The sequence below is a fragment of the Arachis stenosperma genome, chromosome 5, assembly GCF_014773155.1.
Source record: "Arachis stenosperma cultivar V10309 chromosome 5, arast.V10309.gnm1.PFL2, whole genome shotgun sequence".
Taxonomy (NCBI): Eukaryota; Viridiplantae; Streptophyta; class Magnoliopsida; order Fabales; family Fabaceae; genus Arachis; species Arachis stenosperma.
Genome location: NC_080381.1, coordinates 83763422 through 83835510, shown reverse-complemented (window position 1 = coordinate 83835510; position 72089 = coordinate 83763422). Strand labels below are relative to the sequence as shown.

The 72089-nt window shown below is 39.1% G+C and overlaps 1 non-coding gene across 1 annotated transcript; it reads right to left on the bottom strand.

Moving 5' to 3' along the window:
- Positions 1-36907: 36907 nt before the first annotated feature.
- On the bottom strand, positions 36908-37015 carry LOC130984429 (small nucleolar RNA R71). The gene has a single exon (XR_009088367.1). It is a non-coding gene; the product is annotated as a small nucleolar RNA R71 (small nucleolar RNA).
- Between the last annotated feature and the right edge of the window lie 35074 nt (positions 37016-72089).

Here is a 72089-nt window from a genome sequence, read left to right as displayed (position 1 = left end):
GGAATTTTTTTAGAATTTCTCAATCACAACAATGCTTAGTCAAATATTGAGACTTTCAAAGGAACTTAATTATAGGGCACTAACCCAATTGATTGAAAAAAAAATTTGTAACTTGCTTGAATTCTATATTTTGTGAAACATGTATTGAGCTAAGAACACAAGCTTGTGAGACTTGAGCCTATTGATGTGGTTACATTTTATAACCACTTATTATTTTTTTTCCTTCTTGTGTGCAATTATTCTCTTTCTGTAATTGTGATCCTTGATTTGCTTAATTCTATATGTCCATTTATTCCTTGAATTTATGCATTTGTATGATTGAGGCCATTATTTCATTAGCTCACTTGTCCAAATAGCGTAACTTTTATTCTCCATTGTCAGCCAATTTTGAGCCTACGCTTAACCAACTTATTTTCATTGTAGCACATTACAAGCCCAAGGTGGAAAACCAATGAAAGTCCCTTGCTTGGATCTTTGATTAGCCTAGGCTAGTGAAAGTGTTCATTATTCAAAGTTGGTGAGGCTTGGGAACATCGGATGGGATAAAAGGGGTAGTTACACTTCCATATTTAGGAATTCGGAATATATTCATGTATTGATTAAATGTATAGACCTTATGCATTGACGTTCTTGTATATAGTTTGAAAGAAAGACAAAAGAAAAAAAAAAGGAAAAAAAAAGAAGAAAAAAAAATAATAAGAAAATGAGAAAAAAAAGAAAATGAAGAAAATGAAAAGAAAGCAACCGAAGGGGACAAAATGTCCCAAAGTGAAGCCCAATAAAGGAATCAATGCATAGGTGTTGTGAACCAAGAAAAGACAATGCATAAATATGTAAGAAAATAAAGAATGGGTAGTTAGATTAGTACTTAATTGTATAGGTCATTATATAGGTTAGGTGGGAAAGTTTAAGCTAATCAAAGATTCAAGTCCTAGTCCACTTAACCATAAATGATCCTACCTTGACCCTAACCCCATTACAACCTAAATGAAAGACCTCATGATGAATGTATGCATGCATTGAATAGGTGTTGATTGTTAGAAGAAAATCAAATTTTGGAAAGCATGACTAGAAGAGAATTGAGTGAATTAACCCTTAAACACTTGAGCGAATAGAGCGGATACACATCCGGTGAGGGTTCAAAAGTTCAATTACATGTGTTCACCCATATTATCTATACTCTTGCAAGCTTGAATTCCTTTTGATAATTCAATACAATTGTGGTTTGGATTCGATTCCTATTGCTCTAGTTATTGTGCTTACACATGTTCTCTTGGGAATTGATTTGTTTGAACCAAGTATTTGCATTCACTTTAGGTAGTTGCATTTAGATAGGTTCATAGAGTTTAGTTGCATTTAATGAATGTCATACCCCTTAGTTCCTTCTTATTTTAGCATGAGGACATGCTAAGGTTTAAGTGTGGGGAGGTTGATAAACCCCATTTTTAGGGTTTATCTTGTATTGAATTTAGAGTATTTTGATGACCTTTTCTCACATTTAACCTATAAATTAGCATGGTTTTGTAATCTCTTTCATATTTGTGCTTAAGTGTAAAAACATGCTTTTTAAGCCTTATTTTGATGAATTCTAATTCCTCCTAGATTCCATAAGATGCCTTGATGTGTTTGCTAGTAATTCCAGGATTGAAATAGGCTAGGCATAGATCAAAGGAGCAAGGAAAGAAGCATGCAAGTGGAGAGAAGCACAAAAAGCCAAAGAATTGATCTCGGCCAAGCACGCGCACACGCACAAGACGCTCGCGCGCATGCGCACAAGACGCTCGCGCGCACATTGCGAAATCGGCGAGGGACGCTGGTGCACGAAATTACAATCACACTTTTGCAATCCCGCACAACTAACCAGCAAGTGCACTGGGTCGTCCAAGTAATACCTTGCGTGAGCAAGGGTCGATCCCACGGAGATTGTCGGCTTGAAGCAAGCTATGGTTATCTTGTAAATCTTAGTCAGGATATCAGAAATTATCAGGATTGATTGTAAAAAGCAAAAGAACATGAAATGGTTACTTGTATTGCAGTAATGGAGAATAGGTTGAGGTTTGGAGATGCTCCATCTTCTGAATCTCTGCTTTCCTACTGTCTCCTTCTTCAAACACGCAAGGCTCCTTCCATGGCAAGCTGTATGTAGGGTTTCACCGTTGTCAATGGCTACCTCCCATCCTCTCATTGGAAATGTTCAACGCACCCTGTCACGGCACGGCTATCCATCTGTCGGTTCTCAATCAGGCCGGAATAGAATCCAGTGATTCTTTTGCGTCTGTCACTAATGCCCCGCCCTCAGGAGTTTGAAGCACGTCACAGTCATCCAGTCATTGAATCCTACTCAGAATACCACAGACAAGGTTTAGACCTTCCGGATTCTCTTGAATGCCGCCATCAATTCTAGCTTATACCACGAAGATTCCGGTTAAAGAATCCAAGAGATAACTACTCAATCTAAGGTAGAACGGAGGTGGTTGTCAAGCACACGTTCATAGTTGAGAATGATGATGATTGTCACGGATCATCACATTCATCCGGATTAAGAACAAGTATTATCTTAGAATGGAAGCAAGCATGATTGAATGAGAAACAGTAGTAATTGCATTAATCCATCAAGACACAGCAGAGCTCCTCACCCCCAACCATGGGGTTTAGAGACTCATGCCGTGGAAGGTACACAAGAAACGTGTAAAAAATGTCATGAGGTCATAAGGTACTGATACAATGTCAAAAGATCCTATTAATAGTGAACTAGTAATCCTAAGGTTTACAGAAATGAGTAAATGACAGAAAAATCCACTTCCGGGCCCACTTGGTGTGTGCTTGGGCTGAGCAATGAAGCATTTTCGTGTAGAGACCTTTTCTGGAGTTAAACGCCAGCTTTCATGCCAGTTTGGGCGTTTAACTCCAAGTTTTATGCCAGTTCCGGCGTTTAACGCTGGAATTTCTGTAGGTGACTTTGAGCGCCGGTTTGGGCCATCAAATCTTGGGCAAAGTATGGATTATCATATATTGCTGGAAAGCCCAGGATGTCTACTTTCCAATGCCCTTGAGAGCGCGCCAATGGGGCTTCTGTAGCTCCAGAAAATCCACTTCGAGTGCAGGGAGGTCAGAATCCAACAGCATCTGCAGTCCTTTTTGGTCTCTGGATCAGATTTTTGCTCAGGATCCTCAATTTCAGTCAGAAAATACCTGAAATCACAGAAAAACACACAAACTCATAGTAAAGTCCAGAAAAGTGAATTTTAATTAAAAACTAATAAAAATATACTAAAAACTAGCTAAAAGATACTAAAAACATACTAAAAACAATGCCAAAAAGCGTACAAATTATCCGCTCATCAGACGCGCACGCGTACCGTGCGCGCACGTGTCGCAATCCGCACGTGATTTCATTAAAGCAACACGTGCCTGGCGATTTTGGAGAGTTCATGATCCATTTTGGTGCCAGAATTTTGGTAGAGAAGGATTAAAAGGACCAAGGATTAAAGGGGAAGGCATGTTATGTCTCATACACACTCATTAGAATTAGTTTAGAAGTAGTTTCTAGAGAGAGAAGCTCTCACTTCTCTCCAGAATTAGGATTAGGTTTAGGTTAATCTCTCCTCTTAGATCTAGGTTTAATTCATGCTTTGATTCATCTCTCCTTCATCAATTCTTAGTTTCCTCCTCTTCCTCTTTCTAGTTATGTGCTTTGATAATTGTAATTCTTCATTTTGTTATGGATAGATTGTTGTTCCTTTAATTCTCTTTCAATAATGCAATTTGAGGTAATTCATGATAATTGTGATTTCTTTGATTGTTGTTGTTAATTCTTTGCATTCAATTGTAGTTAGAATTCATTCTTGTTGTGATTTACTATACTTTCCTTTTGTTCCCTCCAAGTGTTTGATTAAATGCTTGGGAGAATGTTAGAATAGAATTTTATGTTCTTGGCTTGAGAAGGTAACTTAGGAATTCTTGAATTACTAGTGTCCAATTGATTGATAGTTGATAGCCATTGACTCTAGCCTTCATTAATCCAATTAGTGAAAAGCTAGGATTTATGGACTAGGATTGATATAACTCACTTGACTTTCCTTTGTTAATTGATTTAAGGATGACTAAGTGGGATTAATTCTTGCAACTACCATACTTATGGCTAGTGATAATGATGAAGACCCTTGACAACCAAACCTTGCCAAGACCATTTTGTTAATAAAGTTTTCTTACCATCTACTATTCATATTTCTCATCCAAAACCCCAAAATAAACAAGTCCATAACCAATAACAAGACACTTTATTGTAATTCCTAGGGAGAACGACCCGAGGTTTGAATACTTTGGTTTATTAATTTTAGGGGTTTGTTACTTGTGACAAACAATTTTTTGTATGAAAGGATTATTGATTGGTTTAGAAACTATACTTGCAACGAGATTTCATTTGTGAAATTCTATACCGTCAAAAATCTAATCATCAAATCTCCAAGGGTCTTTGCGCCTCAAATGGTTGACAGAATTTCCAACCATCTTCACCAATCTAGGATAGAGTACTACCCAAGATATGAGTCCCCATAGTTGATCTTCATATAGCGAACCGGGATCCCATATCTTATCTTCACACCCATCCGCAAGTTGAATTTCATGATTTTTCCGTATGGATGGTTGACACATAGAATTCTCTTTAGTGCACCAAGTCTTTCCCTTAGACCCATGTAAAGTAGCATTCATCCAATCATGGTCCCTATACCTTGAAGACTTGACCTCCATGAGCCTAATTCCCAACTTCTAACCACTACACAACTCCTTCTTACTCTTAATTCTACAAAGAGCTCTAAGTTGTCCATCCATTTCTACCAAGCCATATTCAAGTGAGAAAGTAAAGCTTAGAGATAATGTTTTACCCACTTGACTATTGTGGTGGACGGTGGCTTAGGGAGGGAAACCTCCCAACACTTAGACAATGCAAGGTCGACTATCTTATGCTCTTCTTCGTGTACCTCCACCTCCTGACAACTTCTTTCATCTTCTTCTTGCTTGTTGACTCCATCCAAATCCTCCTCCTCGTCAATCGAATCAAATTTAGGAGGTTTTTTGAAATCTACTTTTGTATCAACTTCACATTTGATGGAAGAGTCCTCAATGAGATTACCAACAACATTTAATATTGAGTTGTCTTCAATGGTTTCAATTTCATGTCCCATGGGGAAGGATTCAATTTTTGATAAGAAGTCATTGATGATTGAATCCATCTCATGATCAACCTTCTCATATTCTTCAATCTTTATATGTTCCAGAGGTTGTTGGGACGTCCATGGTGGTTCCTCATCTCCTAAATCTTCGACTACTTCCTCCTTTATTTTAATAACCATAAGCTTCTCCAATTTCTCCACTACTACTACCGATTCCTCCCTTTTTACCGGATTATCTGATATCTTCTTCATGCTTTGCTCTTCCTTTGGCTTTTCACATGTGGTTACAGAAACAACTTGAGTATTCACACATTGGTGGGCTAAGGTGTGCACCACCTTGGTCAAGTTGGTCACAAATTCAAGTGTATCCCGCTTCATGGTCTCTTGTTCTTGAAGTAACAAAGTGAGAGAATCGTCTATTGGTGCTTGGGGTGAATAGGAAGGTCCATTATTTTGGAGTAAAGGTTCATGGTAGGAAGGTGGTTCCTCTTGGTAAAAATATGGAAATGGTGTGTATTGAGGTGGTTCTTCATAATGATCATGGTAGGGTCGTGGTGGTTTGGTGCACGAAATTGTGATCTCAATGGCACCAACAACTTGCTACGCACAATTGTAATCTCAACTCTTTTCAAAAACTTCGCACAACTGACCAGCAAGTGCACTGGGTCGTCCAAGTAATAAACCTTATGTGAGTAAGGGTCGATCCCACGGAGATTGTCGGCTTGAAGCAAGCTATGGTCATCTTGTAAATCTCAGTCAGGCGGATTCAAATGGTTATAGAGTTTTAATAATTAAAAAGATAACTAAACATAAAATAAAGATAGAGATACTTATGTAATTCATTGGTGGGAATTTCAGATAAGTGTGTGGAGATGCCTCATTCCTTTTGAATCTCTGCTTTCCTACTGCCTTCATCGAATCCTTCATACTCCTTTCCATGGCAAGCTGTATGTAGGGGGATCACTGTTGTCAATGGCTACCGTCCATCCTCTCAGTGAAAATGGTCCAGCTACGGGTTACGTGTGGCTAATCATCTGTCAGTTCTCGATCGTGTAAGAATAGGATTTACTATCCTTTTGTGTCTGTCACCACGCCCTACAGTCACGAGTTTGAAGCTCGTCACAGTCATCCTATCCCAGATCCTACTCGGAATACCATAGACAAGGTTTAGACTTTTCGGATCTCAGGAATGCTGCCAATGGAATCTAGCCTATACCACGAGGATTCTAATCTCAGATTCAGATGCCCCAATGTCAAAGGGGAGTCGATCTGAATCGTTGATTAGAAACCCAAGAGATATACATTCAAGCTTATCTTCATGTAGAACGGAAGTGGTTGTCAATCACACGTTCATAAATGAGAATGGTGATGAGTGTCACATAATCATCACATTTATAATTTTCTTGTGTGCGAATGGATATCTTAGAATAAGAATAAACATGAATTGAATAGAAAAACAGTAGTACTTTGCATTAATACTCGAGGGACAGCAGAGCTCCACTCCTTAATCTATGGTGTGTAGAAACTCCACCGTTGAAAATACATAAGAACAAGGTCTTGGCATGGCCGAATGGCCAGCCTCCCTAAATGGCATATGAATTTGAAAATAGGGAAAAAGACAGACCCCACTAGTTACTAGGGTTATAGAAGTAAGTAAATGATGCAGAAATCCACTTCCGGACCCACTTGGTGCGTGATTGGGCTGAGCATTGAAGCTTTCATGTGTAGAAGTCTTCCTTGGAGTTAAACGCCAGTTTGTAACTTGTTTCTGGCGTTTGACTCTAGCTTGCAACTTGTTTCTGGCGTTTAACGCCAGAATAGGGTAGAAAGCTGGCGTTAAACGCTAGTTTGCGTCGTCTAAACTCGGGCAAAGTATGAACTATTATATATTGCTGGAAAGCCCTAGATGTCTACCTTCCAAAGCAATTGAGAGCGCGCCATTTGGACTCTTGTAGCTCCAAAAATTTTGTTTCGAGTGCATGGAGGTCAGAATCCATCAGCATCAGCATTCCTTTGTCAGCCTCTGAATTAGATTTATGCTCAGGTCCCTCAATTTCAGCCAGAAAATACCTGAAATCACAGAAAAACACACAAACTCATAGTAAAGTCCAGAAATGTAAATTTTTCTTAAAAACTAATAAAAACATACTAAAAAATAACTAAATCCTATTAAAAACTATATGAAAACAATGCCAAAAAGCGTATAAATTATCCGCTCATCACAAAACCAAACTTAAATTGTTGCTTGTCCCCAAGAAACTGAAAACAAAATAGGATAAAAAGAAGAGAATATACCATGAATCTCACAATATCAATGAAACTTAGTCCCAATTAGATGAGCGGGGCTAGTAGCTTTTTGCTTCTGAACAGTTTTAGCATCTCACTTTATCCTTTGAAATTCAGAATGATTAGCATCTATAGGAACTCAGAATTTTAGATAGTGTTATTGATTCTTCTAGTTCAGTATGTTAATTCTTGAACACAGTTACTTTATGAGTCTTGGCCGTGGCCCTAAGCACTTTGTTTTCCAGTATTACCACCGGATACATAAATGCCACAGACATATAACTGGGTGAACCTTTTCAGATTGTGACTCAGCTTTGCTAAAGTCCCCAGTTAGAGGTGTCCAGAGTTATTAAGCACACACTTTTTGCTTTGGATCACGACTTTAACCACTCAGTCTCAAGCTTTTCACTTGGACCTTCATGACACAAGCACATGGTTAGCGACAGCTTGATTTAGCCGTTTAGGCCTGGATTTTATTTCCTTGGGCCCTCCTATCCATTAATGCTCAAAGCCTTGGATCCTTTTTACCCTTTCCTTTTGGTTTTAAGGGCTATTGGCTTTTTCTGCTTGCTTTTTCTTTTTCTTTCTTTCTTTTTTTTCGCCATTTTTTTTCTTTTTTTTCGCAAGCTTTCATATTCACTGCTTTTTCTTGCTTCAAGAATTAATTTCATGATTTTTCAGATCATCAATAACATTTCTCTTTGTTCATCATTCTTTCAAGAGCCAACAATTTTAACATTCATAAATTTCACTATAAAAAAATATGCAATGTTCAAGCATTCATTCAGAAAACAAAAAGTATTGCCTCCACAACAAAATAATTAAACTAATTTCAAGATAAAATTTGAAATTCAAGTACTTCTTGTTCTTTTGTAATTAGGCACATTTTTCATTTAAGAGAGGTGAATGATTCATGGAATTATTCATAGCTTTTAGACATAGACACTAGACACTAATGATCATGTAGTGAAGATACAAAGCAAAGCCAAACATAAAGCTCAAAACCGAAAACAGAAAAATAAATAGACAAGGAGATTAAGGAATGAATCCACCTTAGTGAGGATGGCGTCTTCCTTTTGAAGATCTAACGGTGCTTTTAAGCTCCTCTATGTCTCTTCCTTGCCTTTGTTGCTCCTCCCTAATAGCTCTTTGATCTTCTCTAATCTCATGAAGAATGATGAAGTGCTCTTGGTGCTCCACCCTTAGTTGGTCCATGTTGTAACTCCAGCCTTCCAAAGAGGTGTTGAATTGCTCCCAATAGTTGTGTGGAGGAAATTGCATCCCTTGAGGCATCTCAAGAATTTCTTGATGAGGATCTTCCTCATGCTCTTGTTGAGGTCCATGAATGGGCTCTTTTGTTTGTTCCTTCCTCTTTTTAGTGATGGGTTTATCCTCTTCAATGAGGATGTCTCCTTCTATGTCAATCCCAGCCAAACTGCATAGGTGACAAATGAGATGAGGAAAGGCTAACCTTGCCAAAGTGGAGCACTTGTCAGCCACCTTGTAGAGTTCTAGAGGTATGATCTCATGAACTTCCACTTCCTCCCCAATCATGATACTGTGGATCATGATGGCCTGATCCACAGTCACTTCAGATCGGTTACTAGTAGGAATGATGGAGCATTGGGTGAACTCCAACCATCCTCTAGCAACAGGCTTAAGGTCCGGTCTTCTCAATTGAATCGGATTGCCTCTTGAGTCTCTTTTCCATTGAGCTCCTTCCACATATATGTCCATGAGAACTTGGTCCAACCTTTGATCAAAGTTGACCCTTTTAGTGTAGGGGCGTTCGTTTTCTTGCATCATTGGCAAGTGGAATGCCAACCTTACATTTTTCAGACTGAAATCTAAGTATTTCCCCCGAACCATTGTAAGCCAATTCTTTGGGTTCGGGTTCATATTTTGATCATGGTTCCTAGTGATCCATGCATTGGCATAGAACTCTTGAACCATTAAGATTCCGACTTGTTGAATGGGGTTGGTAAGAACTTCCCAACCTCTTCTTTGGATTTCATGTCGGATCTCCGGATACTCATTTTTCTTGAGAATGAAAGGAACCTCAGGTATCACTTTCTTCTTAGCTACAACTTCATAGAAGTGGTCTTGATGGACCTTTGAGATGAATCTCTCCATCTCCCATGACTCAGAAGTGGAAGCTTTTGCCTTCCCTTTCCTCTTTCTAGAGGTTTCTCCGGCTTTAGGTGCCATAAATGGTTATGGAAAAACAAAAATCAATGCTTTTACCACACCAAACTTAAAAGGTTTGCTCATCCTCGAGCAAAAGAAGAAAGAAAGAATGAGAAGAAGAAGAAAATGGAGGAGATGGAGGATTATAGGTGGTTTGGCCAAGAGGGGTGGAAAGGTGTTTGTGTTGTGTGAATATGAAGGAGTAGTGAGGGGTTTATATAGGGGTGAGGGGAGGGTTGGGTTTCGGTCATTAGGGTTGGGTTTGGGAGGGAAAAGTGTTTGAATTTTTAAAGTGAGGTAGGTGGAGTCTTTAGGGAAGAGGTATGTAGGTGATTGGTGAAGAGAATATAGGGAAGAGGATATGATTTAAGTGGTGAGTGAGAGAGGGAGAGAGGTAGGGTAGGTGGGAATCCTGTGGGGTCCACAGATCCTGAAGGGTCAAGGATTTCATCCCTGCTCCTTTTAGGCGTGCAAAACGCCCTTATTGTGCAATCTTGGCATTTAACGCTAGACTACTGCTTGTTTCTGGCATTAAACGCCAGCTTTTATTCCTTTCCTGGCGTTAAACGCCAGGCTGCAACTTGTTTCTGGTGTTTAACACCAGATTGTAGCTTCTTTCTGGCATTTAACGCCAGTTTGTTTTTGGCGTTTAACGCCCAGAATGGTGCCAGACTGGGCGTTAAACGCCCATTATGCTACCTTTACTGGCATTTAAATGCCAGTAAGTTTCTCCTCCAGGGTGTACTATTTTTAATGCTGTTAGGCATCCCAGCAATCACGTTTACCAAAGAAGACGCATCCGGAATCATCTCAGGACACGACGACCCCATGGTCATCTCTATCATACTGGCAAACGCCAACCTCCACCGTACATTAATTGACCAAGGAAGCTCCGCCGACATCTTACTCAAAACTGCCTTTGACAAGCTCGGCTTAGAAGAAAAAGAGCTAAGAGCATACCCGAACAGCCTGTTCGGACTTGGGGATACCCCAGTACAACCACTGGGATACGTATCGCTACATACAACCTTCGGAAAGGGGAACCAATCCAGAACACTCAAGATAGACTACATCGTGGTCGACGTAGCTCAGCCTACAATGCCTTAATAGGTCGGACAACGTTAAACCAACTCGGCGCAATAGTTCCCAACTACAGAAGGAATAGCTACAATAAAAGTAGATCAAAAGATGGCGCGTCGCTATTATATCGAAAGTCTAAACCTCAGAGGCAAAGGAGGAGAGTTCCACACAATTGAACTTGGTGGAGTTCAGAGGCAAGAAGAACTCCGTCCACAGCCCGAAGGTGAAGTAGAGAAAGTTCAGATCGGAGACACCTCAGATAAGACAACTAATATTGGGCACGATCCTGAAAGGAGACGCAAAGGAATCACTCATACAGTTCCTACGAGATAATGTTGATCTCTTCACATGGAAAGATGCCGACATGTTAGGCATAGATCCAAAACTGATGAGCCACAAGTTGGCAGTCTATCCGGGATCCCAGCCGGTACAACAAAGACGAAGAAAACTTGGGCCAGAACAGTCTCAGGCTATAGCAGAACAGGTGCAAGCATTACTAGAGGCAGGGTTCATAAGAGAAGTTAAGCACCCACTATGGCTAGCAAACGTCGTCTTGGTGAGAAAGTCAAATGGGAAGTGGCAAATGTGCACCGACTGCACCGATCTCAACAAAGCCTGCCCAAAAGACCCTTATCCACTCCCAACCATCGACGCTATAGTAGATGCCTCATCGGGATATAAGTATCTCTCGTTTATGGACGCATACTCGGGATACAACTAGATCCCAATGTATCCACTGGATCAAGAAAAAACCTCGTTTTTAACACCCAAAGCAAACTATTGTTACATCGTAATGCCTTTCGGCCTTAAGAACGCAGGAGCTACTTATCAGAGGCTAATGAATAAGGTCTTCTCAGATCACATCGAAAAAATCATGGAGGTCTACGTGGATGACATGTTGATAAAGACACAAAGTGAAGAAACATTACTGTCCGACTTGGTTCAAGTATTCGACACCATACGGAAGCATGGCATGCGACTTAACCCGGCTAAATGCACCTTCGCCGTGGAAGCAGGTAAGTTCTTGGGCTTTATGCTCACACAAAGAGGAATCGAGGTAAATCCAGATAAATGCCAGGCCATACTCAACATGAAGAGCCCAACCTGTGTCAAAGAGGTACAACAACTCAATGGGAGATTGGCGGCCTTGTCCAGATTCCTAGCAGGGTTAGCGATAAGATCCCTCCCTTTCTACGCTACTTTAAGGAAGGGAAAGAACTTCGATTGGACAACGGAATGTGAGCAAGCCTTTCGAGACTTCAAAGAATTCTTGGGACGGCCACCTATCCTATCTCGACCACGAGAAGGAGAACCACTCATATTGTACCTCGCAGTAGGAAGCCGGGCAATAGCCTCAGCACTAATTAGGGAAGACGAGGGTGGGCAACAACCCGTCTACTTCATTAGCAAAGCACTGCAGGGGTCAGAGCTGAACTACCAGAAAATAGAGAAGTTTGCCTACGCTCTCATACTCACATCTCGACGACTTCGCCCGTACTTCCAAGCGCATACCATTAAGGTTCAGACCAACCAGCCCATCAAGGGGATATTGCAGAAAACAGATCTAGCAGGAAGAATCCTACAGTGGGCAATCGAGTTGTCCGAGTTCGACCTCCAATACGAGGTGCGAACAGCCATCAAATCACAATACCTAGCCAACTTCATTACAGAATTCACAGACACCCCGGAGATCCCCATATAGTGGAATATATACGTGGACGGCTCCTCAAATAAAACCGGAAGTGGTGCAGGTGTGATAATCGAAAGCAACCAAGGAACCCAACTTGAGCTTTCCCTCAAATTCAGATTCCCGGCCTCAAACAACCAGGCAGAATATGAAGCGTTATTAGCTGGTTTGAAGCTGGCTAGAGAAGTTGGAGCTCGAAAACTCAACATCTACAGTGATTCACAAGTCGTTACCTCACAAATAACAGGGAGCTGCCAAGCCAAAGATCCTACAATGAAAAAGTATTTGGATAAAACCAAGGAACAGCTCGGACAACTCGGGGAATATAGGATCTGCCACATACCCCGCGAGCAAAACGCCCGAGCTGACGCACTCTCAAAACTAGCCAACACCAAACCAGGGGGCAACAATAGAAGCCTCATCCAGGAAATACTGCAGAACCCATCAATATCGGGAGAAGAAAAAGTCCTAGCCATAACAGGTCGGGATTAAGGATGGATGACCCCCATAATTAATTACCTCAAAACAAAAGCTCTCCCTACAGATGAAAAAGAGGCAAAGAGGTTAAAAAGGGAGGCACAGTACTACACTATCATAAACAACACCCTGTACAAAAGAGGGATCTCAATACCATTGTTAAAGTGCATACCGACCTCCAAAACAAAGGAAGTCTTGGAGAAAGTACACAGCGGCATTTGCGGCAATCATCTTGGAGCGCAAGCTCTCACCAAAAAAGTACTCCGGGCGGGATTCTATTGGCAAACTCTACAAAAGGAAGCTACAGAATTTGTAAAGACATGTCCACCATGCCAGAAGCATGCCAACTTTCACATCGCCCCGCCGGAAAAACTCATCAGTGTAACCTCACCCTGGCCATTTGCAAAGTGGGGATTCGATCTTCTCGGACCCTTTCCACAGGGATCAGGACAAGTAAAATTTCTCATAGTAGGGGTAGATTATTTCACAAAATAGATCAAGGCAGAACCTCTAGCCAACGCCACTGCTCAAAAAAGCTGAAAATTCTTATATAGGAACATCGTTACAAGGTTCAGGGTCCCATACTCCATTACCACAGACAATGGCACCCAATTCACAGATGCAGGCTTCAGAAAACTAGTGGCCGACTTGAATATAAAACACCAGTTCACCTCCGTCAGACATCCCCAAGCCAATGGACAAGCCGAAGCGGCCAAGAAAGTCATATTGGCCGGGCTGAAGCGGAGACTGCAAGAAGCAAAGGGGGCTTGGGCCGAGGAACTTCCACAAGTCCTAAGGGCATATCGAACAACCCCCATTCTACTACAAACGAATCACCATTTTGATTAGCATACGGAGTGGAGGCAATGATTCCAATAGAAGTCGAGGAAGGGTCTCCCCGAGTAGTCCACTACAATGAACAAACCAACTCTCAACTTCAAAGAGAAGAGCTCGACCTACTTCCGGAAATCCAAGAAAGAGCTCGGATCAGAGAAGAAGCACTAAAGCGGCGAATGGCTTCCAGGTACAATCAAAAGGTAGTGCCAAGAGGTTTTACTGAGAATGATCTCATCTTAATCCGAAATGATATTGGAACAACTCGACCCGGAGAAGGAAAGCTGGCAGCCAACTGGAAAGGACCCTACCGAGTCACAGAAGTACTTGGGAAGGGCTACTACAGACTGTCCGGACTTGAGGGACGAGAACTCCCCAGATCATGGCATGCCTGTAACCTAAGAAGGTACTATAGCTAGGACAGGTAAAAGATCTCATCATAAGATGCACTCTTTTTCCTAAAAAGGTTTTTTAATGAGGTGTCAAGATTGAGATTTAATCCGACTTAAGGGTACGGAAAACTCCCGCATGTATATATTTGCACTTTCTTTGAATAAAATACATTTCAGATATTCTACAAATTCCCAAGACGCATTAATCTGAAGCATTCATCGTCCGATTATAAAGCAACGGATCGACAAAAAGTGAAGAACAGATTCACTGTATGATCTTGATAAGAATGATCGACCGACAAAGGTGAAAACGCGATTCACCTAAAGGACGATCAAACCGGGACAAAAACCACCATCTACAAATCGGCAAAGATGAACACAGAATAATGCAAGAAGTTATCGAAAGTGATCCCAAAATAAACCTGACGAGGTTTTATCGATTGCTATATAATAACTTAAAAAGACTGGCCGACACTAAGAAGTCAGACCAAGTCAACCCAAGTTATCAGCAAATCCCTAGAAAGAGGTCTGGCCAACCCTATTAAAGAGGAATTGCTATAACTTAGAAGAGATCGACCTAACAAAGTCGGTCTCCTACAAGACAAGTTATAAAAGTAATCCCTGAAAGAGACCTGACAAAGGTCCAAGAAAGAGGATTACAAAAATAACTTAGAAGAGATTGACCTAACGAAGTCGGTCTCCTACAAGACAAGTTATAAAAGTAATCCCTGAAAGAGACCTGACAAAGGTCCAAGAAAGAGGATTACAAAAATAACTTAGAAGAGATCTACCTAACGAAATCGGTCTCCTACAAGACAAGTTATAAAAGTAATCCCTGAAAGAGACCTGACAAAGGTCCAAGAAAGAGGATTACAAAAATAACTTAGAAGAGATCGACCTAACGAAGTCGGTCTCCTATAAGACAAGTTATAAAAGTAATCCCTGAAAGAGACCTGACAAAGGTCCAAGAAAGAGGATTACAAAAATAACTTAGAAGAGATCGACCTAACGAAGTCGGTCTCCTACAAGATAAGTTATAAAAGTAATCCCTGAAAGAGACCTAACAAAGGTCCAAGAAAGAGGATTACAAAAATAACTTAGAAGGGGACCAACATAAAGAAATTGATTATGGGATGCTAAAAATACAAGCAAAAGCGAGAAAACCGAGAAACAAGTTGGACCCATACAGTCACGGCCTCAAAGGATCCAAGTTACAAACAATAAGTGCAAAAGCAATCCAAAGAGGTCAAGCAGCAAGATTCTAACACTCTCAGAAACCAGAAGAGATACCATGTTAAAGCGCAATGGAAGCATAGTATAATAAAGCTTCAAGAGGCTACCAAAATGTACCTCAGAAAGCTACTTTTGTTTTTCAAAGTAAAAGTTGCCAGGCAGGCAACTAAAAAGTGTCAGCAGTTAAACAAAACAATGAAGTTCAAAAGCCCACAAACCGGGCTATTTACACAAATACTTAAAAAGAATATCAGCAAAGATCGGGAGCCTTCCCGGCAGCATCAGTACGGGGAGAAGGAGGGCGAGTCTGAATAGGCACAGCATCTACAGTTCTATCATCCCAATTCAGAATCTGACAATTCGGATCAGACATAACTAGAGGAACCGAGGAGGTCGACACCTTGATAGAAGGCACTGGGGGAGGTTCAACATCATCATCGGGATCATCTGGGACAATCTTGCCATCCTTTACTACGTTATCAAGACTAACGAGAGTCAAATCGGCATTAGGAGCAACAATCCGGAACTGCTCCATCAGGTTCTCAGAGGCAGCAGTCACGCTGCCCACAAGGTGACCTTGAAGCTCGGCATAATTAACCCGAGCAATTTCCAAATCATTCCGGAGATGCATCAACTCCCTATAAGCTGAGACATAGCTATCCTTGTGCTTCAGTGTCATGTCCTCAGCCAACTTCAAAGAAGCAGCCAAGGCAATAGAGCTGGCCTTCTCACCCTCTAGTTCCTTCTCTACCTTCGCCAACTTCACTTCCAACTCATCCTTCAGACCCTTGATCTGATCAAATTCTGATTTGGCCTCCTCCATGAAGGATTTTGTGGCATGAATCGGGATCCCCTGAACTGTTCGGAAAATATCCGCACCGATATGTGCCATTTTCACACTACTTTTGGTGATAAAATCCAGATGCTGAAGAAGAGACACATCGTCCATGGAGAGCCCACCATAGGGGGCAATTTGCTGGTCAACAAACTCGACAGCATCAAAATCCGGGGCATCCAGGTTAAAGGGCTCGGATGTTTTTTGCTTTTTTGAGGGAGGAGCACCAGAAGCAACGGCAGAAGTCTGTGGAGGATCGACCTGACGAAACCGAGGAGTAGGAATTGCTTTCCTCGGCCCAGGAGATCTCGACACAGGAGGCTTCACTAGGACCTGAGAAGATCCCTCTCCGGCCACCTTGGCCGAGATGTTCAGAGCAGCAGTTGCCTTCTTTGCCTTTTTAAAGGCCTTCATGGAGTCGTTGTTCTTTGACATCTCTGCAAATATAGAATCAGCCACCGCAAAGAGTTACAATCACAATAAGAGGAAGAAAAAATTAAGAAACAAGTGTAGAAACATGTCAGACAAGTACCCAAAACAGTCCGAACCAAGGACGGGTCATTCAAAAACCTTTTTGTATCAAGATGTGGTGGTTCCCCCCATAGATCCTCAAGAACAACAACAAAGGCACGCTCAACATCATCAAGCATCTCCCAGGTATAGCGAGACACTCTTACATCCCTCTGCCACTCTAGAGGGAAAGAAGGCTCATCATTTTCATCAAGAAAAAAGGGGCGGGCCCCCTCGACAGCACGAACCCTAAAGAAGTAATTCTTGAAGTCATTAAAGGACTCATCATGCATAGAAAAAACTTTATGGCCCTGGGCGGACCTGAAAGAAACCCAAGAAGCTTTCTTTTTTGAAGAACCACCAGGCTTGGCGAAAACAAACAAATAAAGGAAAAGAGTCTGAGAGGGTGTTACATCTAATTCTCGGTAGAGAAGCTAAAAAATTTTAATAAAACCCCAGGAATTTGGGTGAAGCTGGGATGGGGCAATATTACACGACCACAATAGGTCGGTCTCGAAAGCAGTAAAAGGAAAAGTAACGTTCAACTAACTGAAGAAGTATTCATAGGCATAGAAGAAGGGACGCTCCCTCTCGAGGGAAGTCAGAAAACAAACTCTCTCATCAGAATCAGGAGCAACAAGCTCATAATCCTCCTCACGAGCACTGTTACCACAAATCCTATGGCGCTTCCTCAGCTCTGTGCAAAATTCAGCATCCACAACAGAAACACACAACAAAACAAGGGAGTCCAGCCAATCGAACATCCCCTCGGGAACTCTGGAAGACATCTCTACAATGTTATTTCGAGAAGACATGAGGCCAACTAATCCTACAAGTAAGAAAAGAAGATGGGGTTACTAAAAACATCTCGGACAAAGGAGAAAACAACTCAATATGAAACAGGCGAACACACAGAAAAGGAAAACTCCAAGACTCAAACCAAAGTCCTGGGGCATCCTTTGGAGGCAATAATAAAGTAAGGTTTCTAGGAAAAATCTACTTCTCGCATCCCAGCACCTCTCAAAACAAGAAAAGAAGGCTTCAAACAACAAGCATTTTTCCATCAAAGCAAAACACAAAAAGTCATAAAAAACATTGCCTTACAGTCTAAACCAGCAAAAACCATCCCTAAAACATCAAACACGCCAAGCAGAGACTATTAAAGATGCAACCTTTTTCAGAATCAGACAAAAGCAACTGATGAGCGGATAATTTATACGCTTTTTGGTATAGTTTTTACATAGTTTTTAATAAGTTTAAGCTACTTTTAGGGATGTTTTCATCAGTTTTTATGTTAAATTCACATTTCCGGACTTTACTATGAGTTTGTGTGTTTTTCTGTGATTTCAGGTAAATTCTGACTGAAATTGAGGGATTTGAGCAAAACTCTGAAAAAGGCTGACAAAAGGACTGCTGATGCTGTTGGATTCTGACCTCCCTGCACTCGAAATGGATTTTCTGGAGCTACAGAACTCCAAATGGCGCGCTCTCAACGGCGTTGGAAAGTAGACATCCAGGGCTTTCCAGAAATATATAATAGTCCATACTTTATTCGAAGATTGACGACGTAACTTGGCGTTAAACGCCAAGTTCATGCTGCTGTCTGGAGTTAAACGCCAGAAAAACGTCATGATCCGGAGTTGAACGCCCAAAACACGTCATAACTCAAAGTTCAACGCCAAGAAATGCCTTAGCTCGTGGATTGATCAAGCTCAGCCCAAGCACACACCAAGTGGGCCCCGGAAGTGGATTTATGCATCAATTACTTACTCATGTAAACCCTAGTAGCTAGTCTAGTATATATAGGACATTTATCTATTGTATTAGACATCTTTGGTCTCAGTTTTGTTTTATTCTTCATCTTAGGAGATCATTGATCACGTTTTAGGGGGCTGGCCATTCGGCCATGCCTGAACCTTATGCTTATGTATTTTCAACGGTGGAGTTTCTGCACACCATAGATTAAGGGTGTGGAGCTCTGCTGTACCTCAAGTATTAATGAAATTCTATCTTCTTTTATTCAAATCTCTCTTATTCTTATTCCAAGATATTCATTCGTACCCAAGAACATGATGAATGTGATGAGTTAGATAACCCTCATTATCATTCTCACTGATGAACGCGCGTGATTGACAACCACTTCCGTTCTACATGCAACAAAGCTTGAATGTGTATCTCTTAGATTCCCCAATAGAATCTTCGTGGTATAAGCTAGATAGATGGCGGCATTTATGAGGATCCGGAAAGTCCAACCTTGTCTGTGGTGTTCCGAGTAGGATCCTGGGAATCCGGAAAGTCTACCTTGTCTGTGGTGTCCGAGTAGGATTCCGGTAATGAATGACTGTGACGTGCTTCAAACCTGTAACCTGCTGGGCGTAGTGACAACGCAAAAGAATCAATGGATTCTATTCCAGTAGGGGAGGGAACCAACCGGTGATTGGCCGTACTGTGACAGAGTGCGTGAGCATTAGCTTTCACTGCGAGGATGGGATGTAGCCATCAACCATGGGTGATGCCTCCAGACTGGTTAGCTGTGCGAGTGACAGCCGCATAGGATATTTCCCCGAGAGGATTGAAAGTAACCACAGTTGATGGTGAACCCCTATACAAAGCTTGCCATGGAAAGGAGTAAGAAGGATTGAGTAGAAGCAGTGGGAGAGCAGGCGTCATCTCCATTCCGCTTATCTGAAATTCCTACCAATGAATCTACATAAGTATTCTATCCCTTTTATTATTTCTAATCTTTATTTCTATCTTTGAACCCATAACTTTTTAATCTGCCTGACTGAGATCTACAAGGTGGCCATAGCTTGCTTCATACCAACAATCTCTGTGGATTCGACCCTTACTCACGTAAGGTTATTACTTGGACGACCCAGTACACTTGCTGGTTAGTTGAACGGAGTTGTGAAGAAAATAAACAGTGCCATAAGAGTATACATTCTTTATAAACAAAATAACAAGTGATCACAATTTCGTCCACCAGCAACCTTCAAATAAAACGAGGAATAGATGCGGACAGCGGTATCAGAACAGAAACAACAAAGAACATGCAAAGCCCTAAAAGCATCAAGCAAAAGCAAAAAGGATCATGCAGAAGATGGAGAAACTCCCAGAACACACATTTCAACAAATCTAGGGCACAATGGAAACAAAAAAGATCCAAACTTTCTCTAAAAGGAGGATCAAAATCAAAACCTCATCACAAAAATAAAAACAAAGAGAAAGCACGAAATGGGACTAACCTGGAGACGAAAGAAGCTTCGAGAAAGAAAAATGGAGGCGCAAAAATGAAAGCTGCCCAGAAAATCGCCAAACGAAAGCCGCAACACAAGAAAGCAGAAGCGCAAACGAAAAACAGAGAGCGAAGAGAGTGGAGAAAAGAAGTTACAAAAAGGGCGAAGGAGAGAAACCATTTCTGGGTTTTTAAAATCAAAATAAAGAGCCTAAGGGAAACGGGGCAATTAATGTTAAAATTAATAAAGGCATTAAACCCTCGCACGTTCCCAAAGCGCCGATAGTAAAGTGCACGCTTTTAGAGAAAAAACGTTCTTCATTCAAAAGCTTCTACAGAGGAATCGACAAAATGCTTGAGTTCGGCTTCCCTAGAGAAGGACCAAAGTCCAGGACTCGACCTCAACAAAAAGACCGAGCTCAAGCAGGTGCATTGTTCATACCCTGGGTCGAGCTGTCTGACCTGGGATTCTACAGACAAAGCGACCGACCTCTTTAGGTCAAGCGGACCGACTTCTTCGCAAAGAACTCGGTCCAAATCGACAGGAAAGCCCAAAGAAGGGCCCAACTCAAGGAATACGATCCCGATCCAAGGGCAGCCCAAGCTTATAGAGATAAGGGCGGTTCCATGGAAGATAAGCTGACCTCGACAAAAGATAAGATAAGATAAGATAACTAACTTATCTTATCTAAAGAAGGTCACATCTCACCATTATAAATACACTGGAGCACCCAGATATAACTCATACTCTGATTCTACTCAATACCTGTTTAATACCCTTGCTAACTTAAGCATCGGAGTCCCTTGCAGATACCCCCTACCCTTCGGTGACAAGGGATCAGCAGCATTCTCAGTTCCACAAGTCGGACACACCAGCTCCGGCTGCTACACACCTGCCGGACGCGTCGGCTCCGACCAGCACAGAAGATCTCGTCCGAGATCGACCTACAGTTTCAGGTAAACCCTCGGAACAATGTTCACCAAACTCATTCACTCTATCATGCAACATGCAAACATTAACTACCATATACTATAAACATTAAAGAAATATTTACAAACAAGCCAAACAAGATGTAATAGAGATAAAACTACTCAAAATTGAAGAAGAATGTCTAAAAAGGCATTGCAAAGTGTTTTGATAAGAGAAATTTTACCCCCCTCCGAAGTCGTCGATCCTCTCCCATACTTAGTTCGTGCACGATCCTCCGTGCATACTTATAATCCGGGAGAATGAGAGCCTTGAGGATCCACTTTCAGCTGGTGGTCTTAGAAATGGGTTGGCCACCTTCATCATGCTCCTCCCCAACTAGCTCAGATAAAGCCTTAGGAGTTGGGCTAGGGTCTCTTCCTTCTACCTTTGCCGCTATCCACTTGAAATGCTTGCTTTCAAGATGCTCCATGTGGTGGATATCGTGCAAGATGTCTTGGTATAAGTCCAAAAGAGACCCGAGAATCGGTAAAGGAGTAGATGAGGTTGGTAAACTTAATGGTGGTGCTATTGGTGCCTTCCTCTTCAGGGGTGTTTTCTTTGCTGATCCTTCCAAATCCTCCCTCGGAATGAATTTATTGCCTCTAGGAGTCTCAAACATGATGTCCGTTGGTTACCTTTCTACCCCCACTGCTATTGCCAAGCGCATCACCGTTGATGGAAAAGGGATGTTGATCTTCTTTTTCTCGATGAGTTTCCAAATCGACTTGCACATCAAAGGTAAAATGACTATGTTCTTTCCTTCCATAATAGCCCAAAGTGGCAAAGCAGCTCTAAATCGGACATGGGTAGCATGGGTGCTGGGAATGATGTAGTCCGCCACAATTTGAGACCAAATACGAGCCTCGGCATTCTCGGAGTAAGCAATACTTGTGGGAACAGATTTTCTCCCTTTGCTAAAATCCCATAAAGCACTAGGACGGCCAATTCGCTCAAGAATAGGAGCCAAAGACATCCTCTCCTTGAACACATTCGCTTTGATCCTTGAATAATCATTTTTTTCGGTTGGAATGTGGGGGATTTTTAGAATAGCTTCTAGAGCTCGATTGGAAGTGTCCAGCCTTTTTTCTCGGAGGAATACCGACTCCGCCTCCCAAGATTGGTAGTTGGCGTAGAATTCCCGCACCATGGATTCATTAACTTCCATTGGGTCTTGCTCAAGAAACTCCCAATGAAGTGAGGAAATTTGTTCATGGATGACCGCCTTGTATTTTCTTGGAACCTTTAGCGTCCGATCCCAATGGATTGTCCTTTTCTCAATTTCTTGATATTGGAAGTCGGCTCTTTTGTTAACCAAGACATTTAGTTTGTCGCTTGGGTCATCCATGAAGTTTGACCTAGGTGGACGAGTTGTAGGTTGCAAAGCCGGTGAAGTGATCGGTGCTTTATCTTTCTTCCGCATCCAACAAAAATAAAAGATTTTCAAGATCATAGGGCAACAACAAATTAAGGTCAATGAGGAAGCACTAATAAATTCAAGAAAATTGAATTCTTAATTGGAAGCTTTTAAAATAGTGTGATTTCCAAGGAAGACGGTGTGTATATTCCAATGGTGCGCGTGGTTGGAACACACACACCGGCCGGACACAACGGCGATCACACTCTTAGGCAACTCAAAGCTCAATGCTTCTCAATTAAGTGCTCAAGTTGCAAAAGTAAAGCATAGAAATGAAAACAACTTCAAGCAAGCAGCATATGATTCTTTAGAATTCTTTGAATGAAATGGTCATTGAAGTTGTTGGCATGAAAGTTCATTAACAAAAAGTTTGATCATCAACAACAACCATTCACTCAAAGGGAAAATGTCAATTGTTCATCCCTCAAGAAGTGGTAATCACATGTACAATGTTCTTAATTTATAGCCAGAAGATGTTTGATCAAGACATCATCAAAAGTTGAACATTTGCAAAGTGGTTACTCAATTAAAATTCCAGGATGAACAATGAAACTTGAATTCCACAAATACAATGTATTAGCAACCAAAATCACCCATCAACAAAGCACACAACTCATGAAAGATGTGGGTGTTTGGAACTTAAAGCATACAAACAAGGAAATGCATTGGTAAATTCAACTTGATTACCATCAAAAGTCATAATTGAAGATGCACAATTCATACAATATGCCTAACAAAAGATAAATTGAAAGCATATGATGGCCATGCCATATGAATCAAACAAAATATTCATAGAGGCATTTCATCAAACATGTGGTATGCAATGTGCAAGTTGATCACAATCAATGCTCAAAATTCAATCAAAATTAACCCAACAATCAGATATCAACACTTGCAATACAAAGAAGAACAAAGAAAGCAATAAATTAATCTAAGCAACATGAAAAGAAAATAAAAACTATTGCAAAAATCAACATAAAAAGAAAAATAAGAACCTAACGATTAAAGGTTAAAGAAAACAAGAATGAGGGAAGGAACAATGGCACTTCTTATAACCACTGTGAACTTACGGCGGTTGGTTCGCCGAAAAAAGCACCGGAGGAGAGAACTCACCAGTGGTCAAGAAAGAAAAGAGAAGGGTAAGAAAAAAAGAAAAGAAAAGAGAAGTAAGAGAGAGAGAGAGAGAGAGAGAGAGAGAGAGAGAGAGACGGTGGCGGGTCGCCTGAGAGCTGGGCGGAGGTGGGGAGAAAGCAACAATAAAGAGAAGAAGGAAAGAAGAAAGCTGCTGCTCAACAGGGCAGTTGCCCTGTTATCGCCCAGAACAAGTCGTGTGCGTATGCACAAAAGCCTGTGCAAACGCACAACAAGCAAAAGTTGGAGGGGTGCGAACGTGCACAATGTGCGATCGCTATGACTAGAGAGGATGTATTAGAGTGTGCGGACGCATAGCAGGGAGTGCGCGCACAGAGGTCACAAGACAGAGGGGTGTGTGCGTACGCATAGACTGGTGCGTGCGCACAAGACACAAAAAGAAGAGGGATGCGAGCGCACATAGCGTACGGTCGCTCCCTCCAGAGGGGCTGCACTAAAGCGTGGGGGTGCACAGGAGCGTGAGCTCGCACAGAGAGCTTTTTTTATGAAGAGAAGTTTGCTTGAGGAAGAATCATGCGTGCGTGCACACACAGGTCCATGTGCACGCACAGAAGCAAAAATGGGGGAGGGTTGTTCACGCACAGAGGTTGTTCCCACGCTCCTACCAGAGGGGCTGTCAATTGGTGTGCGAACGCACACGTCTGTGCGACAGCATAGAAAATGCAACAAGGGGAATGCGTGCGCACCCACACAGCTGTGCGCTGATGAGCGGATAATTTATACGCTTGTTGGCATTATTTTTAGGTAGTTTTTAGTATGATTTAGTTAGTTTTTAGTATATAATTATTAGTTTTTATGCAAAAATCACATTTTTGGACTTTACTATGAGTTTGTGTGTTTTTCTGTGATTTCAGGTATTTTCTGACTGAAATTGAGGGACTTGAGCAAAAATCTGATTCAGAGGCTGAAAAAGTGGTGCACAAAATTGTGATCACTACTTTTCACAACTCAAATAATCCCCGGTAATGAATCCAAAAACTTGGTGTTCAATACCATGGTATAAACACAACTTCGCACAACTAACCAGCAAGTGCACTAGGTCGTCCAAGTAATAAACCTTACGCGAGTAAGGGTCGATCCCACGGAGATTGTTGGTATGAAGCAAGCTATGGTCACCTTGTAAATCTTAGTCAGGCAGACTCAAATGGTTATGGATGATATATGAATAAAACATAAAGATAAAGATAGAGATACTTATGTAATTCATTGGTGAGAACTTCAGATAAGCGAACGGAGATGCTTTGTCCCTTCCGTCTCTCTGCCTTCCTACTGTCTTCATCCAATCCTTCTTACTCCTTTCCATGGCAAGCTGTATGTTGGGCATCACCGTTGTCAATGGCTACAGTCCCGTCCTCTCAGTGGAAATGTTCAACGCACCCTGTCACGGCACGGCTATCCAGCTGTCGGTTCTCGATCATGTCGGAATAGAATCCAGTGATTCTTTTGCGTCTGTCACTAACGCCCCACAATCGCGAGTTTGAAGCTCGTCACAGTCATTCAATCATTGAATCCTACTCAGAATACCACAGACAAGGTTTAGACCTTCCGGATTCTCTTGAATGCAGTCATCAATTCTAGCTTATACCACGAAGATTCCGATTAAAGAATCCAAGAGATAAACATTAGAGCCTTGTTTGCTTGTAGAACGGAAGTGGTTGTCAGTCACGCGTTCATAAGTGAGAATAATGATGAGTGTCACATAATCATCACATTCATCATGTTCTTGGGTACGAATGAATATCTTGGAATAAGAACAAGCTGAATTGAATAGAAGAACAATAGTAATTGCATTAATACTCGAGGTACAGCAGAGCTCCACACCTTAATCTATGGTGTGTAGAAACTCCACCATTGAAAATACATAAGAACAAAAGTGATCATTGGCTTCGGCCCCCAGAGAGGGAACCAGAAGAACCAAGATGAAAATACAATAGCAAAAGGTCTTATTTATAAAGAACTAGTAGCCTAGGGTTTACAGAAAGGAGTAAATGACAGAAAAATCCACTTCCGGGCCCACTTGGTGTGTGCTTGGGCTGAGCATTGAAGCATTTTCGTGTAGAGACCCTTCTTGGAGTTAAACGCCAGCTTTTGTGCCAGTTTGGGCGTTTAACTCCCATTCTTGTGCCAGTTCCGGCGTTTAACGCCGGGCAGTTTTGAGCTGATTTGGAACGCCGGTTTGGGCCATCAAATCTTGGGCAAAGTATGGACTATTATACATTGCTGGAAAGCCCAGGATGTCTACCTTCCAACGCCGTTAAGAGCGCGCCAATTGGGCTTCTGTAGCTCTAGAAAATCCACTTCGAGTGCAGAGAGGTCAGAATCCAACAGCATCTGCAGTCCTTTTCAGTCTCTGAATCAGATTTTTGCTCAAGTCCCTCAATTTCAGCCAGAAAATACCTGAAATCATAGAAAAACACACAAATTCATAGTTAACTCCAGAAAAGTGAATTTTAATTAAAAACTAATAAAAAATATACTAAAAGCTAACTAAATCTACTAAAAACATACTAAAAACAATGCCAAAAAGCGTACAAATTATCCGCTCATCACAACACCAAACTTAAATTGTTGCTTGTCCCCAAGCAACTGAAAATCAAATAAGATAAAAAGAAGAGAATATGCAATGAACTCCAAAAATATCTATGAAGATCAGTATTAATTAGATGAGCGGGGCTTTTAGCTTTTTGCCTCTGAACAGTTTTGGCATCTCACTCTATCCTTTGAAATTCAGAATGATTGGCTTCTTTAGGAACTCAGAATCCAGATAGTATTATTGATTCTCCTAGTTAAGTATGATGATTCTTGAACACAGCTACTTTATGAGTCTTGGCCGTGGCCCAAAGCACTTTGTCTTCCAGTATTACCACCGGATACATACATGCCACAGACACATAATTGGGTGAACCTTTTCAGATTGTGACTCAGCTTTGCTAGAGTCCCCAATTAGAGGTATCCAGGGTTCTTAAGCACACTCTTTTTGCCTTGGATCACAACTTTATTTCTTTCTTTTTCTTTCTTTTTCTCTTTCTCCTTTTTTTCGTTTCTTTTTTCTTTTTTCTTTTTTCTTTTTTTTTATTCACTGCTTTTTCTTGCTTCAAGAATCATTTTTATGATTTTTCAGATCCTCAGTAACATGTCTCCTTTTTCATCATTCTTTCAAGAGCCAACCAATCATGAGCAACAAATTCAAAATACATATGCACTGTTTAAGCATACATTCAGAAAACAAAAGTATTGCCACCACATCAAAATAATTAATCTGTTATAAAATTCAAAATTCATGCAATTCTTCTCTTTTTCAATTAAGAACATTTTTCATTTAAGAAAGGTGATGGATTCATAGGACATTCATAACTTTAAGGCATAGACACTAAGACACTAATGATCATAAGACACAAATATGGATATCAAATTCGAAAAACAGGAAAATAAAGAACAAGGAAATTAAAGAACGGGTCCACCTTAGTGATGGCGGCTTGTTCTTCCTCTTGAAGATCTTATGGAGTGCTTGAGCTCCTCAATGTCTCTTCCTTGTCTTTGTTGCTCCTCTCTCATGATTCTTTGATCTTCTCTAATTTCATGGAGGAGGATGAAATGTTCTTGGTGCTCCACCCTTAGTTGTCCCATGTTGGAACTCAACTCTCCTAGGGAGGTGTTGATTTGCTCCCAATAGTTTTATGGAGGAAAGTGCATCCCTTGAGGCATCTCAGGGATTTCATGATGAGTGGGATCTCTTGTTTGCTCCATCCTTTTCTTAGTGACGGGCTTGAGGTCATGCCTTCTCAGTTGAACTGGCTTCCATCTTGAATCTCTCTTCCATTGAGCGCCCTCTTCACAATTGTCTATGAGGACTTGGTCCAACCTTTGATCAAAGTTGACCCTTTTTGAGTTTGAAAGGGACCTCAGGGATCACCTTCTTCAAGGCCACAACTTCATAGAAGTGGTCTTGATGCACCCTTGAGATGAATCTCTCCATCTCCCATGACTCAGAGGTGGAAGCTTTTGCCTTCCCTTTCCTCTTTCTAGAGGTTTCTCCGGCCTTGGATGCCATAAATGGTTATGGAAAAAACAAAAAGCACTGCTTTTACCACACCAAACTTAAAAGGTTTGCTCGTCCTCGAGCAAAAAAAGAAAGAAGAGAGTAGAAGAAGAAGAAATGGAGGAGATGGAGATGGCTTTGTGGTTCGGCCAAAGGGGAGAGTAGTGTTTAGGTTGTGTGAAAATGAAGGAGTAAAGATGGGTTTATATAGGGGTGGAGAGAGGGGTAGGGTTCGGTTATTATGGGTGGGTTTGGGAGGGAAAGTGGTTTGAATTTGAATGGTGAGGTAGGTGGGTTTTATGAAGGATGGATGTGAGTGGTAAAGAGAAAGATGGGATTTGATAGGTGAGGGGATTTTGGGGAAGAGTGGTTGAGGTGATTGGTGAATAGGTGAAGAAGAGAGAGGGTGGTGGGGTAGGTAGGGATCCTGTGGGGTCCACAGATCCTGAGGTGTCAAGGAAAAGTCATCCCTGCACCAAATGGCGTGCAAAAATGCACCCTTTGCCAATTCTGGCGTTAAACGCCGGGCTGGTGCCCATTTCTGGCATTTAACACTAGCTTCTTGCCCTTTCCTGGCGTTTAACGCCAGTCTGGTGCCCCTTTCTGGCGTTAAACACCCAGAATGGTGCCAGACTGGGCGTTAAACGCCCATTTGCTGCCCTTACTGCCGTTTAAACGCCAACAAGGTCTTCCTTCAGGGTGTTCTATTTTTCTTTCTGTTTTTCATTCTGTTTTTGTTTTTTCAATTGATTTTGTGACTTCTCATGATCATCAACCTACAGAAAACATAAAATAGCAAAAGAAAATAGATAAAATATAACATTGGGTTGCCTCCCAACAAGCGCTTCTTTAATGTTAGTAGCTTGACAGTGGGCTCTCATGGAGCCTCACAAATGCTCAGAGCAATGTTGGAACCTCCCAACACCAAACTTAGAGTTTAAATGTGGGGGTTCAACACCAAACTTAGAAGTTAGTTGTGGCCTCCCAATACCAAACTTAGAGTTTGATTGTGGGGGCTCTGTTTGACTCTGTTTTGATAGAAGCTTTTCATGCTTCCTCTCCATGGTGACAGAGGGATATCCTTGATCCTTAAACACAAAGGATTCTTCATTCACTCGAATGATCAGTTCACCTCTATCAACATCAATTACTGCCTTTACTGTGGCTAGGAAGGGTCTGCCAAGGATGATGGATTCATCCATGCACTTCCCAGTCTCTAGGACTATGAAATCAGCAGGGATGTAATGGTCTTCAATCTTCACTAAAACATCCTCTACAAGTCCATAGGCTTGTTTTCTTGAATTGTCTGCCATCTCTAGTGAGATTCTTGCAGCTTGTACCTCAAAGATCCCTAGCTTCTCCATTACAGAAAGAGGCATAAGGTTTACACTTGACCCTAAGTCACACAGAGCCTTCTTAAAGGTCATGGTGCCTATGGTACAAGGTATTGAAACTTCCCAGGATCTTGTCTCTTTTGAGGTATCTCTGCTAGACAATTCATCCAGTTCTTTAGTGAGCAAAGGAGGTTCGTTCTCCCAAGTCTCATTACCAAATAACTTGTTTAGCTTCATGATTGCTCCAAGGTATTTAGCAACTTGCTCTTCAGTGACATACTCATCCTTCAGAGGAAGAATACATCAGAGCTCATGAATGGCAGAAGTAAGTCCAATGGAATCTTTATGGTCTCATTTTGAGCCTCAGATTCCCATAGTTCCTCATTAGGAAACTCATTGGAGGCCAGTGGACGTCCATTAAGGTCTTCCTCAGTGGCGTTCACTGCCTCTTCTTCCTCTCCTAGTTCGGCCATGTAGGTCATGTTGATGGCCTTGCATTCTCCTTTTGGATTCTCTTCTGTATTGCTTGGAAGAGTACTAGGAGGGAGTTCAGTAAGTTTCTGCTCGCTGTCCCACTTGTGCCTCCAAATTCCTAATGGAGGACCTTGTTTCAGTCATAAAACTTTGAGTGGTTTTGATTAGATCAGAGACCATGGTTGCTAAGTCAGAGTGGTTCTGCTTAGAATTCTCTGTCTGTTGCTGAGAAGATGATGGAAAAGGCTTGCCATTGCTAAACCTGTTTCTTCCACCATTATTGTTGTTGAAACCTTGTTGAGGTCGCTATTGATCCTTCCATGAGAATTTGGATGATTTCTCCATAAGAATTATAGGTGTTTCCATAGGGTTCTCCCATGTAATTCACCTCTTCCATTGAAGGGTTCTCAGGATCATAAGCTTCTTCTCAGATGAAGCATCCTTAGTATTTTGCAACCATTTCAATTAGTTCTTGAGCTTCTGCAGGTCTCTTCAGATGAAGAGATCCTCCAGCATAGCTATCCAAAGACTCTTGGACAGTTCAGACAGACCATCATAGAAATACCTATGATGCTCCATTCAGAAAGCATGTCAGAGGGACACTTTCTGATTAATTGTTTGTATCTTTCCCAAGCTTCATAGAGGGATTCTCCTTCCTTCTGTTTGAAGGTTTGGACTTCCACTCTAAGCTTACTCAAGTTTTGAGGTGGAATGAACTTTGCCAAGAAGGCATTGACTAGCTTTTCCCAAGAGTTTAGGCTTTCTTTAGGTTGTGAGTCCAACCATATCCTAGCTCTGTCTCTTACAGCAAAAGGGAATAGCATAAGTTTGTAGACCTCAGGGTCAACCCCATTAGTCTTGACAGTGTCACAGATTTGCAAGAACTTAGCTAAAAACTGATGAGGATCTTCCAATGGAAGTCCATGGAGCTTGCAATTCTGTTGCATTAGAGAAACTAATTGAGGCTTAAGCTCAAAGTTGTTTGCTCCAATGGCAGGGATAGAGATGCTTCTCCCATAGAAGTCGGGAGTAGGTGCAGTAAAGTCACCCAGCACCTTCCTTGCATTGTTGGCATTGTTGTTGTTTTCGGCTGCCATGGGTTCTTCTTCTTTGAAGATTTCTGTTAGGTCCTCTACAGAGAGTTGTGCCTTAGCTTCCCTTAGCTTTCGCTTCAAGGTCCTTTCAGGTTCAGGGTCAGCATCAACAAGAATGCTTTTGTCTTTGCTCCTGCTCATATGAAAGAGAAGAAAACAAGAAAATATGAAATTCTCTATGTCACAATATAGAGATTCCTTGAGGTGTCAGAGGAAAAGAAAAATAGAAGGAGAGGTAGAAGAATTCGAACTTATCAAGAAAGATGGAGTTCGAATTGTGTATTAAGGAATAATGTTAGTCCATAAATAGAAGGATGTGAGAAGAGGGGAAGAAATTTTGGAAAATTAAGTAAAAGATTTTAAAAACATTTTGAAAAATTAGTAATTGATTTTCGAAAACTAAGATTGGAAAAAAAATCAAGTGATTTTTGAAAAAGATTTTGAAATTAGAGATTAAAAAGATATGATTGAAAACTATTTTGAAAAAGATGTGATTAAAAAGATTTGATTGAAAAGTTATGATTTTTAAAAAAAAGATGTGATTAAAAAGATATGATTTGAAAAACAATTTAAAAAGATTTGATTTTAAAGACTAATGACTTGGCTAACAAGAAAAGATATGATTCAAACATTAAACCTTTCTCAACAGAAAAGGCAACATACTTGAATTGTTGACTCAAATCATTAATTGATAGCAAGTATCTTTGAAAAAGGAAAGAAATTGATTTGAAAAAGATTTGATTGAAAAACTTTGAAAACTTGAAAAAAAAATTTGCATTAAAAACAAAATCTTCCCTCTTGTGCCATCCTGGCGTTAAACGCCCTGAATGGTGCACATTCTGGCGTTTAACTCCCAAAGCTCTACCCTTTTGGGCGTTAAACGCCCAGCCAGGCACCCTGGCTGGCGTTTAAACGCCAGTTTGCCCTTCTTCACTGGGCGTTTTGAACGCCCAGCTTTTTCTGTATAATTCCTCTGCTGTATTTCTGAATCTTCAATTCTCTGTGTTATTGACTTGAAAAGACACAAATTAAAAATGTTTTTGGATTTTTAATAATGAGGAATAATCAAAATGCAACTAAAATCAAATAACAATGCATGCATGACACCAAACTTAGAAGTTTGTATACTACTGACACTAACAAAATGAGAATGCACATGAGAAACAACAAAACACTAAAGTCAAGAGAGTTTAAAGATCAGAGTAAGGAAATCATCAAGAACAACTTGAAGATTAATGAAGACACATGAATGAATGCAAGAAGAACAGAAACATGCAATTGACACTTAACTTAAAATGAGACTCTAGACTTAACAAGAAATATTTTTGGATTTTATGATTTTGAATTTTTTTTTTGGTTTTTTTTTTCAAAAATTAAGTGGAAAAGAAAATAAAGGTATCAAAATTCTTAATGGGAATTCCAGGAATCATGCAATGTTAGTCTAAAGCTTTAGTCTAAAGGAATTAGACATGGATAGCCAAGCTTCAGCAGGACATTGCATTCAAGAGCTAAATTGATGAGAATCAATCAGCTTTGGTGATGATATGATCATCACCTTGAAACACTAGAATTCATTCTTAAGAACTCTAAAGAAAATACCTAATCTAAGCAACAGATGAACCGTCAGTTGTCCATACTCGAAACAATCCCCGGCAACGGCGCCAAAAACTTGGTGCACGAAATTGTGATCACTACTTTTCACAACTCAAATAATCCCCGGTAATGAATCCAAAAACTTGGTGTTCAATACCATGGTATAAACACAACTTCGCACAACTAACCAGCAAGTGCACTGGTCGTCCAAGTAATAAACCTTACGCGAGTAAGGTCGATCCCACGGAGATTGTTGGTATGAAGCAGCTATGGTCACCTTGTAAATCTTAGTCAAGCAGACTCAAATGGTTATGGATGATATATGAATTAAACATAAAGATAAAGATAGAGATACTTATGTATTCATTGGTGAGAACTTCAGATAAGCGAATGGAGATGCTTGTCCCTTCCGTCTCTCTGCCTTCCTACTGTCTTCATCCAATCCTTCTTACTCCTTTCCATGGCAAGCTGTATGTTGGGCATCACCGTTGTCAATGGCTACAGTCCCGTCCTCAGTGGAAATGTTCAACGCACCCTGTCACGGCACGGCTATCCAGCTGTCGGTTCTCGATCATGTCGGAATAGAATCCAGTGATTCTTTTGAGTCTGTCACTAACGCCCCACAATCGCGAGTTTGAAGCTCGTCACAGTCATTCAATCATTGAATCCTACTCAGAATACCACAGACAAGGTTTAGACCTTCCGGATTCTCTTGAATGCAGTCATCAATTCTAGCTTATACCACGAAGATTCCGATTAAAGAATCCAAGAGATAAACATTAGATCCTTGTTTGCTTGTAGAACGGAAGTGGTTGTCAGTCACGCGTTCATAAGTGAGAATGATGATGAGCGTCACATAATCATCACATTCATCATGTTCTTGGGTACGAATGAATATCTTGGAATAAGAACAAGCTGAATTGAATAGAAGAACAATAGTAATTGCATTAATACTCGAGGTACAGCAGAGCTCCACACCTTAATTTATGGTGTGTAGAAACTCCACCGTTGAAAATACATAAGAACAAAAGTGATCATTGGCTTCGGCCCCCAGAGAGGGAACCAGAAGAACCAAGATGAAAATACAATAGCAAAAGGTCTTATTTATAAAGAACTAGTAGCCTAGGGTTTACAGAAAGGAGTAAATGACAGAAAAATCCACTTTCGGGCCCACTTGGTGTGTGCTTGGGCTGAGAATTGAAGCATTTTCGTGTAGAGACTCTTCTTGGAGTTAAACGCCAGCTTTTGTGCCAGTTTGGGCGTTTAACTCCCATTCTTGTGCCAGTTCCGGTGTTTAACGCCGGGCAGTTTTGAGCTGATTTGGAACGCCGGTTTGGGCCATCAAATCTTGGGCAAAGTATGAACTATTATACATTGCTGGAAAGCCCAGGATGTCTACTTTCCAAAGCCGTTGAGAGCGCGCCAATTGGGTTTCTGTAGCTCCAGAAAATCCACTTCGAGTGCAGGGAGGTCAGAATCCAACAGCATCTGCAGTCCTTTTCAGTCTCTGAATCAGATTTTTGCTCAAGTCCCTCAATTTCAGCCAGAAAATACCTGAAATCACAGAAAAACACACAAACTCATAGTAAAGTCCAGAAAAGTGAATTTTAATTAAAAACTAATAAAAAATATACTAAAAGCTAACTAAATCTACTAAAAACATACTAAAAATAATGCCAAAAAGCGTACAAATTATCCGCTCATCAAAAAGGACTGCAGATGTTGTTGGATTCTGACCTCCCTGCACTCGAAATAGATTTTCTTGAGCTAAAGAAGCCCAATAGGCGTGCTCTTAATTGTGTTGGAAAGTAGACATCTTGGGCTTTCCAGCAATATATAATAGTTCATACTTTGCCCGAGTTTTGATAACGCAAATTGGCGTTTTAACGCCAACTTTCTACCCTTTTCTGGCGTTAAACGCCAGAACTGGCATAAAAGCTAGAGTTAAACACCCAAACTGGCACCAGAGCTGCCGTTTAACTCCAAGAAAAGCCTATGCACGTGAAAGCTTTAATGCTCAGCCCAAGCAGACACCAAGTGGGCCCCAGAATTGGATTTCTGCATCATTTACTTATCTTTGTAAACCCTAGGTTACTAGTCATTATAAATAGGACCTTTTACTATTGTATTTTCATGGGAAGATCTTTAGATCATTTTTGAGACTATCCTTGTATCACTGTTGATCTCTTGATCATGTTTAGGGGGCTGGCCATTCGGCCATGCCTGGACCTTCATCACTTATGTATTTTCAACGGTGGAGTTTCTACACCTCATTGATTAAGGTGTGGAGCTCTGCTGTTCCTCATGAATTAATGCAATTACTACTGTTTTCTATTCAATTCAAGCTTATTATTGTTCTAAGATATTTATTCGCACTTCAACATGATGAATGTGATGATCAAGTGACACTCATCACCATTCTCACTTATGAGCGCGTGCCTGACAACCACTTCCGTTCTACAAGAAAATAAGCTTGAATGTATATCTCTTGGCCTCCTAGTCCACGATGCATGGTTGCCTCTCCTAACAACAGACCCTCCCATTCCGTGAGATCAAAGTCTTTGTGGTATAAGCTAGAATAAATTGGCAGCATTCTTGAGATTCGGAAAGTCTAAACCTTGTTTGTGGTATTCTGATAGGATCTGGGATGGGGTGACTGTGACGAGCTTCAAACTCGCGAGTGCTGGACGCAGTGACAGTGCGCAAAAAGGATCATTGGATCTTATTCCAACACAAGTGAGAATTGATAAATGATTAGCCCTACGTAACCTGTAGCCGGACCATTTTTACTGAGAGGACGGACGGTAGCCATTGACAACGGTGATCCCCCAACATACAGCTTGCTATGGAAAGGAGTATACATGACTGGATGAAGGCAGTAGGAAAGCAGGGATTCAAAAGGAACAAAGCATCTCCATACGCTTATCTGAAATTCCTACCAATGAATTGCATAAGTATCTCTATCCTATTTTATGTTTTATTTATCTTTTAATTATCAAAATCCCATAACCATTTGAATCTACCTGACTGAGATTTACAAGATAACCATAGCTTGCTTCAAGCCGACAATCTCTGTGGGATCGACCCTTACTCACGTAAGGTATTACTTGGATGACCCAGTGCACTTGCTGGTCAGCTACGCGGAGTTGTGAAGAAAGTGTGTGAGATCACGATTTCGCGTACCAAGTTTTTGGCGCCGTTGCCGGGGATTGTTCGAGTTTGGACAACTGACGGTTCATCTTGTTGCTTAGATTAGGTATTTTTCTTTTTTATTTTTTTCTTCAGAATTTTTAAGAATGAATTCTAGAATTTCAGATGATGCTTTTATCATCACAAGAGCCTTTTTGATTCCCATCAATTTGGCTGTTGTATGTAATGCTCTGCTAAAGCTTGGCTAGCCATATCTAATCTTTTTTAGACTGAAGTTTTAGACTAACATTGCATGATTCCTAGAATTCTTATTAAAAATTTTGAGTTTCTTATTTTCTTTTTCAAAATAATTTTCAAAAAAATACAAAAAAATTATAAAATCATAAAACAAAAAAAATTAATATTTTGTGTTTCTTGTTTGAGTCTAGTGTCAATTTTTAAGTTTGGTGTCAATTGCATATCTTTATTCTTCTTGCATTTTTCAAAAGTGTGCTCTTGTGTTCTTCATTGATCTTCAAGTTGTTCTTGATGATTTTCTTTGTCTGATCTTTAAATTCTCTTGTTTTGTGTCTTTTGTTGTTTCTCATGTGCATTCTCAAATTGTTAGTGTCTCTAGTATGAGAATTTCTAAGTTTGGTGTCTTGCATGTCTTTCTTTTCTTAAAAATTTTCAAAAATATGTTCTTGATGTGCATATTGACATTCAAAGTGTTCTTGCATGCATTTCTTGTTTTGATCTTAGTTTTTCATGTTTAATTTCATTCTGTTGTTTTTCTCTCTCATCATTAAAAATTAAAAAAAAATTCAAAATTATGTCTTTTCAAGTCAATAATAAAGAGAATTGAAGATTTAGAACATACAACAGAGGAATCACAAAGAAAAAGCTAGGCATTCAAAACGCCCAGTAAAAAAGGAATTCAGGCGTTTAAACGCCAGCCAGGTACCCTGGCTGGGCGTTTAACGCCCAAGGAGGTAGCTAAGTGGGCGTTAAATGCCAGGATAACACCAGAGAGGTAATTTTGTTTTCAATTCAAATCTTTTTTAATTTTTCAAGTTTTAAAACTAATTTTTCAAAATCTTATCTTTTTCATATCCTCTCTTATCAATCATATCTTTTTCAAAATCAAATCTTTTTCATTTTTCTTTTAATATTTTCGAAAATCCTTGCTAACAATTAATGTTGTGATTCAAAAATTTCAAGTTTGTTACTTTCTTGTTAACAAAATTTCAATATTTGAATTTTAGAATCATATCTTTTAATTTCTTGTTAGTCAAGTCATCAATTTTAAAAATCAAATCTTTTTTAAATTGTTTTTCAATCATATCTTTTCAATCATATCTTTTTAAATCATATCTTTTTCAAATCACATCTTTTTAAATTCTAATTTCAAAATCTTTTTCAAAACCACCTAACCACTTTCTCATTTTCAATTTTCCAAAAGAAGCATCTCTATTCCTGCCATTGGAGCAAACAACTTTGAGCTTAAGCCTCAATTAGTTTCTCTGATGCAATAGAATTGCAAGTTTCATGGACTTCCATCAGAAGATCCTCATCAGTTCTTATCTGAATTCTTGCAGATCTGTGAGACTGTTAAGACCAATGGAGTTAATCCCGAGGTCTACAGACTTATGCTTTTCCCTTTTGTTGTAAGAGACAGAGCTAGTATATGGTTGAACTCACAACCTAGAGACAGCCTGAACTCTTGGGAAAAGCTGGTCAATGCCTTCTTAGCTAAATTCTTTCCACCTAAAAAGATGAGTATGCTTAGAGTGGAAGTTCAAACCTTTAAATAGAAGGAAGGTGAATCCCTCTATGAAGCTTGGGAAAGATACAAACGATTGATCAGAATGTGTCCTTCTGACATGCTTTCAGAATGGAGCATCATAGGTATCTTCTATGATGGTCTGTCTGAGTTATCCAAGATGTCATTGGACCATTCTGCAGGCGGATCTATTTATCTGAAGAAAATGCCTACAGAAGCCCAGAAACTCATTGAAATGGTTGCAAATAACCAGTTCATGTACACTTCTGAAAGAAATCCTGTGAACAATGAGACAACTCAGAAGAAAGGAGTTCTTGAGATTGATACTTTAAATGCCATATTGGCTCAGAACAAATTATTTACTCAGCAAGTCAATATGATTTCTCAGAATCTGACTGGATTGCAAGCTGCATCTAGCAGTAATAAAGAAGCATCTTCTGAGAAAGAAGCTTATGTTCCTGAGAACCCTGCAATGGAATAGTTGAATTACATGGGAGAACCCTATGAAAACACCTATAATCCTTCATGGAGAAATCATCCAAATCTCTCATGGAAGGACCAACAGAAGCCTCAACAAGGCTTCAACAACAATAATGGTGGAAGAAATAGGTTTAGCAATAGCAAGCATTTTCTATCATCTTCTTAGCAACAGACAGAGAACTCTGAGCAGAGTTGTTCTGGCTTAGCAACTATAGTCTCTGATCTATCTAAGACCACACTAAGTTTCATGAATAAAACAAGATCCTCCATTAGAAATTTGGAGGCACAAGTGGGTCAGCTGAGTAAAAAGGTTACTGAAACTCCTCCTAGCACTCTCCCAAGAAATACAGAAGAAAATCCCAAGAGAGAGTGCAAGGCCATAACCATGACCAACATGGCCGAACCTGGAGAGAGTGAGGAGGATGTGATTCCCAGTAAGAAAAACCTCATGGGATGTCCTCTAAATGAAAAGGAGTTTCCCTTTGAGGAACCAAGGGAATCTGAGGCTCATACAGAGACCATAGAGATTCCATTGAACCTCCTTCTGCCATTCATGAGCTATGATGAGTATTCTTCCTCTGAAGAGCAAGTTGCTAAGTACCTTGGAACAATCATGAAGCTGAATGCTAAGTTATTTAGTAATAAGACTTGGGAGGATGAACCCCCTTGCTCACCAATGAACTAAATGACTTGATTAGGTAGACATTACCTCAGAAGAAACCGGATCCCGAAAAAATCTTAATACCTTGTACCATAGGCACCATGACCTTTGAGAAGGCTCTGTGTAACCTGGAGTCAGGCATAAACCTCATGCTACTCTCTGTAATGGAGAAACTGGAAATCTTTGAGGTACAAGCTGCAAGAATCTCACTAGAGATGGCAGATAAATCCATGAAACAGGCTTATGGACTTGTAGAGGTTGTTTTAGTGAAGGTTGAGGGCCTTTACATCCCTGCTGATGATGAGCGGATAATTTATACGCTTTTTGGCATTGTTTTTAGTATGTTTTTAGTATGTTTTAGTTAGTTTTTATTATATTTTTATTAGTTTTTAGTTAAAATTCACTTTTCTGGACTTTACTATGAGTTTGTGTGTTTTTCTGTGATTTCAGGTATTTTCTGGCTGAAATTGAGGGACCTGAGCAAAAATCTGATTCAGAGGCTGAAAAGGACTGCAGATGCTGTTGGATTCTAACCTCCCTGCACTCGAAGTGGATGTTCTGGAGCTACAGAAGCCAAATTGGCGCGATCTTAACGGCGTTGGAAAGTAGACATCCTGGGCTTTCCAGCAATGTATAATAGTCCATACTTTGTCCGAGATTTGATGGCCCAAACCGGCGTTCCAAATCAGCTCAAGAATGCCCGGCGTTAAACGCTGGAACTGGCACAATAATGGGAGTTAAACGCCCAAACTGGCATAAAAGCTGGCGTTTAACTCCAAGAAAAGTCTCTACACATGAAATCTTCAATGCTCAGCCCAAGCACACACCAAGTGGGCCCGGAAGTGGATTTTTATGTCATTTACTCATCTTTGTAAACCTTAGGCTACTAGTTCTTTATAAATAAGACCTTTTGCTATTGTATTTTCATCTTGGTTCTTCTGGTTCCCTCTCTGGGGCCGAAACCAATGATCACTATTATCACTTATGTATTTTCAACGGTGGAGTTTCTACACACCATAGATTAAGGTGTGGAGCTCTGCTGTACCTCGAGTATTAATGCAATTACTATTGTTCTTCTATTCAATTCAGCTTGTTCTTATTCTAGGATATTCATTCGCACTCAAGAACTTGATGAATGTGATGATTATGTGACGCTCATCATCATTCTCACTTATGAACGCGTGCCTGATAACCACTCCCGTTCTACACGCAAACAAGGCTTGAATGTTTATCTCTTGGATTCTTTAACCGGAATCTTCGTGGTATAAGCTAGAATTGATGGCGGCATTCAAGAGATTCCGGAAGGTCTAAACCTTGTCTGTGGTATTCTGAGTAGGATTCAATGAGTGAATGACTGTGACGAGCTTCAAACTCCTGAAGGCTGGGTGTTAGTGACAGACGCAAAAGAATCAATGGATTCTACTCCAACCTGATTGAGAACCGACAGATGATTAGCCGTGCCGTGATAGGGTGCGTTGAACATTTTCACTGAGAGGACGGGACTGTAGCCACTAACAACGGTGATGCCCAACATACATCTTGCCATGGAAAGGAGTAAGAAGGATTGGATGAAGATAGTAGGAAAGCAGAGATACGGAAGGGACAAAGCATCTCCATACGCTTATCTGAAATTCTCACCAATGAATTACATAAGTATCTCTATCTTTATGCTTTATTCATATATCATTCATAACCATTTGAATCTGTCTGACTGAGATTTACAAGATGACCATAGCTTGCTTCATACCAACAATCTCCGTGGGAACGACCCTTACTCGCGTAAGGTTTATTACTTGGACGACCCAGTGCACTTGCTGGTTAGTTGTGCGAAGTTGTGATAAAGAGTTGAGATTGCAATTGAGCGTACCATGTTGTTGGCGCCATTGATGATCACAATTTTGTGCACCAAGTTTTTGGCGCCGTTGCCGGGGATTGTTTGAGTTTGGACAACTGACGGTTCAAGGTGATGTTCTCATCATCACCAAAGCTGATTGATTCTCATCAATTTAGCTCTGGAATGTAATGTCCTGCTGAAGCTTGGCTAGCCATGTCTAATTTCTTTATACTGAAGCTTTAGACTAACATTGCATGATTCCTGGAATTCTCATTAAGAATTTTGATATCTTTATTTTCTGTTCCACTTAATTTTCGAAAAATCCAAAAAATTTACAAAATCATAAAAACCAAAAATATTGTATGTTGAGTCTAGTGTCTCATTTTAAGTTTGGTGTCAATTGCATGTTTCTGTTCTTCTTGCATTCATTCATGTGTCTTAAGTGATCTTCAAGATGTTCTTGATGATTTCCTTGCTCTGATCTTTGAATTCTCTTGACTTGAGTGTTTTGTTGTTTGTCATATGCATTCTCATTTTGTTGGTGTCAGTAGTATGCAAACTGCTAAGTTTGGTGTCTTGCATGCATTGTTATTTGATTTTAGTTGCATTTTGATTATTCCTCATTATTAAAAATCCAAAAAAAAATTTTTTTTAATTTGTGTCTTTTCAAGTCAATAATATAGAGAATTGAAGATTCAGAATATTCAGCAGAGGAATTACACAGAAAAAGCTGGGCGTTCAAAACACCCAGTGAAAAAGGAAAAATGGCGTTTAAACGCCAGCCAGGGTGCCTGGTTGGGCGTTTAACGCCCAAAAGGGTAGTGCTTTGGGCGTTAAACGCCAGAATGTGCACGATTCTGGGCGTTTAACGCCAGGTTGGCACAAGAGGGAAGATTCTGTTTTTGATTCAAATTTTTTCAAGTTTTCAAAATTTTTCAAAATCAAATCTTTTTCAAATCATATCTTTTCAATCAAATCTTTTTCAAAATCAATTTCTTTCCATTTTCAAAAATACTTGCTATCAATTAATGATTTGATTCAATATTTCAAGTATGTTGCCTTTTCTGTTGAAAAAGGTTTAATGTCTGAATCATATCTTTTCTTGTTAGCCAAGTCATTAATTTTTAAAATCAAATCTTTTTAAATTATTTTTCAAATAATTTCTTCTCCATCACATCTTTTTAAAACCATAACTTTTCAATCATATCTTTTAATCACATCTTTTTCAAGATAGTTTTCAATCAAATCTTTTTGATTTCTAATTTCAAAATCTTTTTCAAAAATCACTTGATTTCTCTTCCACTCTTGGTTTTCGAAAATCAATTAGTATTTTTCAAAATGTTTTTAAAATCTTTTACTTAATTTTCAAAAATTTCTTCCCATCTTCTCACATCCTTCTATTTATGGACTAACACTATTCCTCAATGAACAATTCGAACTCCATCTCTCTTGATAAGTTCGAATTCTTCTACTTCTTCCTTCTATTTTTCTTTTCCTCTGACACCTCAAGGAATCTCCATACTGTGACATAGAGGATTCCATATTTTCTTGTTCTTTTTTCTTTCATATGAGTAGGAGCAAGGACAAAAGCATTCTTGTTGAGGCTGACCCCGAACCTGAAAGGACCTTGAAGCAAAAACTAAGAGAAGCTAAGGCACAACTCTCTGTAGAGGACCTAACAGAAATCTTAAAAGAAGAAAAACCCATGGCAGCCGAAAATAACAACAATGCCAACAATGCAAGGAAGGTGCTGGGTGACTTTACTGCACCTACTCCCGACTTCTATGGGAGAAGCATCTCTATCCCTGCCATTGGAGCAAACAACTTTGAGCTTAAGCCTCAATTAGTTTCTCTAATGCAACAAAATTGCAAGTTTCATGGACTTCCATTGGACGATCCTCATCAGTTTTTAGCTGAATTCATGCAAATCTGTGACACTGTCAAGACTAATGGGGTTGACCCTGAAGTCTACAGACTTATGCTATTCCTTTTTGCTGTAAGAGACAGAGCTAGGATATGGTTAGACTCACAACCTAAAGAAAGCCTGAACTCTTGGGAAAAGCTAGTCAAAGCCTTCTTGGAAAAGTTCTTTCCACCTCAAAAATTGAGTAAGCTTAGAGTGGAAGTCCAAACCTTCAGACAGAAGGAAGGTGAATCCCTCTATGAAGCTTGGGAAAGATACAAACAATTGATCAGAAAGTGTCCCTCTGACATGCTTTCTGAATGGAGCATCATAGGTATTTTCTATGATGGTCTGTCTGAACTGTCCAAGATGTCTTTGGATAGCTCTGCTGGAGGATCTCTTCATCTGAAGAAGACGCCTACAGAAGCTCAAGAACTAATTGAAATGGTTGCAAATAACCAATTCATGTACACTTCTGAAAGGAATCCTGTGAACAATGGGACAAATTAGAAGAAAGGAGTTCTTGAGATTGATACTCTGAATGCCATACTGGCTCAGAACAAAATATTGACTCAGCAAGTCAATTTGATCTTTCAAAGTCTGTCTGGAATGCAAGCTGCACCAGGCAGTACTAAGGATGCTTCATCTGAAGAAGAAGCTTATGATCCTGAGAACCCTTCAATGGAAGAGGTGAATTACATGGGAGAACCCTATGGAAACACCTATAATTTTTCATGGAGAAATCATCCAAATCTCTCATGGAAGGATCAACAGAGACCCCAACAAGGTTTCAACAACAATAATGGTGGAAGAAACAGGTTTAGCAATGGCAAGCCTTTTCCATCATCTTCTCAGCAACAGACTCTGTGGTATTCTGAGTAGGATTCAAGGATTGAATGACTGTGACGAGCTTCAAACTCGCGATTGTGGGGCGTTAGTGACAGACGCAAAAGAATCACTGGATTCTATTCCGACATGATCGAGAACCGACAGCTGATTAGACGTGCTGTGACAGAGCGCGTTGAACATTTTCACTGAGAGGACGGGACTGTAGCCATTGACAACGGTGATGCCCAACATACAGCTTGCCATGGACAGGAGTAAGAAGGATTGGATGAAGACAGTAGGAAAGTAGAGAGACGGAAGGGACAAAGCATCTCCATACGCTTATCTGAAATTCTCACCAATGAATTACATAAGTATCTCTATCTTTATTTTGTGTTTTATTTATCTTTTAATCATTATTCCTCCATAACCATTTGAATCCGCCTGACTGAGATTTACAAGATGACCATAACTTGCTTCATACCAACAATCTCCGTGGGATCGACCCTTACTCGCGTAAGGTTTATTACTTGGACGACCCAGTGCACTTTCTGGTTAGTTGTGCGAAGTTGTGATAAAGAGTTGAGATTGCAATTGAGTTTACCATGTTGATAGTTCCATTGATGATCATAATATCATGCACCAGTGCGCGTCATGCATGCGTACGTGTCCCTAAACGCTAGGAAACTATGGCAAATTTTCTATGATTTTGAAGCCCCGGATGTTAGCTTTGCAAAGCAATTGGAACTGCCTCATTTGGACCTCTGTAGCTCAAGTTATGATCGATTGAGTGCGAAGAGGTCAGGATTGACTGCTTCGCAGTTGCTTCATTTCTTCATGAGTTCTCCCACTTTGCATGCTTTTCCTTCATTCCTTCAATCCAATCTTTGCCTTCTAAACCTGAAATCACTTAACAAACATATCAAGGTATCGAATGGAATTAAAGTGAATTAAATTTAGCTATTTTAAGGCATAAAAAGCATGTTTTCACACTTAAGCACAAATTTAGGGAGAATAACAAAACCATGCTATTTTATTGAATAAATGTGAGAAAAGTTGATAAAATCCCTCAAATTAAGCACAAGATAAACCATAAAATTGGGGTTTATCAAACCTCCCCACACTTAAACCAAGCATGTCCTTAAGCTAAGAATAAAGAAGGACAAGAAAAAGGGTATGAACATTTATTCAATGCAAATAAACTATATACAACTATCTATATGAATGCAACTAAATGCAAAATAATTCTACCTACTTGGTTAAAAGTAAATCAATCCCCAAGAACTCATATGCACATGTAGGGCTAAGTAGTATGATGATTTACAAATCCTACCAATTTAAATATCAAAATAAAGTGCAAATAGGCTTGCAAGAAGAAAAGCTCATGAAATCCGGAAACAAGGAATTGAGCATCGAACCCTCACCGGAAGTGTTTGCACTCTAGTTGCTCAAGTGTACAGAATTGATCACTCAATTTTCTTCTACTCATGCTTTCTAAGATTTGTCTTTCATCTAACAATCAACAATTATTCAATGTATGCATACATTCATCATGAGGACTTATTCATAGGTTGTAATGGGGCTAGGGTAAAGGTAGGGATGCATATGGTCAAGTGAGCTTGAAATTTGAATCTTTGATCAACATAAACTTCCACCTAACCTATGACCACCTATACAATTTGAGTACTAACTTAACTACGCATTCTTCACTTTTTCACATACTCATGCATTCCCTTTAATTCACATTCCATATGCATTGATTTTTATTGTACTTTACTTTGGGGCATTTTATCACCTTTTTATTTCTTTTTCTCTTTTTCTTTATATATATATATATATATATATATATATATATATATATATATATATATATATATATATATATATATATATTCTTTTTCTTTATCATTTTTTCTAAGATATATACAAACGTATCAATGCATATGGTTTTACATATTTAATACATGAGTATGTACCCAATTCCCAAAATTTTGACGAAAGTATAAAGACACCCTTTTATCCCAACCCAATGTTCCCAACTCTCCTAAACTTGAATGATAAGCACTCTCACTAGCCTAAGCTAATCAAAGATCTAAACAAGGGACATTTATTGTTTTTCACTTAAGGCTTGTAATGTGCTAAAATTAAGAACAAAAGGGTTAAGCATAGGCTCAAGGTTGGCTAACAATGGGAGAAAAAAGGTAAGGCTATTTGGGTAAGTGGGCTATTTAAAATGATGGCCTCAATCATATAAATGCATGTATACATGGAATAATGGACATATAGACTCAAACAAATCAAAGATTACAATCATAGAAAGAGAACAATGCACACAAGAATGGAAAATAAGTGGTTATAAGATGTAACCACACAATTGGGCTCAAAACTCACATGCTTGTGTTCTTAGCTCAAAAACCATGTTCCAAAATACATTCTTCAAGCAAGTTCAACAAAAAAAAAATCAAATTGGTAGGGTGCCCTAAAAATAATTTTTCTTGGAAAAAAAATCATCACCCTAACCAAGTAGTCCTAACATAAAAAAAGTGGTAAAATACGTACAAATTATAACTAACATGCAACCTATCATGTAATGCAACAACTAACTAGCAAAGAAAAATAAGAATTGGTGTTGAAAGAAAGAAATTGTTACCCATGGAGATCGGTCAGACGACCTCCCCACACATAAAAATTTGCATCGTCCTCGATGCATGCAAAGAAGAGTAAGGTGGACGGGTTGCTATAACTTGTTGAGCTTCTTCAAAAGGTTGTGCAGATGACTTGTTTGTTGCCCCCATTTAGAAGCTTTTCCTTTCCTTCTTGGTGGCCATCCTAAAAGAAAAGAAAAAGAAAGAAAATTAAGCCTATAACTAAGATATCAAAGCAATAGAACATAGGCGGGGGATAATGCCAAATAAGAGTAAGGTTCTCACTACATGTTAGCTACGCATGTGAGTGGGAAAGCAATATAGGCAAAGGGCATATCAACTAATACTTGATAAAAGAGTAAAGTTAAAGCATGAAGAGCATGTTGAGCATCAAGTTCAAATGAAAATTGATACAAATAAGATTAGGGATAAGCATGAGAGTATTTGGCCCTATCTTAACACAATGACAATAATGTACAAAAACAAGGAATCATGAGTTAGGAATGACTAAAGCACTAATCTTGTGTGTAGAGCAAATATTACAATTAATGGCAAACAAGTCACAGAGCACCAAAATAATACAAGAGATTCTCAACAATTGAGTATAAGAGTTCAACACCATTATTAAAATAAAAACTTAAAAAAGAAGGGAAACAAGAACAAGCTATAAAAACAGAATTAGAATGCAATGAATGATAATATGCAAATGCAACATATAAAAGAAAATGAAATTAAGGAAAATAAAAAGTGGGATTTTGAAAAGAGAGAAGAAGAAGAAAGGTAATGGAAGAAAGAAGATAGAAGAATGAATTGAAGTAAAGAAAGAAAGAAGGGCGCGCATGTTTAAAATGTGCGTCGAGCAACCGACGCACGCACGCACTGCACGCTTACAAGTGGGTTTGCAGAGTAGACAAGTGACGCGTAGGTGATGATTGGATTTTTGACGGTTTAGAATTCACCAATGAATTCTCGTTGCAAGTATAGATTCTAAACTAACAAGAATCCTTTCATACAAAAGATTGTTTGTCACTAAAACAAACCCCTAAATTTATAAACCGAAGTATTCAAACCTCGGGTCATTCTCCCTAGGAATTACAATAAAGTGTCTTGTTATTGGTTGTGAGTTATTTTGGGGTTTTGATGTGAAGCATGAAAGATAAATGGCAAGAAAGTAAACTAAGGCCTAAAAAAGGTCTTGGCAAGGGTTGGTGGTCAAGGATCTCTATCCTAATCACTAACCACAATATGAGAATTGGCAAGGATTAATCTCATTAAATCATCCTCTAACTAGTAGTAAAGGAAAGTTAAATGAGCTATATCAATCCTAGTCCATAAGTCCTAACTCTCCACTAATTCAATTAGTGAGAACTAGAGTCAATGGATCCCAATCATCAATTACTTGGACATTAGTAACTCAAGAGTTCCTAAGTTACCTTTCCAAGCCAAGAACATAAAACTCTACTCTAAAATCCAACCAAGCATTTCATCAAACACTTGGAAGGCATAAAAGGAAAGCATAGTAAAATTGCAAGGAAAGTAAATCTACACTACTCAATTGCAAGGAATTAAACAACAACAAATCAAAAGAAACACATTTATTATGAATTACCTTGATTGAATTGAAAGAGAGTAGAAGAAACAAAAGTAGATCTGCAATAAAACACAAGAACAACATAAAGGAAATTACAACAAAAGAATGGAAGAAGAATGAATGTAACAACAAGGAATTGAGAAGATAGAAGTAGAAGAAGATGAATCAAAATCTAGATCTAAGAACTAAACCTAATCCTAATCCTAATCCTAGAGAGAAGTGAGAGCTTCTCTCTCTAGAAACTACTTCTAAACTAATCCTAATGAGTGGGAATGAACTCCTCTCCCCTTTGTCTTCAATCCTTGGCTTTAAATAGCATCTTTGGCGCCAAAGTTGGTTGAGATTGGGCCCCACAGCTTTCAGAAGTCGCTGGGCACGTGTTCATTAAAAAATCATATTTCAGCATCGACGCGTACGCGCATAGCACGCGCACGCGTCCATGGCCCATTTCGCAAGGTGCGCGTAAGCATACAGTGCGCTGGCGCGTCCATGGGCGAATCTAAATCTTTGGCTTTTTCCATGATTTCTCCACTTTGCATGCTTTCCTCTTCACTCCTTTGATCCATTCCTAGCTCCTTTCAACCTGAAATCACTAGCAAACACATCAAGGCATCTAGTGGAATCAAAGGTGAATAAAAACCATCAAATTAAAGGTCTAAAAGCATGTTTTCACATCTAAGCACAAATAAGGAGACAATCACAAAACTATGCTAATTCATTGAATAAATGTGGGTAAAAGGTATTAAAATCTCCTAAAATCAATATAAGATAAACCCTAAAAATGGGGTTTATCAACCTCCCCACAGTTAAACCAAGCATGTCCTCATGCTTAAACTAAGAATGAAGTAAAGGGTATGGCATTTATTCAATGGGAACTAACTAAATGCAATCTACCTATATGCAACTATCTAAATGAATGCAATTGCTTGGTCAAACTAAATCAATTCCCAAGAAGCATATATGCACAAGGGCTAAGGACTAGCAAGTCTAATCCACAATTGAATTGAGTTATTAAATATTTTTACAAACTTGCATGAAAATTATGATCATAGGTGAAAACATGTAATTGAGCATCAAACCCTCACCGGTAGTGTTTGCACTCTATTCGCTCAAGTGTTTAGGGTCGATTCTCTCAATTCTCTCCTAATCATGCTTTCTAAGATTTGTTTTTCTTCTAACAATCGACATATATTTCATGCATGCATACATATATCATGAGGTCTTTTCATAGGTTGTAATGGGGCTAGGGTCAAGGTAGGATCATTTATGGTCAAGTGAGCTTGAAGTTTGAATCTTTGATAAGCTTAGACTTCCCACCGAACCTATGACATCCTATACAATTAAGTTCTAACCTAACTATCCATTCCTCACTTTTTCACATACTCATGCATTCTCTTTTCATTTCACAACACTTATGCATTGATTTTATTGGACTACACTTTGCTTTGGGGCATTTTATCCCTTTTTTTATTTCTTTCTTTTTCTTCTTTTTCTTTCTTTTTCTCTATTTTTTTCTATATTATATATATATATATATTTTTTCTTTTATTTTTTTCTTTTCTCATTTTTTTTAAATTATATACAAAAACATCAATGCATAAGGTCTATACATTTTATCAATACATGAGCATGTACCCAATTCTCAATATTTTCAACAAAATACAAAATACACCCCTTTTTCCCAACCAATGTCCCAAATTTTCCCACTCTTGAATGATGCTCGCACACACTAGCCTAAGCTAATCAAAGATCCAAATAAGGATATTTATTATTTTTTCGCTTTAAGGCTTGTAATGTGCTAAATTAAAGAACAAGTGGGTTAATCGTAGGCTCAAATTTGGCTAACAATGGAAGATAAAAGGTAAGGCTTTTTTTTGGGTAAATAAGCTAAATGAAATGATGGCCTCAATCATATAAATGCATGAATACACAAAATAATGGACATAAAGAATCAAACAAATCAAAGATTACAATCATAGAAAGAGAATAATACACAAGAAGGAAAAATAAGTGGTTATAAGATGTAACCACACTATTAGGCTCAAAACTCACTTGCTTGTGTTCTTAGCTCAAAACATGATCCACAAGATATATAATTCAAGCAAGTTTAATGAAAAGTTTTCACTCAAATCAATTGGTGCCCTATAGATAGAAATCCTTGAAAAAATTCATTATTTTGACTAAGCTTATTGTGTATACATATGCAAAAATTAAGAAAATGCAAGTAAAAATCCTAAAATCCTAGAATGAAATGCAAAAGTGTTGGAATTAGAAACTTGTCACCCAAAATCGTCGACCAGTTGGACGACCTCCCCACACTTAAAAGTTTGCACCGTCCTCGGTGCACTCAAAGATGAGCAAGGGGGTACGGCGACTCTCCGGATTGCTGCGTGTTCTTAGTCTTGCTTCCATGTTTGCTTGTGGTGCATTCATCATAAAAAAAACAAAAATATAACACCATAAGATGAGAAGATATAAAAGCAAGGAAGCATACATTGTTGGAATGAGGTAAATCACTGGAAATGAGTGAGTGAATTAGTGTGACATTAATGACAAATAAGTGTGTGAATTCTAAATTAGGCGCCTTTTAGAACACACATTAGCATAAAAGCTATGTCACAAAAGAAGCATGCACTTTACTCATTCTAGTATGCTTGAGATGCTTTAAGTGAACTTGTAAGGTAAAACAAGCATTAAAGAAGCATGAAAGCATTCAAGCTAAAGTATATGGATGCATATGATCATGAATTTGAACGCCCAGAGTTATCTTGTGCAGAGACCTGGTTATCCTCTGTCAGTTGTTCTTCAATAAGCTTGCGAGCCTCTTCAATGGTCTTTCTCATATGTATAGAACCTCTAGTAGAGTCATCCAAAGACATTCTAGCCATGTCTGAAAGTCCATGATAGAAGATGTCTAACTGTACCCATTCTGAAAACATTTCAATGGGACATTTTCTTAGCATCCTTCTATACCTCTCCCAGGCATCATAAAGAGATTCATTATCTCCTTATTTGAAGCCTTGGAAGTCTAGTCTCAACTGGGTCATCTTTCTAGGAGGAAAGTATTGATTTAAAAACTTGTCTACTAATTCTAAGTTTTCAAGCTTGCTTTAGGCTGGTTATCCAACCACCTCTTTGCTTGGTCCTTTACAGCAAAAGGAAAGAGAAATAGTCTGTAGATATCTTGGTCTACTCTCTCATTGTGTATTTTGTTAGCAATCTTTAAGAAATCTGCCAGGAACTCAGTAGGTTCTTCCTGTGAAAGTCTTGAATGCTGGCAGTTTTGCTGCACTATAGTAATAAGTTGAGGATTTAGTTCAAAGCTACTTGCACTGATATGAGGTATGCTAATACTTCTTCTATAGAAGTCAGTAGTGGGATTTGTATAAGATCCCAGAATTCTTCTGAACTCCTCATTCCCATTTGGGTTCATGATGAAGAAAGGTAGTAGAAGAGAAAGAAGAAGGTGGATAGAAGAAGTAGAAGAAGATAAACAAGAATTAAAATATTTTTTTATTTTATTTTATTTATTTATTTATTTTGAAAAAATGTTAATTAATTAAAAGAAATTGAAAATTTAATTATAAATTTCGAAAAAGAGGAGAGAGAAAAAGAAGGGAATTTTCAAAAATTAGGAGAGAGAAGAATTAGTTAGGAAGTTTTGCAAAAGAAGAGAGAGAGAAGATAAGTAACTAATTAGAAAATATTTGAAAACAAGATAAGATATAAGATTTGAAAAGATTTGAATTTAAAATTTGAAATTAGAAAAGATAAGATAAGTTAGGTAAGATAAGATAAGGAAGTTAAGAGAAGATAAGTTTTTAAATTAAAAATTTGAAATTTAAATTTTAAATTTGAAAATTAAATTTTGAATTTTACATTTTGAAATTTTAAATTTTAAATTTGAATTTTGAAATTTGAATTTTAGAATTGTGAAAAAGTCAACAAGAAAAGATAAATATTTGAAAAAGATTTAAATTTTGAAAAGGTTTGATTTTTAAAATTTGAATTTGAAATAAGATAAGATAAGATTTTTGAAAAAGATAAGATTTTTTGAAAAGATTTGATTTTAAAAAGATTTGAATTTTGAAATTTATAACTAAGATAAGATATGATAAAAATTTTAAAACTAAAATCTGAATTTTTAGTTAGAATTTTCAAAAAATTAATAAAAATAAAAATAGAAAAGATATTTTTTATTTTGAATTTAATGAGGAAAGAGAAAAAACACACAAAAGTCAACAAACTTAAAATTTTTACATCTAAATGGTCCTAGTGTGCGAAAATTTAAAGAAAAACACCAAGGGACACTGATGAGCGGATAATTTATACGCTTTTTGGCATTGTTTTTATATAGTTTTTAGTAAGTTTGAGCTACTTTTAGGGATGTTTTCATTAGTTTTTATGTTAAATTCACATTTCTGGACTTTACTATGAGTTTGTGTGTTTTTCTGTGATTTCAGGTAAATTCTGACTGAAATTGAGGGATTTGAGCAAAACTCTGAAAAAGGCTGACAAAAGGACTGCTGATGCTGTTGGATTCTGACCTCCCTGCACTCGAAATGGATTTTCTGGAGCTACAGAACTCTAAATGGCGCGCTCTCAACGGCGTTGGAAAGTAGACATCCAGGGCTTTCCAGCAATATATAATAGTCCATACTTTATTCGAAGAATGACGACGCAAACTGGCGTTGAACGCCAAGTACACGCTCCTTTCTGGAGTTAAACGCCAGAAAAACGTCATAATCCGGAGTTGAACGCCCAAAGCACACCACAACTCGAAATTCAACTCCAAGAGAAGCCTCAGCTCGTGGATAGATCAAGCTCAGCCCAAGCATACACCAAGTGGGCCCCAGAAGTGGATTTATGCATCAATTACTTACTCATGTAAACCCTAGGAGCTAGTTTATTATAAATAGGATGATTTACTAATGTATCAATCATCTTTGGTCTCAGTTCTGTTTTATTCTTCATCTTAGGAGATCATTGATCACGTTTAAGGGGGCTGGCCATTCGGCCATGCCTGACCTTCTTTCACTTATGTATTTTCAACGGTGGAGTTTCTGCACACCATAGATCAAGGGTGTGGAGCTCTGCTGTACCTCAGAGATTAATGAAGTTCTATTTTCTTTTATTCAATACTCCACTTTATCCATATTCCAAGATATTCATTCGTACTCAAGAACATGATGAGTGATGATGAGTTAGATAACCCTCACCATCATTCTCACTCATGAACGCGCGTGATTGACAACCACTTACGTTCTACATGCAACACAAGCTTGAATGTGTATCTCTTAGATTCCCCAACAGAATCTTCGTGGTATAAGTTAGATAGATGGCGGCATTCATCTGGATCCGGAAAGTCCAACCTTGTCTGTGGTGTTCCGAGTAGGATCCTGGGAATCCGGAAAGTCTCACCTTGTCTGTGGTATTCCGAGTAGGATTCCGTTCATGAATGACTGTGACGTGCTTCAAACTTTAACCTGCTGGGCGTTAGTGACAAACGCAAAAGAGGGATTCTATTCCAGTAGGAGCGGGAACCAACCGGTGATTGGCCGTACTGTGACAGAGTGCGTGCATTAGCTTTCACTGCGAGGATGGGATGTAGCTATCAACCATGGGTGATGCCTCCAGACTGGTTAGCTGTGCGAGTGACAGCCGTGCAGGTTATTTCCCCGAGAGGAATGAAAGTAGCCACAGCTGATAGTGAACCCCTATACAAAGCTTGCCATGGAGAGGAGTAAGAAGGATTGGGTAGAAGGAATAGGAGAGCAGGCGTCCTAGAGCTCTACAGCACCTCCATTCCGCTTATCTGAAATTCCTACCAATGAATCTGCATAAGTCTTCTATCCCTTTTTATTAACTCCTTTTTATTCATTATCCATAAACCTTTAATCCTCCTGACTGAGATTTGCAAGGTGACCATAGCTTGCTTCATACCAACAATCTCTGTGGATTCGACCCTTACTCACGTAAGGTATTACTTGGACGACCCAGTACACTTGCTGGTTAGTTGAACGGAGTTGTGATTTCACTCGTGCCAATTTCAATTTCTATATAAGTACTACTCAAAGAATACATTGATCACAATTTCGTCCACCAAGTTTTTGGCGCCGTTGCCGGGGATTGTTCGAGTATGGACAACTGACGGTTCATCTTGTTGCTCAGATTAGGTACTTTTCTTTTCAAAAATCTTTTTCAAAAATTTTTCTTTTATTCTTCATTTTTCTTCACATTATTTTCGAAAAAATTAATAAAAATACAAAAAAAAATTAGAAAATCATAAAAATCAAAAAAATTTTGTGCTTCTTGTTTGAGTCTTGAGTCAATTTTTAAGTTTGGTGTCAATTGCATGCTTTTAAAATTTTTCTTGCATTTTTCGAAAATCTCATACATTCATAGTGTTCTTCATGATCTTCAAGTTGTTCTTGATAAGTCCTCTTGTTTGATCTTGATGATTTCTTGTTTTGTGTCTTTTCTTGTTTTTCTTGTGCATTTTTGCATTCATATTTTCCATACATTAAAGATTTCTAAGTTTGGTGTCTTGCATGTTTTCTTTGCATCAAAAATTTTTCAAAATTATGTTTTTGATGTTCATCATGATCTTCAAAGTGTTCTTGGTGTTCATCTTGACATTCATAGCAATCTTGCATGCATTCATGGTTTTGATTTAAAAATTTCATGCATTGAGTATTTTTGTTGTTTTTCTCTTTCATAATAAAAAATTCAAAAATCAAAAAAATATCTTTTCCTTATTTCCCTCCAATTTTCGAAATTTTGGGTTGACTTGGTCAAAAAATTTTTAAAATTAGTTGTTTCTTACAAGTCAAGTCAAAATTTCAATTTTAAAAATCTTATCTTTTCAAAATCTTTTTCAAAAATCATATCTTTTTCCTTTTTTTTATTATTTTCGAAAATTTCAAAAATCTTTTTCAAAATATTTTCAAAATCTTTTTCTTATCTTTATTTGATATTTTCGAAAATAAACTAACAAGTAATGTGATTGGTTCAAAAATTTGAAGTTTGTTACTTTCTTGTTAAGAAAGGGTCAATCTTTAAGTTCTAGAATCTTATCTTGTAGTTTCTTGTTAGTTAAGAATTAAATCTTTTTCAAAAATATCTTTTTCTTAAAACTTTTATCTTATCTCTTTATCTTATTCTTTTAAAATTTTATCTTTTTCAAAATTTGATTTTAAAATATCTTATCTAACTTACTATCTTCTTATCTTTTTCAATTTTGATTTCAAATCTTTTTCAATCAACTAACTAACTTGTTGTTTGTTTCTTATCTTTTTCAAAACTACCTAACTACTTTTTCCTCCTCTATTTTCGAAAATATTTCTTCCCTTTTTCAAAAATTCTTTTTAATTAATTAATTGTTTTAAATTTTAATTTTAATTTTATTTTATCTCTAATTTTCGAAAATCACTAACTCCTTTTCAAAAATTGTTTTCGAATTCTCTCTTCTCTTTTCTTCCTCTATTTAATTATTTAATTACTAACACTTCTCTTCACCCCTCTTCATCAAAAATCCGAATCTATTCCTCTTCTTCTACCCCTTTCTTTTTCTACTAACATAAAGGAATCTCTATACTGTGACATAGAGGATTCCTTCTTTCTTTTTTTGTGTTCCCTTTTCTTTCATATGAGCAGGAACAGGGACAAAGGCACTCTTGTTGAAGTTGATCCAGAACCTGAAAGGACTCTGAAGAGAAAATTAAAAGAAGCTAAATTACAACAATCCAGAAGCAACCTTTTAGAAAATTTCGAACAAGAGGAAGAGATGGCCGAAAACAATAATGATAATGCAAGGAGAATGCTTGGTGACTTCACAAAGCCAACATCCAAGTTTGATGGAAGAAGCATCTCCATTCCTGCCATTGGAGCCAATAACTTTGAGCTTAAGCCTCAACTAGTTGCATTAATGCAACAAAACTGCAAGTTTTATGGACTTCCATCTGAAGATCCTTACCAGTTTTTAACTGAGTTCTTGCAGATCTGTGACACTGTAAAGACAAATGGAGTTAATCCAGAAGTCTACAGACTCTTGCTTTTCCCTTTTGCTGTAAGAGACAGAGCTAGAGTATGGTTGGATTCTCAACCCAAGGATAGCCTGGACTCATGGGATAAGCTTGTCACTGCATTCTTAGATAAGTTCTTTCCTCCTCAAAAGCTGAGCAAGCTGAGAGTGGATGTTCAAACCTTCAAACAAAAAGATGGTGAATCCCTCTATGAAGCTTGGGAAAGATACAAGCAGCTGACCAAGAGATGTCCATCTGACATGTTCTCAGAATGGACCATATTAGATATATTCTATTATGGTCTCTCTGAATTTTCGAAAATGTCATTGGATCATTCTGCAGGTGGATCTATTCACCTGAAGAAAACGCCTGAAGAGGCTCAAGAACTCATTGACATGGTTGCAAACAACCAGTTTATGTACACCTCTGAGAGGAATTCCGTGAACAATGGGGTACCTCAGAAGAAAGGAGTTCTTGAAATTGATGCTCTGAATGCCATACTGGCTCAGAACAAAGTGTTGACTCAACAGGTCAACATGATCTCTCAAAATCTGAATGGATTGCAACATGCATCCAACAGTAATAGAGAGGCAGCTTCTGAAGAAGCTTATGATCCTGAGAACCCTGCCATGGCAGAGGTTAATTACTTAGGTGAACCTTATGGAAACACCTATAACTCATCATGGAGAAATCATCCAAATTTCTCCTGGAAGGATCAACAAAAACCTCAACAAGGTTTTAACAATGGTGGACGTGCAAGGCTGAATAATAGTAAGCCATATCCATCATCTTCTCAGCAACAGACAGAGAACTCTGGACAAAACAATTCTAATTTAGTCAACATAGTCTCTGATCTGTCAAAGGCCACTTTCAGTTTCATGAATGAAACAAGATCCTCCATCAGAAATCTGGAGGCACAAGTGGGCCAGCTGAGCAAGAAAGTTATTAAAACTCCTCCCAGTATTCTCCCAAGTAATACAGAAGAAAATCCAAAAGGAGAGTGCAAGGCCATTGATTTAATCAAAGAGGCCGAATGCACTAGGGAGGAGGAGGACGAAAATCCTAATGAGGAAGACCTCCTGGGACGTCCCTTAAGCAAGAAGGAGTTTCCTATTAAGGATCCAAAGGAATCTGAGGCTCATCTAGAGACCATAGAGATTCCATTAAACCTCCTTCTGCCATTCATGAGCTCTGAAGACTATTCATCCTCAGAAGAGGATGAAGATGTGATTGGAGAGCAAGCTGCTCTATATTTAGGAGCTATCATGAAGCTAAATGCCAAACTATTTGGTAATGAGACTTGGGAAAGTAAACCTCCCTTACTCATTAGTGAACTAGACACTTGGATTCAGAAAACTCTACCTCAAAAGAAACAAGATCCTGGCAAGTTCTTAATACCTTGCACCATTAGCACCATGAGCTTTGAAAAAGCTCTATGTGATCTGGGGTCAGGAATAAATCTTATGCCACTCTCTGTGATGGAGAAGCTGGGAATCATTGAGGTACAACCTGCCTTGTTCTCATTACAACTGGCAGACAAGTCAGTAAGACAAGCTTATGGATTAGTAGAGGATGTGCTAGTAAAGGTTGAAGGCCTTTACATCCCTACTGATTTCATAATCCTAGATACTAGGAAGGAAGATGATGAATGCATCATCCTAGGAAGACCTTTCCTAGCTACAGCAGGAGCTGTGATAGATGTCAACAGAGGTGAGTTAGTCCTTCAATTGAATGGGGACTACCTTGTGTTTCAAGCACATGGCCATCCCTCTATGACAAAAGAGAGTAAGCATGAAGAGCTTCTCTCAGTTCAGAGTCAAGAAGAGCCTCCACAGTTAAACTCTAAGTTTGGTGTTGTGAGGCCACAACCAAACTCTAAGTTTGGTGTTCAAACCCCATATCCAAACTCTAAGTTTGGTGTTGGGAACACTACACACTAAATTGACCTGATCACTATGTGGCTCCATGAGAGCCACTGTCAAGCTATTGACATTAAAGAAGCGCTTGTTGGGAGGCAACCCAATTTTATTCATCTAATTTTATTTTATTTTGTTTCTTTGTTATTTTTGTGTTTTATTAGGTACATGATCATAAGGAGTCACGAAAAAATCAAAAAAATTAAAAACAGAGTCAAAAACAGAAGAAAAAAAAAAATTTTTCACCCTGGGGACGCACGGGCTGGCGTTCAACGCCCAGAAGGTGCATCTGGCCGGCGTTCAACGCCAGAACAGAGCACCATTCTGGCGTTGAACGCCCAAAACAAGCAACAACCTGGCGTTTAACGCCAGGATGCGCACACAGAGGACAATCTGGCGCTGAACGCCAGAAACAAGCATGAAACTGGCGTTCAACGCCAGAAACATGCATAACATGGGCGTTTAACGCCCAGAACGTGCATCAAGGGGCGTTTGAACGCCAGAATGATGCATCAAGGCATGTTACATGCCTATATGGTGAAGGAATGGTATTTGTTTTCACCTCAGGATCTGTGGACCCCACAGGATCCTCACCTTAGGATCTGTGGACCCCACAGGATCCCCACCTACCACTTTCTTTTAATCCTAATCACACTCTTCTAATCCAAATCTCATTCTCAATGTCACACTTCCCAAAAACCTTCACCTATCACCTCAATTCCTCTTCCCAATTACCCCATTCACCATTCACATCAACCCCTCTTCCCCATACACCCCACCTACCCCCACTACTTTCAAATTCAATTTCCCACCCTTTCCCACCCAACATGGCCGAACCTATACCCTCCCCCCTCCCTATAAATACCCTTCTTTTCTTTTACATTTTCACACAACACAAACCCACATTCTCCCACATAACCGAACCCTCTCTTCTCCCTCTCTCCATATTTTCTTCTTCTTCTTCTACTCTTCTTTTCTTTTTGCTTGGGGACAAGCAAATTTTAAGTTTGGTGTGGTAAAAAGCCTAAGCTTTTTATTTTTCATTCACCATCAATGGCACCCAAGGCCGGAGTTTCCTCAAGAAAAGGAAAAGGGAAGGCAAAAGCTTCCACTTCCGAGTCATGGGAGAAGGAGAGATTCATCTCCAAGAGCCACCAAGACCACTTCTATGATGTTGTGGCAAAGAAGAAAGTGATCCATGAGGTCCCTTTCAAACTCAAGAAGAATGAGTATCCGGAAATCCGACTTGAAATTCAAAAAAGAGGTTGGGAAGTCTTAGCCAACCCCATGCAACAAGTCGGAATTCTCATGGTTCAAGAGTTCTATGCCAATGCATGGATCACTAGAAACCATGACCAAAGTATGAACCCAAGCCCAAAGAATTATCTCACAATGGTTAGGGGGAAATACTTGGATTTTAGTCCGGAGAATGTGAGGTTGGCGTTTCATTTGCCTATGATGCAAGGTGATGAACACCCCTACACTAGAAGGGTCAACTTTGATCAAAGGTTGAACCAAGTCCTTAGGGACATTTGTGTGGAAGGCGCCCAATGGAGAGTTGACTCCAAAGGCAAGCCAGTCCAACTAAGAAGACTGGACCTCAAGTCTGTAGCTAGAGGATGGTTGGAGTTCATTCAAAGATCCATCATCCCCACAAGCAACCGATCTGAAGTTACTATGGATCGGGCCATCATGGTTCATAGCATCATGATTGGTGAAGAAGTAGAGATTCATGAAGTCATAGCCAATGAACTCTACAAAATAGCTGACAAACCTTCATACATGGCACGGCTAGCATTCCCCCACCTTATATGCCATCTATGTTATTCAGCTGGAGTTATCATAGATGGAGATGTCTCCATTGAAGAAGACAAGCCCATCACCAAGAAAAGGATGGAGCAAACAAGGGAAGTTCCTCACGGCCCTCAAGAAGAACATGAGGAAGTGCATCATCAACAAATGCCTCATGGAATGCACTTTCCTCCCAACAACTATTGGGAGCAACTTAGCACCTCCTTGGAAGATTTGAGCCATAATGTGGAACAACTAAGGGTGGAACACCATGAGCACGCCCTCACTCTTCAAGAAATAAGAGAAGATCAAAGAGCAATGAGGGAGGAGCAACAAAGGCAAGGAAGGGACATAGAAGAGTTGAAGAACATCATTGGTCCTTCAAGAAGAAGACGCCACTAGAGGTGGATTCATTCCTTGTTCTTTATTTCTTTCTATTTTCGGTTTTTAATTATTATGTTTATCTATGTTTTGTGTCTTTATTTCATGATCATTAGTATGTAACCATGCCTTAAAGCTATAAATAAATTCCATTAGTCCTTCACCTCTCTTAAAAGAAAAATGTTTTAATTCAAAAGAACAAGAAGTACATAATTTTCGAAATTATTATTGAATTTAGTTTAATTATTTTGATGTGGTGACAATGCTTTTGTTTTCTGAATGAATGAATGAACAGTGCATATGTCTTTGGATCTTGTTGTTTATGAGTGTTAAAATTGTTGGTTCTTGAAAGAATGATGAACAAAGAGAGATGTTATTGATGATCTGAAAAATTCATGAAATTGATTCTTGAAGCAAGAAAAAGCAGTGAAAAAAAAAAATGGGATCTAAAAAGAGTATATAGAAAAAGAAAAAGCAGTAGAAAAAGCCAATAGCCCTTAAAACCAAAAGGCAAGGGTAAAAAGGATCCAAGGCTTTGAGCATCAATGGATAGGAGGGCCCAAGGAAATTAAATCCAGGCCTAAGCGGCTAAACCAAGCTGTCCCTAACCATGTGCTTGTGTCATGAAGGTCCAAGTGAAAAGCTTGAGACTGAGTGGTTAAAGTCGTGATCCAAGGCAAAAGAGTGTGCTTAAGAGCTCTGGACACCACTAACTGGGGACTCTAGCAAAGCTGAGTCACAATCTGAAAAGGTTCACCCAGTTATGTGTCTGTGGCATTTGTGTATCCGGTGGTAATACTGGAAGACAAAGTGCTTAGGGCCACGGCCAAGACTCAAAAGTAGCTGTGTTCAAGAATCAACATGCTTAACTAGGAAAGTCAATAACACTATCTGAAATTCTAAGTTCCTAAAGATGCCAATCACTCTGAACTTCAAAGGAAAAAGTGAGATGCCAAAACTGTTCAGAAGCAAAAAGCTACAAGTCCCGCTCATGTAATTAAATTAATATTCATTGATATTTTGGACTTTATAGTATATTCTCTTCTTTTTATCCTATTTGATTTTCAGTTGCTTGGGGACAAGCAACAATTTAAGTTTGGTGTTGTGATGAGCGGATAATTTATACGCTTTTTGGCATTGTTTTTATATAGTTTTTAGTAAGTTTGAGCTACTTTTAGGGATGTTTTCATTAGTTTTTATGTTAAATTCACATTTCTGGACTTTACTATGAGTTTGTGTGTTTTTCTGTGATTTCAGGTAAATTCTGACTGAAATTGAGGGATTTGAGCAAAACTCTGAAAAAGGCTGACAAAAGGACTGCTGATGCTGTTGGATTCTGACCTCCCTGCACTCGAAATGGATTTTCTGGAGCTACAGAACTCTAAATGGCGCGCTCTCAACGGCGTTGGAAAGTAGACATCCAGGGCTTTCCAGCAATATATAATAGTCCATACTTTATTCGAAGAATGACGACGCAAACTGGCGTTGAACGCCAAGTACACGCTCCTTTCTGGAGTTAAACGCCAGAAAAACGTCATAATCCGGAGTTGAACGCCCAAAGCACACCACAACTCGAAATTCAACTCCAAGAGAAGCCTCAGCTCGTGGATAGATCAAGCTCAGCCCAAGCATACACCAAGTGGGCCCCAGAAGTGGATTTATGCATCAATTACTTACTCATGTAAACCCTAGGAGCTAGTTTATTATAAATAGGATGATTTACTAATGTATCAATCATCTTTGGTCTCAGTTCTGTTTTATTCTTCATCTTAGGAGATCATTGATCACGTTTAAGGGGGCTGGCCATTCGGCCATGCCTGACCTTCTTTCACTTATGTATTTTCAACGGTGGAGTTTCTGCACACCATAGATCAAGGGTGTGGAGCTCTGCTGTACCTCAGAGATTAATGAAGTTCTATTTTCTTTTATTCAATACTCCACTTTATCCATATTCCAAGATATTCATTCGTACTCAAGAACATGATGAGTGATGATGAGTTAGATAACCCTCACCATCATTCTCACTCATGAACGCGCGTGATTGACAACCACTTACGTTCTACATGCAACACAAGCTTGAATGTGTATCTCTTAGATTCCCCAACAGAATCTTCGTGGTATAAGTTAGATAGATGGCGGCATTCATCTGGATCCGGAAAGTCCAACCTTGTCTGTGGTGTTCCGAGTAGGATCCTGGGAATCCGGAAAGTCTCACCTTGTCTGTGGTATTCCGAGTAGGATTCCGTTCATGAATGACTGTGACGTGCTTCAAACTTTAACCTGCTGGGCGTTAGTGACAAACGCAAAAGAGGGATTCTATTCCAGTAGGAGCGGGAACCAACCGGTGATTGGCCGTACTGTGACAGAGTGCGTGCATTAGCTTTCACTGCGAGGATGGGATGTAGCTATCAACCATGGGTGATGCCTCCAGACTGGTTAGCTGTGCGAGTGACAGCCGTGCAGGTTATTTCCCCGAGAGGAATGAAAGTAGCCACAGCTGATAGTGAACCCCTATACAAAGCTTGCCATGGAGAGGAGTAAGAAGGATTGGGTAGAAGGAATAGGAGAGCAGGCGTCCTAGAGCTCTACAGCACCTCCATTCCGCTTATCTGAAATTCCTACCAATGAATCTGCATAAGTCTTCTATCCCTTTTTATTAACTCCTTTTTATTCATTATCCATAAACCTTTAATCCTCCTGACTGAGATTTGCAAGGTGACCATAGCTTGCTTCATACCAACAATCTCTGTGGATTCGACCCTTACTCACGTAAGGTATTACTTGGACGACCCAGTACACTTGCTGGTTAGTTGAACGGAGTTGTGATTTCACTCGTGCCAATTTCAATTTCTATATAAGTACTACTCAAAGAATACATTGATCACAATTTCGTCCACCAGACACCAAACTTAAAAAATTTTTAGATCAAAACAAAAAGAAAACACAAGAATACTTTAAAGATTAAGAAGAACACCAAGAACAGAACTTAAAAAATTCAAAGAACACAAGAACATGTAAAGGACACAAGACTTAAAATTTTTGGAAACCGAACATAAAATTTTCGAAAAATTTAAAGAAAATACATAAGAAGACACCAAACTTAAAGATTGATACAAGATTTAACCAAAGAAACTATTTTTGAATATTTTTAGAAAGAAAGACTAAAAGAAAACAAAAATCACCAAGAACAAGAACAAAAAGACTCAAACCAAAAACAAAGATTAACAAAGAAAAGAAAAAATATTTTTGAAAAAGGTTTTTGAATTTTTTTTTGAGAAAAAAGAAAATAAAATAAAATACTCTTGCAAAAATTAGAGACAATACTTGATCTAGGGAACAAGATAATCCGTCAATTGTCCAAACTCGAATAATCCCCAGCAACGGCGCCAAAAACTTGGTGCACGAATCCCCACGCTTCGTACAACTGAATCAGCAAGTGCACTGGGTCGTCCAAGTAATACTTAAGTGAGTCAGGGTCAATTCCACGAGGATTGTGGTTTGAAGCAAGCTATGGTTATCTTGCAGGTCTTAGTCAGGCAGATAGAAGAGTTGATGATTTTGATTTGGAAGATGGAATTATAATGATAATCTTGAAAACTAGATGAATATAAACAGGGATAAGGAATTGGGTAAGCTTTGAAGATGCCTTGTCCTTCTGGATTAACTCTGGTACTACTGTCTTCTTCAAGTGTAAATGACTTCTTCTATGGCAGGCTGTATGTGATTGACGCTGGTTTGAGTAGCCGCCAATACTCTTCTATATCTGAACCCCAGGGTTAGTGCGGATCCATTCTGATTGATGATGAAGCTTCTGCTGTCCATCCTTCTTAGTGATCCTACTCAAAATGCCACAGACAAGGTCGGATCTTCCAAATCAGAGGATGTTGTGCCTTTGGGTTCTAGCCTCTACCACATGTAGAATGTGATAACCTGATGGTAGTTCAACGCATCCATATTGATGAACAATGAATATACATCTTAGAATAGAGAACCAAACATAGATGAAAGAGAAACAGTAATACTTTTATTAATTCATAGGACTCAGAAGGGCTCCTCCCCTCAACCTAGGAGGTTTAGAAACTCACACTAAAAGGAAAATTCAATGTGTAAATGAAAATAGGGCTGATTGTGATTGAAGATCATGTAAAATAACTCTTAAATGTAAAACAGATGACTAGTAAGGATAAAACAGTCTATCTAGTGCTAAAATCCACTTTTGGGGCCCATTTGGTGAGTGTTTGAGCTGACCTTTGATGAGATCCACGCGTTAAGAGGCCTCTAGGGTGTTGAACGCTGGCTAGGGGTCCTCTCGGGGCATTTGGAAGCTGATCTTTGTTCCTTGGGCGCTGGATGCCTGGGGGTAAGAAGCTGGCGTTGGATGCCAGTTTTGGGCCTTCTAATTTGAAGCAAAGTATGAACTATTAAACATTTCTAGAAAGCTCTGGAAATCAGCTTTCCATAGTCATTGAGAACGCTCCATTTGGATTTCTGTATCTCCAGAAAAACTCTTTCGAGTGCAAGGAAGTCAGATCCGGATAGCATCTGCAGTGCTTTCTCTGTCTCTGAATCAGACTTTTGGTCCAGCTCCTCAATTTCAGCCAGAAAATATCTAAAATTGCATAAAAACACAAACTCAAAATAGAGTCCAAAAATGTGAATTTAACACTAAAACATATGAAAACTAAATAAAAATTGAGCAAAACATACTAAAAACTATATGAAAATGATGCCAAAAAGCATATAAAACATCTGCTCATCATGCACAATGACATATGGGGTATCATCTGGGATCCCGATCACTAGCCAAAAAGATGATCCGAGCTAGATTCGTTTTGCTGACTTTTGATGCCAGGGCATCTTAGGCTAGTTTTACTAGCTTTTTTTCTTTGTTTTTGATAGGTTTTATGCACTTTCTTGAGTTATAAGTAAGCCATTTGGGTAGAAATTCATGCATACCTAGATTCATCCAATTATGATTAATATGATGCAATTTCATGAGAATTTTGCTATAATTACTTGTGTGTTAAGAATGATAAGAATTCTCATGACTTTAGCAAGGCTTTGATGCATGTATTGGTTGATGATAGGTGAAGGAACGCATGGAGGAAGGTTGAAGACTGAGTATATAAAGATGGAGAAGAAGTAATGTTGGTGGCCAAGTTGGACCATCAACGTTGACTCAGACTTGGAAGAGAAATAGAGCACTCCTTTGTAAACAATACTGATGCTCACGTTTGAGGTAGCGTTGGACATCCAACGTTACCCCCAACGTGGTGATAAAAAGTTTCAATTCTGGAGCCAAATAATTTTTTAAGTGACGATGCATACGCGTGAAAGAGCAAAATTCTGTTATCCGCGCGAAAGCGTGCGTCACGCGCACGCGTGGAATGGCAAAAATGACCATCCACGCATACGCGTAGGTCACGCGTACGCGTAAAAAATAGAACGTTGGGGGTCCAACATTAACTCAAACGTAGCCTCCAACATCCGTGATGCTCGGCCTAGAATTGAGATTTGAAAAATTTGCATCGATGCGTATGGGTCAGTGACGGGTATGCGTGGATGGGAAAAGCATCAATACACGCGAATGCGTGAAGCACGCGTACGCGTGAAAATGCCAACGTTGGAGGAAAAGTTTGGGGTCCAACGTTGAGGCCAACGTCTTTAAAGCTGAAAAATGATTTTTTTTTCATCCACGCGCACGCGTAAAGCACGCGTACACATGCATAAGTTTTTCTGCCCATTTTGCACAGACGCGCAAGGCACGCGCACGCGTGAGTTAGTTAACGTTGGCCCTCTAACGTTGAGTCAAATGCCAATGACAGCAAGCCTTTCTGGTTTTTGCGGATCTGATTCAAAGTGGCATTTGAGTCAACGTTGACCATCAAGCATTGACACAAACTTGAAGCATCAGTATTCAAATTTTGCACATATCTCTTCTCAACAAAAGGGCAACCAATTGGAATGATCCTCAACCCAATTCCATCAAGGCCAAAAGCCCAATTCAAGGCTTGAAGATCAAAAATAGAAAGTGTATAAATAGGAGTTTGTTTGATTTGTGGAGCTTTTTTTTACTTCTGTTTTTTAGCCTAATTGTTCATTTTTGAAAGCTCTGTACCTGAGATTGGATCTAAGTTTTGCTTTCTATTTTTTATTTTACTGTCCTCTGCAATCTTTACTTTTTGTTTTGGAATTTTAGATTGAGATTGAAGGAATTCTGTTTCAATTCTTGATCTGAAATCTCTTTGTTCTTCTTCTGCATAATCCTAGTGAATTGAAAATCGAATTTGAGTTTTCTTTACTGCTTTCATTTCTTCTGCAAATTGTTTTCTGCTGGATCAAGGAAGGAATTGAGATCTAGACCTGTTTTCTAGTCTCATTGACCCCCTGAGATATTCACTTGTCTTTTTAGATTTTACAATTAACCTGAGTTTCATTTTTGTTTTGCTTCTTCAAGCAATTTTTCTTTTCTGTTTAAGATCTGCTAGATCCCATTTCGTAGTCCAATTCTCTGTTCGATTGCTCTTTAAATTTTCTTGTTTAATTTTGAATCCCAGCTCCCCAATTCCTTTTAATCTTTCAGCAATTTAAGTTTCACAGGAATGTAGATTTAGTAGTTTACATTTCTTGCACTTTAAGTTTCAGCCATTTACATTTCTTGCAATCTAAGTTTCAGTCATTTACATTACTTGCACTTTAAGATTCATCTCTTTTATTTCTTTTGCTCTTTAATTTACTATCAATTTTCCCTCTCTCATTTAGTTTCATGCAATTTAGCTTCTGCTATACACAATTCACTCAAATCAACACTTGTTTGCTTGACTAAATCAACCACCTAACTAAAATTGCTCAATCCATCAGTCCCTGTGGCATCGACCTCACTCATGTGAATAATTACTACTTGATGCGACCCGGTACACTTGCCGGTGAGTTCTGTGTTGGATCGTTTTCCACACATCAAGTTTTTTGCGCCATTGCTGGGGATTGAATTAGATTGACAATGATTAAGTAAGGTGGTGGTCTAGATTAAGCATTTTTTTCCTTTTCTTATTTTTAACTAACACACTAACTGTTTGAATTTTTGCTTAAGCGAACCATACCCTCACTCTAGCAATAGAGTGCTGTTCCTAGGTTCTCTGGTTTTGTGTGTTTCTTGTGTTTTGTTTATATGACAGAGGCAAGGAGAGAGATCCCTACCTTTTGTGAACAAGACGAAAGAACCCTCCGAAGGATAGGAAGAGAGGCAAGAGGAAAAAGTGTTATTGGAGAGGAAGAATCAGAGGAAGAAAATCAAGAAATGGAAGGGAATCATCCTAATCCACCTGATGAAGTAGCCAACAACAATGGTCAACCACAGAGGAGAGTCTTGGCTTCTTACACGTTTGCTAATCCAAGGCATTGTGGGAGTAGCATCCTTACCTCAAATGTCAATGCAAATAACTTTGAATTGAAGCCACAGCTCATCACTTTAGTACAAAATAATTGTTCCTATGGAGGAGGGCCACTTGAAGATCTAAACCAACACTTATCCACTTTTCTGAGGATTTGTGATACTGTCAAAACCAATGGTGTGCATCCTGACATTTACAAGCTATTTCTATTTCCATTTTCCCGGAGAGACAAATCTACTCAATGGTTGGAGTCATTTCCAAGAGATAGCATTAATAATTGGGAAGATCTAGTGAACAAGTTCTTAGCCAAGTTCTATCCTTCTCAAAGGATCATTAGACTCAAAACAGAGGTCCAAACATTCACTCAGATGGATGGAGAGTCATTCTATGAGGCTTGGGAGAGATACAAGACCTTGATCAGAAAGTGTCCCCCTGAAATGTTCAATGAATGGAATATACTTCAGAATTTCTATAAAGGCTTGACCTTGAAAGCCCAAGAAGCACTAGATCACTCAGAAGGAGGCTACTTACAATTGATGAAGACTACAGATGAAGCTCAATATCTCATTGATATGGTGGAAAATAATCAATATTTCTTTGCTCATCAAAGGCAATGTTAACCAGCCCAAAGGAAAGGAGTTCTGGAGTTGGAAGGTGTAGACACTATCCTAGCTCAAAACAAGGTGATGCAGCAGCAAATCCAGCAACAATTTGAGCAAATGGCTAAGAGAATCGACAGTTTGCAAGTTGCATCAGTGAATGTCACCAATCAACCACCAACTGGGTGGGGATCAAATGAAGAAAACCAAGAGGATCAGTAGCAGGAACAAGTGAACTATATGCACAACTGATGAGCGGATAATTTATACGCTTTTTGGCATTGTTTTTAGTATGTTTTTAGTATGATTTGGTTAGTTCTTAGTATATTTTTACTAGTTTTTAATTAAAATTCACTTTTCTGGACTTTATTATGAGTTTGTGTGTTTTTCTGTGATTTTAGGTATTTTCTGGCAGAAATTGAGGGACCTGAGCAAAAATCTGATTCAGAGACTGAAAAGGACTGCAGGTGCTGTTGGATTCTGACCTCCCTGCACTCAAAATGGATTCTCTGGAGCTACAGAAGCCCAATTGGCGGGCTCTCAACGGCGTTGGAAAGTAGACATCCTGGGCTTTCCAGAAATATATGATAGTCCATACTTTGCTCAAGATTTGATGGCCCAAACCGGCGTTCAAAGTCACCTTCAGAATTCCCAGCGTTAAACGCCGGAACTGGCACCAAAGTGGGAGTTAAACGCCCCAACTGGCACAAAAGCTGGCGTTTAACTCCAAGAGAAGTCTCTACATGAAAATGCTTCATTGCTCAGCCCAAGCACACACCAAGTGGGCCCGGAAGTGGATTTTTATGTCATTTACTCATCTTTGTAATTCTTAAGCTACTAGTTCCCTATAAATAGGACCTCTTACTATTGTATTTTCATCTTTTGATCATGCTTTTATGATTGAACCCTCTTTGGGGGCTGGCCTCACGGCCATGCCTAGACCTTGTTCTTATGTATTTTCAACGGTGGAGTTTCTACACACCATAGATTAAGGTGTGGAGCTCTGCTGTACCTCGAGTATTAATACAATTACTATTGTTCTTCTATTCAATTCCGCTTGTTCTTGTTCCAAGATATCACTTGTTCTTCAACTTGATGAATGTGATGATCCGTGACACTCATCATCATTCTCACCTATGAACGTGTGACTGACAACCACCTCCGTTCTACCTTAGATTGAGTGAATATCTCTTGGATTCCTGATACACGATGCATGGTTGATCGCCTAACAACCGAGCGCTCGCCTGACAACCGAGCCAGCCATTCCGTAAGATCAGAGTCTTTGTGGTATAGGCTAGAACTGATGGCGGCATTCAAGAGAATTCGGAAGGTCTAACCTTGTCTGTGGTATTCTGAGTAGGATTCAATGATTGAATGACTGTGATGTGCTTCAAACTCGCGATTGTGGGGCGTTAGTGACAGACGCAAAAGAATCACTGGATTCTATTCCGACATGATCGAGAACCGACAGTTGGATAGCCGTGCCGTGACAGGGTGCGTTGAACATTTCCACTGAGAGGATGGGAGGTAGCCACTGACAACGGTGAAACCCTTGCATAAGCTTGCCATGGGAAGGAGTAAGAAGGATTGGATGAAGACAGTAGGAAAGCAGAGAGACGGAAGGGACAAAGCATCTCCATTCGCTTATCTGAAGTTCTTACCAATGAATTGCATAAGTATCTCTATCTTTATCTTTTATTCATATATCACCCATAACCATTTGAGTCTGCCTGACTGAAATTTACAAGGTGACCATAGCTTGCTTCATACCAACAATCTCCGTGGGATCGACCCTTACTCGCGTAAGGTTTATTACTTGGACGACCCAGTGCACTTGCTGGTTAGTTGTGCGGAGTTGTGATAAAGAGTTGAGATTGCAATGAGCGTACCATGTTGATGGCACCATTGATGATCACAATTTCGCATACCAAGTTTTTGGCGCCGTTGCCGGGGATTGTTTCGAGTATGGACAACTGACGGTTCATCTTGTTGCTTAGATTAGGTATTTTTCAGAGTTCTTAAGAATGAATTCTAGTGTTTCAAGGTGATGTTCTTATCATCACCAAAGCTGATTGATTATCATCAATTTAGCTCTTGAATGCAATGTCCTGCTGAAGCTTGGCTATCCATGTCTAATTCCTTTAGACTAAAGCTTTAGACTAACATTGCATGATTCCTGGAATTCTCATTAAGAATTTTGATACCTTTATTTTCTTCTTCCACTTAATTTTCGAAAAATCCAAAAAAATTACAAAAACACAAAAAACAAAAAATACTTTATGTTTCTTGTTTGAGTCTAGTGTCTTATTTTAAGTTTGGTGTCTTGCATGCATTGTTTATTTGATCATGGTTCTATTTTCAAGTCAATAATACAGGGAACTGAAGATTCAGTACATGCAGCAGAGGAATTATACAGAAAAAGCTGGGCGTTCAAAACGCCCAGTGAAGAAGGAAAAACTAGCGTTTAAACGCCAGCCAGGGTGCCTGGTTGGGCGTTTAACGCCCAAAAAGGTGGTGCATTGGGCGTTAAACGCCAGAATGTGCACCATTCTGGGCGTTTAACGCCAGGATGGCACAAGAGGGAAGATTTTGTTTTCAAATCAATTTTTTTTTTAAGTTTTCAAAGTTTTTCAAAATCAAATCTTTTTCAAATCAAATCTTTTCAATCAAATCTTTTTCAAAATCAATTTCTTTCCTTTTTCAAAGATACTTGATAACAATTAATGATTTGATTCAACATTTCAAGTATGTTACCTTTTCTGTTGAGGAAGGTTTAATGTTTGAATCATATCTTTTCTTGTTAGGCAAGTCATTAATTTTTAAAATCAAATCTTTTTAAAATTGTTTTTAAATCATATCATTTCAATCATATCTTTTTAAAAGCATAACTTTTCAATCAAATCTTTTTAATCACATCTTTTTTCAAAATAGTTTTCAATCATATCTTTTTGATTTCTAATTTCAAAATCTTTCTCAAAAATTACTTGATTTCTTTCCCATTCTTGGTTTTCGAAAATCAATTAAAGTTTTTCAAAATGTTTTTGAAATCTTTTTAATTTAATTTTCGAAATTTCTTCCCCTCTTCTCGCATCCTTCTATTTATTGAGTACCACTCCTCCTCAATGCACAATTCGAACTCTATCTGACTAAGTTCAAATTCTTCTACCTCTTCCTTCTAATTTTCTTTTTCTCTGACACCTCAAGGAATCTCTATACTGGGACATAGAGGATTCCATATTTTCTTGTTCTCTTCTCTTTCATATGAGCAGGAACAAAGACAAAGGCATTCTTGTTGAAGCTGACCCTGAACCTGAAAGGACCTTGAAGCGAAAGCTAAGAAAAGCTAAGGCACAACTCTCTGTAGAGGACCTAACAGAAATCTTCAAAGAAGAAGAACCCATGGTAGCCGAAAACAACAACAATGCCAACAATGCAAGGAAGGTGCTGGATGACTTTACTGCACCTACTCCCGACTTCTATGGGAGAAGCATCTCTATCCCTGCCATTGGAGCAAACAACTTTGAGCTTAAGCCTCAATTAGTTTATCTAATGCAACAGAATTGCAAGTTCCATGGACTTCCACTGGAAGATCCTCATCAGTTCTTAGCTGAATTCTTGCAAATCTGTGACACTGTCAAGACTAATGGGGTTGACCCTAAGGTCTACAGACTAATGCTATTCCCTTTTGCTGTAAGAGACAGAGCTAGGACATGGTTGGACTCACAACCTAAAGAAAGCCTGAACTCTTGGGAAAAGCTAGTCAATGCCTTCTTGGCAAAGTTCTTTCCACCTCAAAAATTGAGTAAGCTTAGAGTGGAAGTCCAAACCTTCAGACAGAAGGAAGGAGAATCCCTCTATGAAGCTTGGGAAAGATACAAACAACTAATCAAAAAGTGTCCCTCTGACATGCTTTCTGAATGGAGCATCATAGGAATTTTCTATAATGGTCTCTCTGAACTATCCAAGATATCTTTGGATAGCTCTGCTGGAGGATCTCTTCATTTGAAGAAGACGCCTGCAGAAGCTCAAGAGCTAATTGAAATAGTTGCAAATAACCAATTCATGTACACTTCTGAAAGGAATCCTGTGAACAATGGGAAAATCAGAAGAAAGGAGTTCTTGAGATTGATACTCTGAATGTCATATTGGCTCAGAACAAAATATTGACTCAGCAAGTCAATTTGATCTCTCAAAGTCTGTCTGGAATGCAAAATGCACCAAGCAGTACTAAGGATGCTTCATCTGAAGAAGAAGCTTATGATCCTGAGAACCCTTCAATGGAAGAGGTGAATTACATGGGAGAACCCTATGGAAACACCTATAATTCTTCATGGAGAAATCATCCAAATTTCTCATGGAAGGATCAACAGAGACCTCAACAAGGTTCCAACAATAATAATGGTGGAAGAAACAGGTTTAGCAATGGCAAGCCTTTTCCATCATCTTCTCAGCAATAGACAGAGAATTCTAAGCAGAACCACTCTGACTTAGCAACCATGGTCTCTGATCTGATCAAAACCACTCAAAGTTTCATGACTGAAACAAGGTCCTCCATTAGAAACTTGGAGGCACAAGTAGGACAGCTAAGCAAGAAAATTACTGAACTCCCTCCTAGTACTCTTCCAAGCAATACAGAAGAGAATCCAAAAGGAGAGTGCAAGGCCATCAACATTGCCGAATTTGGAGAGGAGGAAGAGGCAGTGAACGCCACTAAGGAAGACCTCAATGGACGTCCACTGGCCTCCAATGAGTTCCCTAATGAGGAACCATGGGAATCTGAGGCTCACACTGAGACCATAGAGATTCCATTGGACTTACTTCTGCCATTCATGAACCCTGATGAGTATTCTTCCTCTGAAGAGGATGAGTATGTCACTGAAGAGCAAGTTGCTAAATACCTTGGAGCAATCATGAAGCTAAATGACAAGTTATTTGGAAATGAGACTTGGGAGAACAGACCTCCTTTGCTCCCCAAAGAACTGGATGACTTGTATAGGCAGAAATTACCTCAAAAGAGACAAGATCCTGGGAAGTTTTCAATACCCTATACCATAGGCACCATGACCTTCAAGAAGGCTCTGTGTGACTTAGGGTCAAGTGTAAACCTCATGCCTCTCTCTGTAATGGAGAAGCTAGGGA